Below are 72089 nucleotides of genomic sequence, written 5' to 3'. Positions count from 1 at the left end.
CGCCAAGGCTTTGGAAGCCGCCCAACTCACTGCGCACCCGATTCCTTTGGCCCCACCCACAGGTGGTGAGCCTGCCAGTTAGTGGGGAGAATACTTTGAAGACTTCCTCAATTCCACGAACTCTACTATCTCTGGGGTCGAAGTCACTGAGTTGGTTGGAAAGCTTCTTGTGGCAAGAGTGTGTGGATGTTTCTAAAGGCTCTGGATGTTGTGGGGCTGTCGTGGCTGACACGTCTCTACAACATCTTGTGGACATCGGGGACAGTGCCTCTGGATTGACAGATCGGGGTGCTGGTCCCCCCTTTTAAGAGGGAAGGACTGGAGGGTGTACTCCAGCTATAGATAAATCACACTCCTCGGCCTCCCTGGTAAAGTCTATTCAGGGGTGCTGAAGAGGAGGGTCCATCAGGAAGTCTAATCTCAGATTCAGAAGGAGCAGTGTGGTTTTCGTCCCAGCCATGTAACAGGACCAGCTCTACACCCTTGGCAGGGTCCTCAAGGGTGCATGGGAGTTCGCCTAACCGGTCTAAATATGTCTTGTAGATTTGGAGAAGGAGTTTGACTGTGTTCCTTGGGGAGTCCTGTGGGGGGGTGCTGTGGGAGTACGGGCTACCAAGCCCACTGGTAAGGGCTGGTAAGTCCCTGTACAATTGTGTCAGTTTTTCCGCATTGCTGGCAGTAAGTGGGAATCATTCCCAGTGAGAGTTGGACCAAGGTTGCCCTTTGTAACCGATTCTGTTCATAACTTTTATAGACAGAATTTCTAGGCGCAGCCAAGGCCTTGAGGGGGTCCGGTTTGTTGGCCTCAGCATTGCATCTCTGGTTTTTGCAGATGATGTGGTGCTGTTGGCTTCATTAAGCCGTGATCTCCAACTCTCACTGAAGCGGTTTGCAGCCGAGTGTGAAGCGGTTGGGATGAAGATCAGCACCTCTGAATCCGAAAAGTCCTCAGTCAGAAAAGGGTGGTGTTTCCTCTCTGGGTCGGGGATGAGATCCTGCCTTAAGTGGAGGAGTTTAAGTATATCAGGGTCTTGGTCACGAGCAAGGGTAGGAAGGAGCGGAAGATCTGCCGTGATGCAGACTCTGTACCAGTCTGTTGTGATGAAAAAGGGAGCTGAGCCAAAAGGCGAAGTTCTCGATTTACCAGTCCCTCTACGTTCCTACCCTCACCATGATCAAGAGCTTTGGGTCGTGACCGAAAGAACAAGATCCCAGATACAAGCAGCCGAAATGAGTTTCCTCCGCAGGGTGTCCGGGCTCTCCCTCAGAGATAGGGTGACAAACTCAGTCATCCGAGAGGGACTTAGGGTCAAGTTGCTACTCCTCCGAATTGAGAGGACCAGCTGAGGTGGCTCGGGCATCTGGTTAGGATGCCTCCCTGGAAAGGTGTTCCAGGCATGTCCACGACCCAGGACACACAGGAGAGACTATGTCTCTTGGCTGGCCTAGAAACACTTTGGGATCCCGCCGGAGGAGCTGGTTGAAGTGATTGGGGAGAGGGAAGTCTGTGCTTCCCTGCTAAAGCTGCTGCCCCCGCAACCTGACCCCGGATTAAGCGGTAGATAATGGATGGAGGGATGTGTGGACAATGATAGAAACGTCTGAAATTGACTTTGTTTCTATTGCTGACTTTCTAATCACAAGTTAAAGTGGGGTTTTAGCAATATTCAATGAGAATTCAGCGAGGACCAGCTTCCCTGCAGACATTTTGATTTGTCATAGCAGGAAAGGCACAGGCGAGACTAACAACATTAACCTTGGCTCAGTTTGAAGGAAGCCATACTGACGAACCATTATACACAATGGTGGCATTATGAATTTGGAAAACATGTGGAAATGAATTTCATTTCATTCCTGATATTACTCTTTACCATTTTAGTAGAGTATAAACAACATTCATATCGTAATATATAATCTAAATCTGCTTCGGGACATGAAAAAAAAAATCTTGAATTTATTCTTTCTCAATAAGATAGTTGTCCTATTCATTCAGGAAAAAAATAATTAGATATACATTTTTTAAAAAAGTATCCGTCAACGTAGCAGTTGTCAAAATCAAAAACAATAAATTATGTACCTATCCTTTAGTGATAGAAAGTGGTTTGACTTAGGTGAGCTATTGTCAGAGTCTTTTGTGCCAACCTAATCCCTCTTCATACACGGGGATGAGAGGATGGTCAGGGAAGAAACATTTTAATTTGGAAATGGTACAGGAGTAACACTGCTTTTAGGGTTTTTTCCCATCAGGGATTTAGAGGGAAATCTTCCTCTAAGCTTCAGTCACACACAACAAACCAGTCCTTTGATTGTGAATTATCATAAAAGCCTCCATGTACTCTAGTACTCTACCATGATTACTGATTACATTTGGTTAATTGGTCATCCACTGAAAATAGTAATCTGTACTAAATGTTGCTCTAGACTTTGTTCCTGCGCAACATCTTGAGTAGCACAGTCAAGAAATCATTTACTGTACTATGGTTCGTTTAGGATCCTACATGATTAAAGTCATATCTCCTTTTGGATAAATCAGAGGTACGAAAAGGTTTAGGAGGTGGCCCACACAGCTGGAGAGGCGGTTGAAGCTTCGTTTGCAACTTTTCCATTTCTAACTTAATTACAGCTGATTAAAGCTACTGCTTTTTCAAGGTCTAATTTCACAAAGATAAGACTTTTAATATTCATAACATATGGTTCTATAAAGAAACACAAATTTAGTGACCACCTGCTAAATATTTTATTTGAAAGAGCATGGTAATTAACATTTTGAGAGTAAAATTAATTCACTGTCATGTCATGAAATGATCAAGGTAAAATATTGTAACACAGAGTTCCTCCAGCATATATCAAAGCAAGAGCTTGGACTCCGTGGTGAGGAAACTCATTTCAGCTGCTTGTATCCGGGTTCTGTATTTTCTTTGTCAAAACTCACAGCTTGTTGAAGGTGAAGGTAAGAACATAAATCTTCTGGTAAAACAGAGATTAGCCTTTCAGTTTAGCTCTGCACGTCCACAAAAGATATGCAAACTGGTTGGCAAAATCAACATACACCATTGAGGACCGTGCTGATGCTGTTCAACAGGTCAGGATGCAAGCTCTACGAACCCCCTGAATGTGAGATTGCACTTTATTGTCTCTTTTCATTGGAGTCGCGCCTTGCTGGTGCCTCACCTCGCACGTCTTTGTCATGGGCAACCATGCCAGGGGCACGAAGCTCCAGGAAACATAGCTCCTAGGATCATTCCCTGGTAGTAGTGACTGTGCACCGGATTTGGCATAATATTGCCATATTAATTATGCCTGCTGAATGTCAGTGCACCAGATGTGCCCGGTAACATCAATCTGACAGTCCAAATTTTAGGTTACGCACTCTTCTGGAGTAGACCGTGCACACTGGAAGCGCTCAAAATTTGAAATTTATCGGTCGACATGTGACGTCACTACAGTGCGCACCCTGAAGGCTGGCATCCGTGCTGCGACACTGAACAGGAGAATACGCAGGAATCAAGACACAGCATCTAAGAGGACGGCAAATGTTTTTATTCCGTCATAATCGCGTTTTGAAGACATTGCTTGACTGTTAAGTTATTCAATCACGCTTTTAATAAAATGGCCGGTGTATTCAAGTAATCTGCCATTTCTCCAAGTCAAGTAATTCAAAATTTGTTGTGGAACAACATATGGAGGGAGAAAGCATTTACTCTGCTTTGCTGTGAATGTGTCATTGATGGAATACTGTTAGAGCCATTGCCCTCTCCTCTTCTTTGGGACCAGGTGCCAGTGTTCATTGTCAGCATCTTACTTAAACCGGTCCGTGGCCTCACATCATAGCCAGATCAACAATTCAACTACAAGAGTTCGTGACTCCAGCTTTCAGCTAACAAAGAATATTGTTTCCTGATACTGAGCTCATTATTTTTTCCCCTTGATCCTGTGATGCTTTGCTGCCTGTTTACCTGTTTTATTACAAACTGCCCACCAGATTCTTCGGACACTATCTGTCACTCTCTCTCCTCGTCAATAAACTATTGTTACCACTGCTGGTTTGCCTCCCATCTCTATGCTTAGGTCCCCTGTTATCCGAGACCCTAAACAAATACAATATGTTGTTTACAGTCTAAAAAATGGGTCATCTTTAAAGTGCCTGTGACAGCATAAAAAACATCTTAAATAGCATTATTATGTGAATTAGAATCATATTTTGAGACGATTCGACAATATACAACAATTTGGCAAAAGGCAGATGACGAGAAATGAGTCTTTTAATCTACCGTTTAGACTCGCCTGTCATTGTAGCACTCCAGCATCCACAGCTGGATGATGACGTCAGCAGGGTCACGATTTCATCTGATTTAGAATTCAGCCCATTGAGTGGGAAGATTGAGAACGAGGAAAAATACGACAGAGAGCGCCAAAATGTCATGAGAGTTTCAATCTCTCTACTCCCATATTTTTACAGGATATTATTTTTATCCAAGTATTTTCTCCATTTGCTAAATAAATGGTATGGTCCTGACAAATAACAGTCTTGTGCTAAAGGGAAAATGAAATATTAAACATGCATTTATTCTGTACGACAGGGCATCATTACTGCATAATGGTCATAACTGCTGACTTCTTCCTCTCCCGAATGGTATTTTATGCCACCAGAGTTAGTCCAGCTTTTGTCATTTCCCTGTCCCAGCTTCGGAGACTGCGCGCTAGCAGTTGTCGTCGCTGGAAATGAACGCATTGTAGCTAACTCACTTACTTGTCGGTACAATGGTCCCACAGTTGTCAGACTTGTTTTGGCCATTATCCGCAGTGAACAGGAACTTTTTGAAACCCAAAAAGGCTCGCACACACGCCTCTCCCTGGTGCAGCAACCAAAGCCTGCAGCGCGTTGGGGTGGCGTGATGCGAAAGATAAACGAATTAATCCGCAAAATTATCATAATCCGCAGTCCATCTAAATGCCATAATGCAATGGCTGTATTGTGAGATGGTGACCAGGTGACAACACATTCGCATTTTCCCTCAATCCAGGAACTCACTCAAAAATAGAATAAATATATCGATCACTTCCACATACATCGAAGCGCTCCATTTCATTCAGGAGCATAAAATATCACGTGAAATATGAAATAAACATGCTTTTTGCTGTCATAGGCGGTTAAATGTGGAGTTGCTTTTTCCAATTAAAATATTTTATGAAAAAGCAATGTTGTAATGTTATGGTGCATTGATATGTTAGCATTAATAAATGGCACAAAAAAGAAGTTGCTTTTGCTATTGCTTTTAATAGACAAATTTAATTTGAAAACATATATGTAAACACATTACAGTATAATACATTGAAAACAATGGTCCCCAAATTTAATACTGAAAACAATTTTGATACAACTCTGGCCCAGTGCTGGACCAGATTGTGTGACATATCTGGGCCATGCATTATTGTGGTTTCTGCTACTTTAGACCAATTCTGGCCCAAAACTTTTTGCTGATCCAGCAAGTGAATCCATACCGAGTTTGGCCCTTTTTTCAGGACAATGGGGCAGATCTGTTTTACGAAATTGGGCCAAAATGTGCAGTGCCTCTGACCGATGTCTTCTTCAGTTATATTTTGTGATCTGGGTTGGGACACAAACCCCTCCCCCACAATAAGGTGATGTCTCAGAGAAACGCGGGCTTGTTACAACCTTGTCCAACAGTGACCAGTGTAGGGTGACTCATCGTGGGTATGTCAACCCAGATGAAGTATTTCTTTAAAAGAAAAAAAAAAAAACATTTAGGTTTCATTTTTTTTTGGGGGGGGGGGGGGGGGGCTCCAAGTGTTTTGTCATTGTCGTGGCCTTTCTGCATCTCATTTCATCCACTGTCAAAAACCACGATGCACCATTTTATCATTCTCCCGGGAACCACTTTGAATTCTCATCTCCCCTCTCAGGGATTCGCAAAGCAGAAATCACACATCACAGACAATAACCATTGCAATTTTACTTCAAGGACTTTTTTTCTGTCTTTAAGTAACATTAGCTTCACATAAATACATAAACCCTCCAAAGTATTTAATGAATAGGGTTAGAAAAGTATGAAATCATATTCAGGCTCCTCCACACTTGATTAAGTGCAAGTTCCAAGAATGGTTCCACTTGTGAGCAAGGTCAACTTCTTTTAGCCAGCTAGCCACGCTGTGACACTCCTTTGTGTTACTAATGAGACAGGAGCGGCAAGGGGCACGGTCTGGAAATAAACAACATGGCAGAGTCTGCCCCCAAGGGTTTCTTCTTGGGCTTCGGGTCCTTTTTGCCCATTAGAAATATCCAGCTGCTGTTTTATTGCATAAAGGAATAAGTCCACTTTAGTACTTATGGAAACACAGAGTAAAGAAACATAAGAGCACTCACAGAGCATGAACCTTTGATTAAGTTTTAAAACTGAAAGCATAAGGACATGAACTTTTCCCACATAACCTCCTTTTAGTCATCACAATTATACAAAAGCACAACAAATTACAACCGCCGCTGATAATATTTCCTAAGAAATATGTTCAGTACTCATTTGTGAAGCTTTCATACTTTGGGTCACATATGGATAGAATTTTGTCTGGCAAAACAGATTTTAACCCTGCATAGGCTTGAACCACAAAACTTTGGAGGTTGGTGGCTGTGGTGGCAGTAGGTCGTTTTTATTCCAAACCAATTATCTTTTTGACATTAGATCTCACTTCCGAATGCCTAGTATTGAGGCATTTTTTAGGCAAGACAAACCGATCCTCAAAGGCCGCTGTGGGTCCTGGTTTTTGTTCCAACCAATCGAGCACAGACAGTTTAACCAATGAAGATACTGCTACAAGCGGTACATGACTCTAATTAACTGATTACACTTGTTAGACACCAGATTGGTAAAAAGGTGTCATCTTGTTTTGATGGAATTAAATCCAGCACCCACTGCAGCCCTATGTGGAATAGGTTGGACACCCCTTCTCTAAATTGTACCTAGGTATGAGTGTGTGTGTGAATTGTTGGTCATCTCTTTATGCCCTGTGATGGGCTGGTAACCGATTCAAGGTATAACCCAACTACTGCCCAAAGTTACCTGGAATACAGTAGCTCCAGCAGCCCCACGATTCTTGTAAGTATAAGCAACATGGAAAACAAATGGGAAAAAATTTGCCTGGTGCACCAGACTCACCGCTGTTCCAGCTATTGAGTCTGGCCACCATTCAGCGGCAGGGGTCGCGTTAACCGGATATTTTCCGTCGTTGACCGGTTTTTTAAAACGGTGACGGAAAAAACTGACGTCCGTCCGTCATTTTGACAGGTTGCAATTCACACCCCAGACCACAGGGTGGCGAGTTAGCATATTAATGAGCTATTGTCTCTCTTAATGCATGACGTCGTTGGCTCTTCTGTCAGAATATTGTAGCGTCACCGGGGTCTGGCGGCGGCACCGTGATTGACACATCAACGCGAGGTTCTTATTGGTGCACCCGGTGTGCCAGCGCGTCATCCAATTGATGGACAAGATTGCCGCCCAATCACATGACGCCATAACTCCGCCCCCCTGACTGGAGCCGCCATATTGTGTGTCAGCTGTTCATGTTTACACATTACCGCTACGTACATGCCTCCTATTACGGCGTGTTTTTCTGCTCGTTAATATTAATAATCAAAATGGTGAAGGCGTGTGTGGCGGTTGGTTGCTGTAACAGGAAAGATAGACGGAGAGACTTGAAGTTCTACCGTATTCTGAGAGACCCGGGAGGATGAGAGCAAGATGGACTGCTGTAATTCGACAAGAAATCTGGGCACCAAACGATCACCACAGACTATGTAGTCGTCATTTTATATCTGGTAAGATGCATTTAATATATATTTAGAAGATTTTGAGCTAACAACCACAATTAAGATCATTGTGTGACGTTGGTGATTGGGGTCTATATCATTGCCTCTTTTTCTTTGGGGGCGGAGTTGTTGGCGGTAAGCAGAGTAAAAAGGGAGAAAAATACCACGACGGGCAGACGTGACGTTAGCAAAACGACGAGGGCAGGACGAGGGACTTGCGCGCGGAAGTAAACATACGAGGAGAGCGGAGTTTATTCAACATGGCTAGCGCGAGACAGACTGTTGTCAATGACTCGTGTCGATGTGTTTTTGGTAATTTAAAACTGATTTTACCGCGGATTGGAACATATTCTCGGCTCTCCTGTTCACCATCTGTGTTGTTGTGGAGACGACTTCCGACGCGCAAGAGTGACGTTGCTCGTTAAGAACACGTCACGCAAATAAACAGATCTGATTTGTCGATTGATTTTGTACCTGCTCGAGAGGCTGTTAATGGGCTGGTTCCCAGACTTTTCTCTCAGTGTTTGAAAAATACAGGGAGAACAGTCTGGCCGTGCCAGGCAAGGAAAAAATATCTCTATATATACAGTATATATATGGCGGAAACACAGACAAGGCTGAAAAAGCATTTTCTGCTCTTGCACCCCTCTTTAAAATTATCTGCTGTATTTTAAGCCAAAAGAACTGTTGTGTTTGATAGAACAATATTTCTATATGCTGTTATAGCAGATTCACGGCGCATTAAGCCCCCAAACTATTTTTAATTTGTCCGTTTTACCCTGGAAACTCCCGTTTACAGACGTCGCGCAACCGCTTTTGTTTTAATTCAATTCAATTTTTTTTTTGTATAGCCCTATTTCACAACAAGGTTGTCTCAAAGGGCTTTGCAGAGGCAATATGATACACAGTCAGAAACAGCAGATGAAATAAATGAAGTTCAAGTCCTGGGCATCCCCCATCCTTAGACCCTCCATGTCGGCAAGGAAAAACTCCAAAAACTCTTTGGGAAAAAATGAGAAACCTTTGGGAGTACCACAGTCAGGAGAGATCCACTCCCAGGACGGATAGACAAGATGCACCAAGACTGCTAATGGGACGGAGTTACAGTTTGTAAAGATGCAATAGAGTAAGGGAACAAGAAGAGGTCCATCTAGCCAGATGAGACGGGGGGGACAACGAGGACATCCATCCAGCCAGGGGTCCAGATAGTCAAGAGGCTGCAGCTGGAAAATAGCCCCTCCTCCCAGAGGGGAGGGGGGAAAGGGGACACCGGGTGACTAGTGATGAAGAGACTAGACAACTAGATATTAACATTGGAAAATAGAAATAAAGTAAGACAAGTGGTAGGTAGAGTAAAAAAAGGAGATAGAACTCAGCGGCTGTACTTCCCCCAACATTATAGCTTCTAGTGCAGCTTAGACTGAACTGTGAGTCTAGTCCGATTTCAACTAGCCTGACCATAAGCTTTGTCGAATAGAAACGTTTTTAGTCTAATCTGAAATGTACAGACTGTCTCGGCTTCTTTTATACTAGCTGGAAGCTGATTCCATAAAACAGGAGCTTGGTGGCTAAAGGCTCAAGCTCCTACTGTACTTTTAGAAACCCTGGGAACTACCAGTAGACCTGCATTCTGAGAACGGAGTGTTCTGTTGGTGCTGTATGGAACCAGAGCATCTGTGAGATAAGATGGCCCCAACCCATTAATGGTCTTAAATGTAAGAAGGAGGATTTTAAATTTAATTCTAAGCTCGACTGGAAGCCAGTGAAGGGCCTGGAGCACAGGGGTGATGTGCTCTCTTCTATTAGTTCCTGTTAAAAGTCTTGGTGCTGCGTTCTGGACTAGCTGAAGACCTTTTAGAGAACTTTGAGGACAAGCTGCAAGTAGAGAGTTACAATAATCCAATCTAGATGTAAGGAACGCGTGCATTAATTTTTCTGCATCGTTTTTAGATAAAATATTTCCAATTTTGGCTATGTTGCGCAGGTGAAAAAAGGCTGTTCTGCTGGTTTGTTTAATATGAGCTTTAAATGATGAGTCTCAAATAGAACTCATAGGTTTTTTTAGTTTGGTGCTGGAGGCTACACTTACATTGTCCAGAGTAGGGATGTCCCGATCCAGGTTTTTGCACTTCCGTTCCGATACCGATATTGTTTTGCACTTCCGATCCGATACCGATACTGGCCGATACCGATCAATCTGAGCATGTATTAAAGTTTAAAGTTATTTAGCCTCCTTACTTAGTTGTCAGACTCATGTTGAAAAGGGTTTTAGTACTCTTGATAACAACTAGCCAGCTGAATTAGGTGAGTTTGACTAACACACAATGGTTGGTAACAAGAAACTGACGTGTTTATTCAGTGACAAACACAAAACATTCTAAATAACAAACAGAAATGGTATAGTCAGTCAGTAAAACGTGCAAATAATATTGTAAACTGGCAGTGGAAAATCCCACAAACTTCCCAAGCTATAAGATGCTTTCATGTTTCGTGCATTAGTTACAAAAATTGTATAAAAAGCCTCTCAGGTTTAAATAAACGACTATTTCAGTATCAAGTTAACATTTTAAAACAGTAAATAAAATACTCAAGTCCCCATTCTGTATCAGCAGCTTTAAACTACATTCAATGAATTTAATTTTGCGAATCAACTGTTAAAGTTGTTAAAATTGCTCCCGTTATTCCATAATTTCCCTTCTGTCTGCTTTTGACATGTGAAAGTTTTAAAACTGTTTTGAAGATAGATTCAAGTCAAGATTTTGCCTATTTAGGAGTATTTTAGATAAAAAGTTAATTAGGTTCGCTTGGAAGGTTCACTACAACAGCCTACAAGGAAAGTCTCCTACTTTAAGATGGCGGGTGTTTACTAACGCACGTAGTTTTCAATGCATGTGTTCCTAACAGCGTTGAGTCTGTCATTTTGCATCTAGTTCTATATACATATGATATCTATTAGACAAGCATGATGTTTATGCTGCATTCCAGAGAAGTGGCAAGTCGGATTTATCCCACTCGGATGGTACCAGTTCCGACCTCAAAGCGTTCCAAGCAAATGTAAACAACAAATGCTCTTCTGTTCAAAAAACTTCTTCCCCCAGAAAATTTAGATGTTAAACTTTCCAATTATGTATCACACATGCATATAGGACAATTTTAAAATTTGGCCAAATTGGGGTTCTCACAGCGGAACTTCAAGTAACCTGAGTGTTTTCCGCCATGTGTATATGTATGTGTATATATATATATATATATATATATATATATATATATATATATATATATATATATATATATAGTGAGGAAATTAAGTATTTTAATGCCCTGCGATTTTGCGAGTTCTCCCACTCAGAAATTATGCGCGCGTATGAAATTTTCATGGTAGGTGCTTGCTCACTGTGAGAGATAATCTAAGGGAAAAAAAAACATCACAGCGTATGTTTTTTTAACAATTTATTTGTATCATACTCCTGCAAATAAGTATATGAACACCTGTCTATCAGCTGGAATTTTGAAAGTCAAAGACCTGTTTGTCGCCTTTTAAAAAGGCCAACAAATAAGTGAAGTGGAGGTAGACTTTTTTAGTTGGACTTTTTGAGTCTGTTAGCTGCATATAAACACCAGTCCACCCCATATAATCAGAAAGACTCCAATCCCTAACATTGTCATGACCAAAGAGCTGTCCAAATACACCAGAGACTGAATTGTAGACCTCTACAAAGCTGGACAGGGTTACCGGACAATTGCCAAGCAGCTTGGTGATATATGATCCACCGTTTGAGCAATTATTAGAAAATGGAAAAAGCTGAACATGACTGTCAATCTCTCTCGGACTGGGGCTTCATGTAAGATCTACCTCGCAGGGTCTCAATGATCTTAAGAACGGTGAGAAATAAGTCAAGAAATACACAGGAGGAGCTAGTCAATGACGTGAAAGGACCTGGGACCACCATTTCCAAGGTTACAATTGGTAATACATTAAGATGTCATGGTTTAAAATCATGCATGGCTCGGAATGTTGCCCTGCTTAAACCAGTACATGTCCAGGTCTGTTTGAGGTTTGCCAATGACCTTTTGGATGATCTAGAGGAGTCAAAAAAAAAGGCAATCAATCACGCATGCATGGTACAAAAAAATATATATTTACTATGAATCCTCAAACAAATCACTCCCGAGACAATGCTTCCTGTATGCTATACAGCTTTTGTAGTTCTTCAAAAATCCAAACTCAAATCCGACATGAGCGTGTGCCGTCTTCGGCTATTACTAAATAATCGGCCCTCTGATAAGGCGTTACGCAAAGAATGACGAAGTGTCACGTCAATAGGTAATGAAGGGAATAGTTACCTTTCTTGCACACACCATATAATTGTTTGCATTACTCTGACACACGTAATATAATCAATCAGGGAATTGTATCATTTCTCATATTTACTGTAGGACTGTTTATAATACTCTAACACCTAATATAAAATAAATAGCACTAGTTTAATGAAATAAATCAGAATAGAGGATACACAACGCCATCTTATCACAGAAGCCCAACGCGTCATGAGCAAGACTGACGCACCAACTCGTGCAATCAGTTCTCCCGGGCACTCCAGGACAAAGAGCAGGGCGCTCTGTCCTAAAACAAATAGTATCGCCCAACCAGGATAACAAGATGATAGCGCGGGCGCCTCGGACGTCAAGACCTGCGTCGGTCGCCGTGGCAGCCACGTCCCAGCCACAAAGGATAACGCACGAACCTAACCGCCCAAAACCTGCCACAGAGGGATGATCCCACGACAACACCCAGCCACACCTTCGGCCCGGCCCACTCCTCAGCAGCTTTCAAAAAGACTGGACACTGAGATAACAAACTGTCGCTGCTCGGGAACATTTCTATGTAGCCGTTGTTTTGAAGACCCTGGACCCAGAATTGTCCCTCCGTCGTCTGTTTTGACTTGTTTTTTGTCCACTGACAACAAATAAATTGTCAACCTGTTTTCGCTGAGCCTTCTTCAGACTTTTGAAACATGGAGTCAGTACAAAAGGTTAACACAGGAGGGTAACGCGCGGAATCTTGGCCCCAAACCGGTTGGCTTGCGGGAGCGGTGCCAGTGGAACAGCATTTCGTTCAGCTGGCGATGTTTCCGCGGCTTGGTGGGAGGGGCCTGAATTCCTTCAGTAATTAAGTCTATGCACAGTGTTAGCCAAATATATGCAGACATGAGCACAGTATTTTTTCCCCTGTTTTGCTAAGTTGATAGCAATATTTTATGTTTGGAAGGAATCCAGAATATACAGATATTTTCCTCCCTCAAAACTAAATGCGAACCCTTTTTGCTCCATGTACAGTAACACAAGTGGCAGAATTGTTCGGGTATTCCCAGTAGGTTTCTTTTACTGATGCATTCTGATAGCTGTCTTTAAAAGCAGCGTGTTTTTAATATACCGAGACCATAGAGCTTTCAGAATTGTGGCTCTTCTACAAATCCAGGTGGGTAGCAAGCGACCTCTACCCTGCAGTCAAACTATTCTCCTACCTCAGAGGGGGCATGTTCATGGGATGAAAGGGGAAAACAGGCCACAGCACTCAAGCAGCAGGGAACTACAAGTTGACGCTGTGGATATAAAGGCCACCATTGATTTCCCTCCATTCTCTCAACCATTTTTACATCTCATATTACATTACAATTTGTTGTAGCAGACTGCATTTTTAACACAATTAGCAGTTCTCTTGTAGCAATTGTATATATTTACTGGAGTCAAGTAGTTCCCTCTTTCTTTTCAAACATATTTACGCTGTTGCCAGACCTGGCTGCAGAAAGAAATTACAGTGGGGGGGCATTACATTTGGGGGGGGGGGGGCACACTTCTTCATCGTAAATTTAGCCTGAACAGTGGTGTTATTACCCGTGCATCAGTGCACTGAAATGTTTTCCGTCACTGCAGTCACAAGTGGTAGTTCATCGTAAAATCTATTAGACAAACGAAAACATACCTGTCAACCCGAGGCCGCTGACAATCTTACAAATAGTGACGCATGCCCTTACAAATTGTTGACTAATTTTACAACGTTCTATATAGCGTGCAATATAAAACAAAAATAAAACTCAATTTTTAAAATATGAATTTAATGGTAATATTGCAATTTATAACTTGGTGCAATCAAAGAACAATCAATATCTTCAGCTACATCATGATTACTGAAATTTAACAGTGACTTTTGTTATAATTGTATGTAGCACCTTTGGCAATTTCTATTACGTCTTGATGGCTGCACTTCATGGCACTTCAGCTCGCAATTCAGTTTGACTTGAAGGTAGTTCGTTAGTCTGTCCAATTATAAATTAAAAAGGTCAATTGATAAAATGAACATACCGATGCAATCTTTGAGTCAGGGAACATTTCTTTTGCTAATTCTGAGAAGTGATCAGCAATAGTTGCAGACAAATTGTGTTCGGCAACAAATTGGCAGAATGAAATCACCGCTTTTGTCACTTCATCTTTGTGACCAGTGTTGTTAATCTTACTTTTAAAAAGTAACTAATTAGTTACAAATTACTTTTCCCAAAAAGTAATTGAGTTAGTAACTCAGTTACCTGAAGGTAAGAGTAATTAGTTACTTGGCAAAGTAAATGGTGTTACATTTCATGTTTTTTTTTTTTTCATTAAAAAAAAGAAACAGTAACATTTGCTGTTTGGAAATCATTTAATGTTGTGAATCAACTGTTAAAATTGCTACCATTTTTGCATTAGTTCCTTTCTGTCTACTTTCGACATGTCAACGTTTTAAAATTGTTTCATCATTTAGAGATAGATTCAAGTCAAGATTTTGCCGATATTACAGATAAAAAGTTACTTAAGTTTGCTAGGAAGGTTCAGTACAACAGAGCGTTTATGAGAAGTGTACTGCTTCAAAATGGAGGCTGTTTATTAACGCCGCCGTCTGTCATTTCGCATGCAGTTCTATAAGCATTGTCTCGTTGCCGAAATGGTGACTACATTCAAACGGAGAAAAAAAAACATAATGCACGAAAAACGTACAGATTTTGAACGTACGCCGTACACATTTAAAAATCAGTGCTCACTTGTAAAAATTACGCTGAAACCGTACAGCTTGACAGGTATGCGAAAAACAGTGGTGCAGTTCTGTGTGCATTTATCCAAGTAAAGTGTTTCAGCGTAAACATAACATATGCACTGATAAACATGAGCACCGGCTAATCGGCCCGCCCTCCTTATCTGTGATTGGCTAGAAATTGCCTTCATTCGCTGCTCAGATTGCTTGAATTGAATAACGACAGATCAAGATAGGATGAATAGAGGGTTCGTCTTCTCCGTGTGTGTTTTTGTGGAAGATTTAAAAAAAAAAAAACACACACACACAATACAGTCTAATCAAGCTAGACAGGCACAGCAGTTTCTCAGGGCGGGCCTGGCCCCCTAAAGCCCGCCCATGCCGCCGGGTCTTGCTGTTGCCACTTCACATTAAGTATTTACGCTTCTAAAGCCCCTCACAGAAGTTAGCTGATTAATTTCAGGAAAACAGCACTCCATTTGTTTCAGGAAATCAGATATCCACTCTAGTCAAGTTACAGCAAAACTAAACTAGTTCTTTGGATCATAGTGACCTTGAGGGCAATAAATTACCCACTACGAGTTCTGTTTTGCTTGCATAATAAATGCCCATGCAATGAATTGAGGGAACTCTTCAACAGTCAGAGAGACAATGAGAGGAGGACCTTTTCCAAGCATAAAAGCCCCCAGTCAGCAGTGCCTTAATTGCTTTTCATACGGCAAATTTGCTTTTACTTTCCCTGTTAATGAAATTAAACCGGAACATTCTTCTCACAATCAGCAGAGCAGTGGACCTAAATGTCAGTGGCTCCTGGATTTCTTCATTCAATTTGAGCAAACACCCAGGAGAGAGAGAGGGTATATGGCATGAACTGATTGACAGAGTTCCATTACAGGGGCTTATCAGACCCCTGTCTGCAATTATCTAGGTTCAGTATGGAGGTGGGATTTGATTTTGTGCCAGGATTATAGTCAGGAGGATGCATGCAGAAAGGGGTACAGCTCCACATTATGACCCCTCTAAAACTCTCATTTGCATGCTCTCTACCACAATAGATTGCTGTGCTCAGTGTTCTGCTTAGAATAAGTATTTAGTCAATTTTGTTAGCAAAGTTTTTTTGAGGTAAGAGGAATACAGGTAGTGCCCAGGTTACGAACGAGTTCCGTTCCTACGCTGGCGGCGTAACCCGAATTTCCGCGTAAATCGAAATGAACCCTTTATATACTCAATATACTGTAAATCTCAAAATAACTATCCAAAAACATGTAGAGTGGTACCTCAACATACAATCGCTTCGACACGCGATCTTTTCGACATCTGACGTAAAATTTGCCTCGCCATTTGTTTCTGCATTCGACGACATGCTCGAAATACGACAATTTATGACAGCGCGGCAGTTTCTTTGTTTTCCCGCAAGACAGAAGCACGGCTGATTTCCTTGCGAGAGAAACCAACATAGGTTCCAAGAATGTTAGAGCAGGTGGTGAAAAAAAATGGGAAAATGTGATGCTTACCATTGAATTGAAGATGGAGGTTATAGAAAAATATGAGCGTGGTGTGTGCATCCATGAACTGGCTGGACAATACGACCATATAATGTCTAAGATGTCGACGGTTCTCCTCCGTTCGCCAGTCTTTATAAGTTAAGGTGACAATTATTGTTGTGGTAACATCGCCAAAGACATCGCCAGCTTCGTTTGGTTCTTATCATTTATTTCAGAACTTCTGCAGCAAAACACACCTACTGTCCGCCACAATTGTCGCCAACTACAAAACATTAAAAGAGAAAGTAAAATCTCCACCGCACCTCTCTCTCTGGCACGTCAGCAACGCGGTGCGTTCAGGTACAGCACGCGAAACACCGCCGCCACAGTAGAACCCAATTCATTACATTATTTCACTAATTATTATTATTGTTTTATTGTTCTGGTTTTTATTTATAATTTATTTGTTTTGTTATGTGTAATTGCCATTTGTCATAGTACCAGCAGTATTTATTAAGGGTTTAGTGTAGGTTTTCGTTTGTGGAACGAATTATTGAAATGATAATATATTCTTATGGGAAAATCCTGCTCGACATATGACCATTTCTTTTTAAATAATAATTTTTTATTGTCATCATCATCGGTATCATTGACAATCATTGACAATTACAAAATGTAATATGATTTGCCCAAAGGAATCGAAGAAGAAGACAAAGGCCGACGGGAAGAAGCATATGCTTATCAGTTTCCCGACCCCCATACAACTAAAGACGCACATTCAGACATGGTACATACATCAGATGGCCACAAAACTGTACAATAAACAATCTGGGTTTAGTAACTCAGCGTCCAGTCAAGCAGCTCGACTAATTTCAGGGCGTACAAGGTTATGGCATTGTCATGTCCCTGACATTTTTGCATCTGTTTGCTGTGGGAACATTTTGTTGAGGCAAAAAGTGATTTGAAAAAGTTTTGTGTGGCAAAAGTGATTATGTGTTATCACAGCTGGTGTGAGTAGCTAGTCAAAATGCTTTTCTTATAAGTCTCTTAAAAGGATACATTGCTAAGGTGTACATGGTGGAAACAATTGGCGCACACAAAGATCACTGTAACAATTTCATCAGACATGACGTCTCCACAGCGAGCTTATTATTCGTTTTATACAATATCTTTTCCATATACTCAGTAAACTAGAAATTTGAATCAGGAGCTCGGTAGACACAGCAGATAATTATGTTTTTACGTGTCATGTTATATCCGTGCAAATTAAAGTCAGAGCCTTTGTCATCTTTAGTAGATAATCCTTAATGTGTTCAAGATTCTTGTAGAGACTCCTGCCGTTGATAAGTTTCAGTTTACCGTCCACATCCACAAGTTGTTATACTGGTCCGCTGTGTAGTATTTACAGTTATCCAGCTGTTGTAGAAGTTGTGGTCCAGAAGTGTGGTTTCAGATGTCATTATTAATTTTCGTCAGCTGGTCAAGACGCGTAATAGCTTTAATCTTCATATCTTGCATCTTGACAAGGATCCTGCAATCCGAGACCCAGGTGTTGGCTATTTACCCAGCTGTCTTGAGTTGACGCGCTTTTCTTGCAATTTCAGCATTTTGGCGAGTCAAGTTGTTGTTCAAAAATATCGTCGACCCTTTCAGGTGGCGGCGATGGTTAAGCAGGGCAGTCTTGGTCTTGTGGTCTGCCAACTTCGTGAGCACCATCGCCGGTCCTCTCCCCCCAGATGGGAGCAGAAAGCAATGATGGATATCCAGCGGTTCCATGTTTAGTCCATACTCTTTCAGCTTAGCAATTGCCAGTTGCGCCACTGTGTCACCTGGGCTAGGCGTCAGTTGTAATCCAGAAATGATGAGCTCATTTGCGCGTCGGCACTGGTCGAGATCGTCAGCCAAAATTTCCAGCCTCTTGATGGGAACATCTCTCTCTTCGACCGCCCGCTTGAGTTTCTCATTTTGAGCGCGAATTAACTGGAGCTCTCTGACAATTTCTTGATTCTGGTTTTGAATCAAGCCAGTCAAGGAGACCTCCAACTTCTGTATGGAGGATTTTATTTCATCCAAGTCTCCAGGTTTCAAATTCTTTGGAGTCATAGTGGGAGTCGAGCTTGCTGGCCCTGAGCGCTTATCGGTCAAGATAAGAGAGTGCTTCAGGAGCTCAGAGAGTGCGTCTGTACACGGTGAAGTTTAGCCACTTTCCATTTGACTTAAAAGCAAGGTCCTGGAACGAATTAACTTCGTATGTAGAGGTACCACTGTATTATATGCAGTGTTGTTAATCTTGACAAAACAAAACAACACTGTGTAATGTAAAGGGGAGTCAATAACTTTGGTTGTGGGGACTTAAATTCCCAGAAATGTGTTTCTAGATGAAAACTAAGGTGTATGGTTTAATTCGGGGGTCTCCAAACCAGTGGCACAAGAAGTGGGGTGGTGAGGGTGCTGCAGAAGCCCGGTGTTGAGGAGAAAAAAAGTGTTTTAGTAAATTATTTTTGCTGCTGTTAAAAAAAAAATGAATAAAATGTATTGAAACAAAAGTGAATTTAACTTTTGGGGATAAATATGTATACTGTGGTACCTTTACATACGAAGTTAATTCGTACCAGGACCTTGTTTTTAAGTCGAAATGGTCGTATGTAGGATTTTCCCATTAGAATACATTATAATTCCATTAATTCATTCCACAGCAAAATCATTCATTAATACTGCTGTTCGAAAAAAAATAGAATAATGATATAATAATAGTAATAATAATACCTGTAATAATGTAACAAATAGGGTTCTAATGCGGCAGTTGTATTTTGTGTGGTGTACCTGAAGGCACTGCGGCGCTGACGGAAGAGTGAGAGAGTGCCATTCAGATATTCCTTTCACTTTTAACGTCCTATTGTTGCGGGCTGTTGGCGTGTTTTTTTTTGCACAAGTTCTGAAATAAATGATTAAAAACCTGATGAAGCTGGCGATCTCTTTGGCGATGGTTGTCACCTTTACATATAAAGTGGCAAATGGACGTCGGAGGAGTATTGTCAAGCTTAAGCTCAAGCTTATTGCTCATATTTTTCTATTGGTAAGCCTCACGTTTTTTCTTTTTTTACCACCTGCTTAAACATTCTTTGAACCCATGTTGATTTCTCTCACAGGAAAATCCGCCTTGTGTGTGCGTCTTGCAGGAAAACAATGAAATTGCGGCGCTGTCAAAAATCGTCGTTTTTCCAGCATTTCGTTGGATGTAGAAACAAATGGTGTTATGCGTTGTACTTGTATAGCAAATGGCGAGTTAAAATTTACGTCGCATGTCGAAAAGATCGTGTGTCGAAGCGATCGTATGTCGAGGTACCATTGTATGTTCAATTTTTTTTTTTTTTTTTTTTTTTAAATAACATGGTCACCACCTGACACCTTGTTTGCTACCGGGTCACGTTGACTAAGGCAGTAATGTAACGGAAAAGTTAACTGTTCACAGAGGAGGCGTTAACATGGCGCAAAAACGAATAAGTGTTTTTTTTTTTTCTTTACAAAAACAGCGAATCTAAAATTCCATTCAAGGTTGAAAATGAAGATGATTATGATGAAAGTTCTATAATAGTGCCCAGCGAGGAAAAGTTATCTACAGATTTAGACCGTGGAGATGATTCTGGTGAATCACTAGCCCAAGTGGAAGACCAAGTGGGAGACATTGCTGCATATCCATAGTGCTATCCTAAATCAAATTGACCTTAAGCGACTGATGAAGAGGTTATTCAACAACAATCCAGAAAGGAAATCTACCTTTGGTGTCTTCAAATACGTAAGACATGCTTGCATTGTAGCCATATAATTGTTTGTTGTTGCTGTTGAGCTGCCGTCATGCATGGTACCCGCGGGTTATTAAAAGTATTAAAAAAGCATTGAATTTAGTTTTCCGTTATTAAAGGTATTAAAAGTATTAAATTAGCTGTTGTAAGTCTGGAATTTTCTCCCCGTGGTCTTTATTTTAAGAACATCTCAGCGCAACCTAAATTATATCCGTGAAGAAGTGTTTTTGTTTTTTTTAATCCATAACGAAGATAATGCATAGAATTTTTACGATGCACTGCACTACAAATCGAACATCATTTTTGGATCGGCAGTCACATTGTTGGTCAAATTGCGTTTTGTTCCAGAGAGAGCGTTTCCGATGTCGTAACTGTCTTTTGTAACGAATTTTTAGTTGGCAGAAAAAAAAAAAACGCAAACATTTTCTTAGTGTTTAAATAGTCTACATATTTTTATGATCATTATAAATTCGTTTACACAATGAAAACGCTGGAAAAGTTTGTTAAACATAATGTTGGTCAAATCGTGTTTTTTTTTCCCAGAGGGAGCATTCCCGACGTCATAACTGCAGCCAATTTAAGCTCATCAAGATTTTTCGAGGTAAAATCGGGCCTAAAAAATCCAGCCCGACCCGACCCGGTCCGCGGGTATTAAAGGCCGACTCGGCACGAGCCCGATAAATTAACTTGATTTGCAGGCCCGAGCCTGGAAAAAACCCCGAAATTTTATGTTTTATTTGTAGGCCCGAGCCCAGAAAAAAAAGGAAATTCTATGTTTTGAAGACTCGGAAGAAGGAGAAAAGGAAAGGGATGCACCTGTCAGACCTGGCAGAGCACTGCTTGCTGCTTGGGAAAACGGACTGGTTGTGTTTTGTGTGATCACATTTGTGACGATGTCTGCATAATAGACCCTACTCACCAACGTCACAGAATGATGTGTCGCTGTATCCGGCCGCGATATTGTCCGTCTCTGTTTAGCCCTTTTCTCAATGGTTTCAATTAGTCGTTCAGTTTATAGAGCAATTCATGGAAGCCCCGGTGCTTTCCGACGCTGTAAACTCATTGGATGCGTTGCATAAAAGGCGTTATGTGGAAAAGCTTCAGTCTATCCATTCGCCAGATCCATATTTGATGCCTAAATCGATATTTTTCGACCTGCTGTCTTCGCCCTCTCTGCCTGACATCTGCTACCCAATATCTACAACTATCTTGTCCACACAAAATCAGCCTATTCTCACGAAAGTTTGAAAAACTTTAAGAGCAGCACTCTAAGCAACATTACCACGTGTGACCCTTCCAATTTTCTAAAATGGCAACAATCAATAAAAAAAAAATTTGACTGCGATGGCCGACGCTTCAAGGATAGGTGGATATTGGACTATTTATTCAATAAAACACGCAACAACTGTGTCTGCCTCATTTGCAAAGAGACAGTCGCTGTTTTTAAAGAGTTCGATGTGACGCGATAATATTACCGAACAAGACACGCTGACATGTACAACATTACAGGGAAGATTCGCAGCGAGAAATTATAGCAACTAGAAGCTAGTTTAATTTCACAGCAGCAGTATTTCGCAAGAGCCCGAGTGTCGAAAGAGAACGCCACAAAGGCGAGATGTTGAAATTATGAATTAATGAAAAAAAATAAATAAAGTAAACGTGACACACAGAAGGGCTTGCTAAAATTTGTTTAAATATATTGTTCTATGTGAATCAGCCGAGGTAGCCCCCCGCATTTTTACCACACCAAATCTGGCCCCCTTTGCAAAAGGTTTGGACACACCTGTTTAACTGATGATCCGTAGACGAGGCCAGCTTCTTTCACTTGGTACCAGCTAAATATTATTCAAAATGTAATGATGATGGAAGAAATAAGCATCTTGAATTTGAAACTGTATGTTGTCGGCGATTAGCCTCGCAATGATCTTAATTGTTCCAGTCGAGTTTAGAATTAAATTTAAAATACTCCTTCTTACATTTAAGACCATTAATGGGTTGGGGCCATCTTATCTCACCGATGCTCTGGTTCCATACCGCCCCAACAGAACACTCCGATCTCAGAATGCAGGTCTACTGGTAGTTCCCAGGGTTTATAAAAGTACTGTCGGAGCTAGAGCCTTTAGCCACCAAACCCCTGTTTTATGGAATCAGCTTCCAGCTAGTATTAAAGAAGCCGAGACAGTCTGCACATTTAAGATTAGATTAAAAACGTTCCTATTCGACAAAGCTTATGGTCAGGCTAGTTGAAGTCGGAGTAGACTCACAGTTTAGTCTAAGCTGCACTAGAAGCTATAATGCTGGGGGAAGTACAGCCGCTGAGTTCTATCTCCTTTTTTTACTCTACCTACCACTTGTCTTACTTTATTTCTATTTTCCAATGTTAATATCTAGTTGTCTAGTCTCTTCATCACTAGTCACCCGGTGTCCCCTTTCCCCCCTCCCCTCTGGGGAGGGGCTATTTTTCAGCTGCAGCCTCCTGACTGTCCGGACCCCTGGCTGGATAGACATCCTTGCTGCTACCCCCGTCTCATGGCTAGATGGACATCTTCTTGCTCCTTTACTCCACTGCATTTTTACGGACTGTAACTTCGCCTGCTAATTCCCATTAGCAGTTCTGGGGTTCCTGTCTATCCGTCCTGGGAGTGGATCTCTCCTGACTGTGGTACTCCCCGAGGTTTCTCATTTTTCTCCCAATTGACTCTGGAGTTTTTGGAGTTTTTCCTTGCCGGCATGGAGGGTCTTAAGGATAGGGGATACCCAGGACTTGAACTGTATTTATTCATCTTTGTTGCTTCATTTCTAATTGTGTATCATATTGCCTCTGTAAAGCCCTTTGAGACATCTATTGTGATTGAGGGCTATACAAATAAAATTGAATTGAATTGAATTGAATTGTGGCTGTCAGCCCAAAACCCTCTAAATATATATTAAATGCATCTTACCAGATATAAAATGACTACTACATAATCTGTGGTAATCGTTTGGAGCCCAGTTTTCTCGTCGAATTGCAGCAGTCCATTTCGCTCTCCTCTCCGGGTCTCTTGGAATACGGTAGAACTTTAAGTCTCTCCATCTATCTTCTCTGTTACTGCAACCAACCGCCACACACGCCTTCACCATTATGATTATTAATGTTAACGAGCAGAAAAACACGCCATAATAGGAGGAATTTACGAAGCGGTAATGCGTTAACATGACGAGTAGACGGACAACATGGCGTGGAGGCGGGGTTGTGACGTCATGTGAGTAGGGTCTATAGCCTGTCTTTTGTAACGAATTCTCAGTTGGCAGAAAAAAGTTTTCTTTGAATAGTCTAAGTTTAAATAGTCCACATATTTTTCTGATCATTATACATGTATTTACTAGGGGTGTCAAACGATTAAAAATTTTAATCGAGTTAATTACAGCTTAAAAATTAATTAATCGTAATTAATCGCAACTAATCGCAATTCAAACCTTCTATAAAATATGCCATATTTTTCTGTAAATTATTGTTGGAATGAAAAGATAAGACACAAGATGGATATATACATTCAACATACGGTACATAAGTACTGTATTTCTTTATTATAACAATAAATCAACAGGATGGCATTACCATTATTAACATTCTGCTAAAGCGATCCATGGATAGAAAGACTTGTCGTTCTTTAAAGATATATCAAAACCCCTATTCATGTTTTCGTTTTAATAAAATTTGTAAAATTTTCAATCAAAAAATATACTAGTAGCCCGCCATTGTTGATGTCAATAATTACTTACACAATGCTTATGGGTGCTGAAGCCTATAAAATCAGTCGCACCCAAGCGCCAGCAGAGAGCGGCAAAACTCCCAAAAACACAACAAGTACACCTTTCACCCTGCTGTCATTTTATTGTTTGAACGGGGCATTTGTGCGTTAATTGCGTCAAATATTTTAACGGGATTAATTTAAAAAATTAATTACCGCTCGTCAACGCGATAATTTTGACAGCCCTAGTATTTACACAACGGAATATCGCTGGAAATGTTTGTTAAACCTAAATAAACAGATGCTGTTTTGCGGACCCGCAGAGGGGAAGATTAAAAAGGGCGTATGTCACGCTCTGGCTCTGCAATGACCATACAGCGCCTTCTTTTTTTAAAATCCAAATTATTAATTTAAAACAAGTATTCCATAGTTTAACATCCATACATCGTTCATATATATTTATTTTAAAAGTTAGCGTGAGAGAACCCTGGCCCGGCCGGACCCTGACGTAATAATTGACATTTAAATTTCGTAATGTTTTCAATTTAATTTAGCTATTTTCAGCTTGCTATGTTTATAATTGCGATGTTTGTTTACCGCTTTTCGTCTTACTGTGAAGAGGGAGGAAGTTGGCCGCCGCCATAATATTTAAGTCATCAGCCATCTGCTATGACCTGGGATTTTAACTCCTGCTTTCACGCACATTGCTTCCCGGGAAAGTCCCAGACATGATACTAGGACGCGACCCGTGAAATGTCCGTGTAACTCCGTGTAAGTCGACACGGAAAAATGTTTTCACACACAACTGCTGCTCGGTTAAGTCCCGCGATATTACCGGTATTTTGGGGTATGTGGAAGGGGCACAAGTCACATCCAGATACTTTGGGTCGCAGTTTATGGGTCATGCAAAGGCAGTGGACCTGCTTAAACATTTCAAAGTAAGTTGCCAATTTCTCCCAAAAATTCAGAAAGACTTTATAATGTTACTTTAAAATGTGTTTTAATTGTATCTTCAGTAAATGTGCATTCTTTTGTCAAACACAGTTAGTAAAATTTGATGTTCAGCGCTTCATTTGTTTAATATGATTCAGTATTATCTAAATAATGGGTGCGAGAAAAGTATTAATTTTCAGTTGAAATGGCATTAAAAAAGGTCTTAAAAGTCTTAATTTTAGATTTATCAATCCTAGGGGGACCCTGGTTATGCATAGCTCTCAACATTCGTCTTTTATAAAGCATATGCTTTATCATAGATTTATGTCTGAATTTTGGGGGGCTTGGAACAGATCGGGGCATTTACATGGAAAACGCGTCTATACTTACTGAATTTTCAGTTTACGAAACTACTTTCAGAACCATTTAATTCTGTAAATAGAGGTACCACTGTATATTCTTTCCTCTTAAATTCTCTCTGTAGAACCATACAGCCACTTAACTTGAGACGCTTTCTTACCTCTTGCAGTCAGCGCATTTTTGAACGTGTTCAGTAGTGGTCAGCACAATTAGAACAGGCTGAGTGCAGCGAGCGTTTGATAGGTTGGGGAAATAAATGCTTCAAGTCCCAGATGAAACCAATTGTTGAAGGACAGCTATGCCTTGCAAATCACTCAGCGGGGGCAAAGGGGCCATGTTTGGATCTAGTTAGGTCAGCAACACTGAGCACAATGCTAAGAACCTAATTACGGTGCTGGTGCAGTTAGAAGCAGATTGCTACAATAGATTTATTCATTCATGAACTTGAACATGACATACGTCCTACATTACCATGAACAAACAGTTGAACAAAACCTATAAGGATTATGCAGTATTTATACAAGCGGTTATACAGTAATGCCGTCGGGGTTGTATAACGCTATCACACTAGTGTCGACGTGCACACACTACACTTTTTCAAAGTTAAGTCTCAAGAGGTCTCAATCCGGAGAGGACTACAGAGTAAAAAATGTAAATGTTTTTTTTTTTTCTGTCACAATATAAATATGCATTCCAAATGCATTTCCATAATGACTTTAGTTTGGTGAGCGTATGGGGTGTTTGCCTCCCGTCAGCCAGTGCTGCATGTAAAATGAGCTGCGGTTCCTTCTGCCTCTTTCATGAACTCTCAGGGGCTGCACTGTCTGCTAACTCTAAACATGTCAGCTCCGACCCAGACAGGTGGGAGACTTAATTTAACATTCATGGTGTTTTGTTGTCCAAAATTTTAGGATGACCAAGCGAGGCTTGTGTTCGTTTGTATAGGGCTTTATTTGTATGTTGATGAGAAGATGAATAGTCTAAGGACTTAGGTGAAGAAATAAATATAGACAATGACAGTCCAAAATAACATTGTGACCTGAGAAATATCAGGAATGCATTTCATTATTAGATGGGGCTTTGCCTTGCAAAGGCCCAGATAGGACAATTTCTCAACTTTATTTTTTCTTTCAGTCTTATGCACTGTGTTTTTTCGGCGCACCGCGCAGCCCGAACCATTTGACCAATCGTCATTGCTCACATGCAAGGGCGTAGGTTTGGTCGCAATATTGGTAGGGACGATATAATAACATAACCTCCATGTACACTTTTTGCTTGAGACGGGACATTAATAAGACCAAGCAGATTGGGTGAACGGTGGTCAGGGCTACACGTCTCACCAATGTGAACCAAATTAATTGATAGGCTAGATTACTAATGCAAAATAAATCAATACAAATTTGTTTAACTTCCTTAACTTCCTTTTAACTTAGTTCTAGTCAAATAATTTTCTCCATCTTGTTTTAAGTGTTAAATGCTGGTTAACAGATTAATGCATCAGATTCTTCCATTTACTTAAGTAAATATTACTATTACTACAGTAATTGTTCTTATTAGGGCCATTAGGGACTACAAGTTGGTCATTTTTCACCTAAATTAAGAAAAAAATGCTTTCAAATGTTTTTTTTTTAACAATATCTATTCTTGAATTAAGAACATTTCTGACAAGTTTTTAAAGCTTATTTTCAGCTAGGTATTTTTCTTATTTTAAGAAATCTATGAGTAAAATTTACTTGAAGCACTAGCAGATAATTTCACTTATTTCTAGTAGATTCACACTGAAAACAAGGGAAGTTTTTTTTTTGTTATTTTTTTTTGGGGGGGGGAGGTTGCATTGCATATGTATTGGTTTCGGTGGTATACCGCTTGACTAAACCTTTGTTTTTAAAAACTACTAAAGAAACATTTTGAAAACTTTCAGAATAAGTGTCTGGATTTTTATAAGCACATTTAAATAGCAATATTTAAACGCAGAGGTGGGTAGAGTTGCCAAAAATTTTACTCAAGTAAGAGTAATGTTACTTCAAAATAATATTACTCAAGTAAAAGTATGTCATCCAAAAATGTACTCAATTACAAGTAAAAAAGTATACAGTGAAAAGAATACTCAAGTAAGAGTGACATTTTGAGTAACTGCTTATTTTTGTTAGATTTTGTTTTTTAAACAATGGTATGTGAATTGTTGTTATAATGATATGGGACAATAACACATTACATAACCGCTATAAGCCAAAGAAATACAAAAAAAAAAGAAAAAAAAAATCATTGAATTCCAATGAGAGAAAAAAAAAAAAACATAAATGAGGCATTATTCGTCCAAAGAGCATGAGTGCCCTCTGGTGGAAAAAACAGTTCCTAGTTTTAATAGTGAAGAGTTCCTTCATTATTAGCCTATTATAGAGAAATCAAAATGAGCATATATCCGTTTTTTTCATGTGCTTAAAACCACATGATTGAGCAGGCTGCCGTGAAGCTAGAACAGCAAGCTTGTGTCTGATTGGTATAAAGGAGTCATGTGATTATTTTTGCGACGTCTTATTGGTGAAATCAGTAGAGCTACTTGCTACCACTACAGCTGTTACAGCTACTCGGCATCGCTGGCAAAAACAACAATAATCTAATTAATCTAATAATCTCTTGTTTATTTAGCACCTTTCCTTTGGATAACTTTGGGGGTCCAACTGAATGTAAAAGACTGCTTATTCACCACCACAAAAGCTTCGGCAGCAAAATAGTATCAGGGTGAAAATTTTCACAGAACACCGACCGTGAACACGTGTGTGAATGTAGGGCAGGGGGTCAAGTCATCAGCCAATCAAATTTGCGTTTGAGGGGGAAAAATGGACTAGCACATTCAGCAAATGAAGAGGGGTCAATGTAAGTCTGAACATATTGAAAGTACAGTAATTCACTTAATAATGGTAGCGTTAATTCCATCCCACAACATAGGAAGACAATTTAAATCACCTATATGATTGAAGTCATTATATAATGCAAATAAGGTAGCATAAAACTTGGTGGGGAAAATTTAAGCATCCTGAAAAGTTGGTAGTGACCTGTCTCTACCGTCCCTATGCAAACCTACGCCCTTGCTCACAAAGCAAAATGACCGAAAATTTCACGTGACACAGGAAAATTATTAAATGACGCAAAAACTTTACGTTCGCCCGTAAATGTGTTTTTTTTTTTTTTTTTTTAAAGGAAAAGTTTCAAAATGTATCTAATCATACAATTTTTGACCAAATCACATCATTTGCTCGACATTCCAGGTTGATAAGGGGAATAAAAGTTGTATACAGAATTTGCCAAAAACTTAATGTTCCCCCAATATTTGCCAAAAACTGTCCCATTCATTTTGATGGGATTTCATTGGCAGCCATATACGTCCAAATTTCACATTCATTGTCAATGGCAGGACAACCTGTGTAGTTGTGTTTTTTGAACAAAAACTTACTATTATAGCCAATTGACATTCATCTAGCACCCATGTAGGTCGATGCCATTGAAAGCCATGTACCGGTACGTCTTTGCCATTGACAGCCATGTATGTAGATTCTTGGCAACGACTGACCACGGAAAACTGTAGATATGATACTTTTAATTTCAAGATCGTAACTATGAAGGAACGCTTCACTATTCAAACTCGGAACTATTTCCTTCACCAGAGGACAGTCATGCTCTTTGGACGAATAATGCTTCATTTATTTATTTATTCCTCGTCGAAATTCAATGCTTTTTTTTTTTTTTTTGTATTTCTTTGGCTCAATATAGTCATGTAATGGGTTATTGTACAGTATCATTATAAAAATAGTTCGTATAGCTAACTTTGTGCTCAGAAAAAAATACAATCGTTTAAAAAAAAAATCCTAAGCAGTTACTCATAATGTTACTCATTACTTGAGTATTCTTTTCACCAAATACTTTTTTACTTGAACTTGAGTACGTTTTTTGGATGACTACTTTTACTTGAGTAATATTATTTTGAAGTAACGCTACTCTTACTTGAGTAAAATTTTTGGCTACTCTACCCACCTCTGGTAATTAGTCATTGATTTACTAATAGCTAGTTTGGGATCTAATTCTTATTCATAAGGTATAAGTCATTGACATACAGCTTACAAGCCATTTATTACTCATCAACCATTATTTTATTTGATATACCATGCAGTATATACTATCCGTAAGGCATCATTATAAATGCTTAACAAACTGTTAAGAAAACACTACCAAAATATCAATAAATTATTTACTCAAAGTTTAATAATAATGTATTAACTAGTTGTAATGGTTAGTAATTATAAAGTGTTGCCAACATATATATATATATATATATTTTCAAAAATGTATCTAGTTTTACAATTTTTATCCAATTCACGTAAATTAAAAATTGCAGTAAGGTAAGGGGCATAAAAGTTTTATACAGAATTTGCCAAAAACCTATGATTCTCCCAAAATTCACCAAAAACGTTCCCATTAGTTTCTAATGGCCAAAATTTCCCCTTCATTTTCAACGGCAGAAAAACATGGGTGGTGTTGATTTTTGACCAAAAACTTGGCGTTACAGCCCATTGACATTCAACTGGCGCCAAGTAAGCTGATGCCATTGACAGCCATTCGTGTCCATGCCATTGACAGACATGTACGTCCATGCCATTGACAGCAATGTATGTCCTTGCCATTGGCGGACATGTATGTCGATTCTATTAATCCCAATGTACTTGGATTCCATTGACGGATATGTAAGTTGATGCCATTGACGGCCATATATGTCAAAATATCAATAGGAAATGACCTGATATCAACAAAAAGTGACCATGAAATGTCCCCAAATCAAAAGGAAATGAGTTTACCTGCAAAAGCAAAGCTACGATCGCAATTTCTCCATAAAGTGCATTTTCTAGTTTTTATTTAGACTTCCGACTTCCAAGTCTTTGCAATTTGAACATCTAACATGCAAGTTAGATTGTAATTAATTAAATAAGTCTAAATAAGTTGTTGTCGACTTGATTTTAATTCCATGCTTAATTGCACTAAACTATTTAAATAAAAGTGGAAGTATAGATCTTCGGGACAAGAGCAGAAATTCCGCTTTTTAAATCCTGCTTTACAGGAAAAGTCAATAGTGTTGCTTTGCTCATCAATAAAGACATTTCCAGAGCCGCAGCTTACATTACAAAAGAATGGCGGCTAATTATCCAAGGTTTATAATATTGACGAGGCAGTTGTGCTGCAGATGATGCAGACACCAGAACAAAGTGAAAAAGATATGTCTGAATAATTGATGAAAGCATATTAGAAAAAATGCTTACAGGAATAAAAAATATAATCACATTTTAAGTAATTGTCTTCAACTCAACTAAATTGTAGCATTTATGCATTTGTTAAAACAAACCAGCACGTACACTAAAGTGAGCTGAGAACCTTTGGGAAAGAGATAATAGGGTACGAAAATGTTCTACAAATAAAGCCTGCTAATGAGCTGGCAAGAAATTTACATAGCTTGATGAGTAAGGATTGTGAGCAATTACCTGCATGCGGCTCAATGTTTAATCTGTGATGAATTTGGGTCTGGTGACAATGCCGCCCAATCAGTCCCTGTCTGGAGAGGTCAATAGGTACATAAACTATTCGTGTTTAACACAAGCTATCAGTTGCAGTGTGTGAGATATGGACAAAATTTCAGACCCTAATATCAGTTCTATAGTAAGCAATCTTTCCTAAAAGCTGGATTGTACTAGTTTGGCTAAACATGCAACTTCTAAACCATCACGTTTTGCTCCCCAATGACATTACTAAAGCCATTCAAGGACTTTGCTTCATTTTGAGTGAAAGCATGTCAGATTTGATTGATTCGGATAGTATAATGCTTGCCTAGAGTTCCACACAACTGTCATGGAAATAGGTTGACAGCTGGGCCGGATACTTTATCAGACTTATACAAAGAGATTTATCCGTAGCGCCGAGCCTGTGATTGTATTAAAATATGTATTGAGGCTTTAAAGGCGGCTCTTTGTGTACCCGGGAAAGTATACGTTGTACGAAAATGGTGGCAGAGATCTTTTTAAATTTGAATACGCTTAGTTGGTGATGATTTTATATCTATTCTTTTAGGAGTTCAGCTAAAGGGCATTACTTAAATACTGTGCAAATGCTGAGCAATGATCATGTCTTAGAAAATGAGGACAATGATAGCTAGTCTTCGAATGAATATTCACGCCAAGTCGAGGATTTAGTTTAAAGAGCAAAGTACTTACTAGTTAATAGGCACACACCGATGATAAACATTTGAGATATCGTAAAAGAACAGTCTGTTGTTACTCACAAGTCATTAAAACAGCAGAACTGCAAAATCATAATAGCTTGCACCCAGAGTTAAAAAAAAAAAAAAAAAGACAACTTGTACAATATATTTTTGGGTTGTTTAGCCTTTAATGACATAGGCGGAGATTGAGGGGGCACAGTGCCTCCCCTGGTGGCCGAAAAATGTCATTGCATGTAAGTGACTTAAAAAATATATAATAATAATAATAATAATAAATGAATTCAAAGGGAAGTTCCGAATTTTTGACATAAAGCTTCATCTTCAAGTTAGTGGGGGTTTAATTGCAGACATCTAGACCCCTAAAGTCGTCTGGAACGGGTCTTCTGCATATTCCAAGAACAAGAACCAAGCAGGGTGAGGCAGCATTTAGTTATTATGCTCCTCACCTCTGGAACAAGTTACCTGAACGTCTGAAGTATGCTCAAACTGTTAGCTCTTTTAAATCAGGGCTAAAAATGCTTTTGTTTAGCACTGCATATCCATAACTGGCTATATATTTCAATCTACCTGCTTTCTATTCCTCTTGTGCTTATCTCCATTGCTGATTTCAATTATTATTAGTAGTAGTAGTTTTTGTTATATTTTTGTTTTATTTTTATTTATTCATTTTTATTCTATTTGTGATTAAATGCGATCTTTTGTCTTGGTTTTTACGTTGTATTGATTTAAATGTGATTTTTATGATCTTCATGTGATGTAAAGCACTTTGAATTGCCTTGTGTTGAATTGTGCTATATAAATAAATTTGCCTTGCCTTGCCTTGCCTTAATTGGTAGGTGGAGTTGATTTCATCAAATTTCGTGCAGTTTGTTAGTTATTTGTTAGTTTCAGGGCTCCAGAGTGACTAAAATAGCGCGTGTCAATGGTGCCTGCTTAGCATACCAATAAAAAGCAACATATGCACGCATGAGAACCACTGATGACCCAGGCAATCAATAGTGTTGGCTAAGGTTGGTCAAGGCCCTGGTGCCTCTCCCACCCTGCGGCCGGTGGTTCTGCGGCAAGCTACCCCCCCCCTACCCCCCAACCAACTCACCAGTGTGTCATCTCCAGTCTCCATGCAGGCTTGCACACACTGTAAGAGTTGTTTTCTTAGCCAGCCTTAGCGTTAGCATAGCGTTCGGGTTAGCATTAGGCTAATGCTAACAGCGAGCGTCCTCTTAAACTCTTGGACAACTTTTATTTTTACATACAGTTCGTGGAGTCAACGTGGATATAATTAATTGAAAATAATGTTAAGTTTTCCTGCTGAGTGCATTGGTGTACCGGTGGACGCGAAATTGGTCTTGAGTTTTCGTCAACAAAAACTAAGCGAAGACAAACACATTTTGAGATGACTAAATTGTGACTAAGACTAATAATTACAGTATTATCGTCCTAAAGACTAAGACAAAAATTAAATGGGCTACCAAAAACATCATTGTAACTGACAAACTGCACAGAATTTGTTGAAATCAACTCCACTGACTAATTCTTCTTCTTCTCGAGTCTCTACGTATTATCAGATGCCAAGATTAAGCCTAATGTCAAAAATTCTGAACTTCCTCTTTAAAATAAAAACGTTAAAATGTTGTCTATAAAAGTTGTAAAGCAATTCGACAAACAACAAAAATCAATTAAATGAACCAGAATCCGAAAAAGTATTTCATAAGGGTCCAAAAAAAAATCTCAAACAGATCATGTGATTAGCACCTTCGCTTTGCTTAGCCAAAACTACACCTAAGGATGCAAGATAGATATTTAGAATTTCTGTAAATATAAGCTTTCAAGAGCTTCAAAAACAACTGAGCTTGAATCGAGGACTAAACAAGAACAGTGTCAAGATGTATGTGGCAAACAAACAAAGAAATAACAATCAAAACACAACTCTGGTATTTAGTAGCACCACCTCTGGCTTTGATTACAGCTAGCAGTTTCTGAGGCATGGACTTGATGATATTCTTCATCAATTTGGTGCCAACTCTCTTTGATTGCAGTTGCCAGAACATCCTTGCAGGTCGGAGCCTTGATGTGGACCATTTTTTTTTTAATTTCCACCACAGGTTATCAATAGGGTTGAGATCTGTGGCCTATACTACGAACCAAGTTCAACCTCCCCAGAAGTAATCCAGTTTACCATCGGGTAACCGGAGTTGACAAAACCTGGTTGTCTAGTTTGTGGTCAATCGGTGCTACGACGCTGATTATGAGGTTGATTAGTCGAACCTGTGTCAACCCAGTCAGAGTTACTGCGCGTTCACATAAAAGGGGGCGGTGACCAGAGTCAAACACTACTTGTGATGATGGCACGGGCACCTTACCTCACGGAGGAGGAATGCGCGATGATCATGCGGAATTATGAGGAATTAAAATCCACCCCCACCGCGAAATCCAACATCGCTTCGGCGAGTAGAGCGCAACGGGTCTGTTGACAGCGTATTTACAGATCGTGTGATTTGTGAATGCGTCAATATGCCAGTTTACTTATGTCCATGAAAAGAAATAAAGCCTGCTGTCAGGACAATAAAATAAGATTTGGTACATTAACAGTAAGAAATAATTGTCACGCATCACCACACGAAACATGATGATTGTATGTTTAGTCCCCTTGACTGTACGAGTACGTATGTTCTTTTTTTTAGTTTGGGCCTAAAAAATCCAGCCCGACCCGACCCGAGTCCGATCAATAAACTTGATTTGCAGGCCCGAGCCCGACAACCCCCCCCCCCCAAAAAAATAAATTATGTTATATTTGTGAGGACTCAGAAGAAGAAGGAAATGCGGGGATGCCATGCGTTGTTGCGTAAATAAAAGCCCGTCTTTTGTAACGATTTTTCACAGTTAAACAAGACTGTAAGATGCATATTCAATAAACATTTATATCTTTTATATTTGTGCGTCTGTCCTATCAGTGGATTTGACATTTAATTTAATCTCCTCGAGTTGGCAGAAAAAAACGCAAGTTTTCTCAATGTTTAAATAGTCTACATATTTCTATGATTATTATAAATGCATCAATTTGAAGCGTTTCCATACCCCACTCCGAATCGCACGGCATACAGTGTTCTTACGCAGATATTCAGCATCACCGATGGAATACATATATTGTTCCTGGCGAAAGAGCGCACGGACAGGCACACACAATCTGCGCGGTTGTGAGGGCCTGACTCGGCGGGTTACATTAGTGACGTCTGCCTAGATCAGTTGGCACAGGTAAAGAATTCCCTCAGCTGAAAATCTATATCTTTCATCGAGAATATCTTCCGGGTACACCAGCGGATTCTGGCGGTCCCGAAATACCCGTGCCCTCCGGAGAGAGCCCCTCACAATCCGCGCGCCAATGTCGTATTGGTCGTCCAAGTACGCTGTCATTGTCAGGAGGACACGTCCGCGGAGGAGTGCTGTTTAAATAGAGCGTGGTTAATTGGAATCCTGATGTTAAGCAAGATCTAACTCTGACACGACCAGGTTTGGCGTGTGGCGTGTGTTGCCATGGCAACACTTCTCGGTTCCCACATATCCACCTTTCGTAGTCTCGCATAGCCGTGAACTTACGTCGCACGAGATAAAGTTACTCTCGAAGTTACCCTGCTAAGCCAGAAAACCGGCTTCGTAGTATAGGCCACTGGGCTATTTGCAGGCCAAGACATTGACTGGATAAGTCTTTCTCCAAGGAATGCGTTAACGATTTTAGCTCTGTGTCATGATGCATTGTCATCTTGGAAAATGACAAGCATATTTTCAATTGAAGGGATAAGAAAGCTGTCTAAAATTTCAAAAATTAAACTTGTGCATTTATTGAACATTTAACCACAGCCATCTCCCCAGTGCCTTTGCCTGACATGCAGCCCCATATCATCAAGTACTGAGGGAATTTTGATGTCTTTTTTAGGCAGTCATCTTTGTAAATCTCACTGTAGCAGCAACAAACAAAAGTTCCAGCATCATCACCTTGTCCAATGCAGATTCCCGACTCTTGACAAGGCAACTGCAATCAAAGAGAGTTGTCACCAAATTGACGAAGAATACTCATCAAGTCCATGCCTCAGAGACTGCAAGCTGTGATAAAAGCTAGAGGTGGTGCTACTAAATACTAGAGATGTGTTTTGATTGTTATTTCTTTGTTTGTTTCTCATGATTTCATTTTTTTTTCTTAGAATGGAATGATTCCATATATATTTCCCTACACCTGCTCTATAAAATTAACATTTACTGACCACCACAATTTTTTTTTTATTCATTTCTTTTAGTGTTTCTGAATGCTAAAGAGTTGCACTTTTGATCTAATTCATTATTTTTTCAACCTTTCTATCTGAGTTTGTTCTACAGTGCCTTGCAAAAGTATTCGGCCCCCTTGAATCTTGCAACCTTTCGCCACATTTCAGGCTTCAAACATAAAGATATGAAATTTAATTTTTTTGTCAAGAATCAACAACAAGTGGGACACAATCGTGAAGTGGAACAACATTTATTGGATAATTTAAACTTTTTTAACAAATAAAAAACTGAAAAGTGGGGCGTGCAATATTATTCGGCCCCTTTACTTTCAGTGCAGCAAACTCACTCCAGAAGTTCAGTGAGGATCTCTGAATGATCCAATGTTGTCCTAAATGACCGATGATGATAAATAGAATCCACCTGTGTGTAATCAAGTCTCCGTATAAATGCACCTGCTCTGTGATAGTCTCAGGGTTCTGTTTAAAGTGCAGAGAGCATTATGAAAACCAAGGAACACACCAGGCAGGTCCGAGATACTGTTGTGGAGAAGTTTAAAGCCGGATTTGGATACAAAAAGATTTCCCAAGCTTTAAACATCTCAAGGAGCACTGTGCAAGCCATCATATTGAAATGGAAGGAGCATCAGACCACTGCAAATCTACCAAGACTCGGCCGTCCTTCCAAACTTTCTTCTCAAACAAGGAGAAAACTGATCAGAGATGCAGCCAAGAGGCCCATGATCACTCTGGATGAACTGCAGAGATCTACAGCTGAGGTGGGAGAGTCTGTCCATAGTACAACAATCAGTCGTACACTGCACAAATCTGGCCTTTATGGAAGAGTGGCAAGAAGAAAGCCATTTCTCAAAGATATCCATAAAAAGTCTTGTTTAAAGTTTGCCACAAGCCACCTGGGAGACACACCAAACATCTGGAAGAAGGTGCTCTGGTCAGATGAAACCAAAACTGAACTTTTTGGCCACAATGCAAAACGATATGTTTGGCGTAAAAGCAACACAGCTCATCACCCTGAACACACCATCCCCACTGTCAAACATGGTGGTGGCAGCATCATGGTTTGGGCCTGCTTTTCTTCAGCAGGCACAGGGAAGATGGTTAAAATTGACGGGAAGATGGATGCAGCCAAATACAGGAACATTCTGGAAGAAAACCTGTTGGTATCTGCACAAGACCTGAGACTGGGACGGAGATTTACCTTCCAACAGGACAATGATCCAAAACATAAAGCCAAATCTACAATGGAATGGTTCAAAAATAAACGTATCCAGGTGTTAGAATGGCCAAGTCAAAGTCCAGACCTGAATCCAATTGAGAATCTGTGGAAAGAGCTGAAAACTGCTGTTCACAAACACTCTCCATCCAACCTCACTGAGCTCGAGCTGTTTTGCAAGGGAGAATGGGCAAGAATGTCAGTCTCTCGATGTGCAAAACTGATACAAACATACCTCAAGCGACTTGCAGCTGTAATTGGAGCAAAAGGTGGCGCTACAAAGTATTAACGCAAGGGGGCCGAATAATATTGCACGCCCCAGTTTTCAGTTTTTTATTTGTTAAAAAAGTTTAAATTATCCAATAAATTTTGTTCCACTTCACGATTGTGTCCCACTTGTTGTTGATTCTTGACAAAAAATTTAAATTTTATATCTTTATGTTTGAAGCCTGAAATGTGGCAAAAGGTTGCAAGGTTCAAGGGGGCCGAATACTTTTGCAAGGCACTGTACATGATAAAATGTCTGAGTGAGTGCTCATCCGAGACTGGTGATTCCATACTTTTTGCTCGGGGTTGTACATTTAAGTTAACTGATGACACTGTGTTTCGGGGTCGTCAACATGTTTCGCGCCCTGTCCCACAAAAGTCAAACTCTATGCTTGATGGAACATCTGCACAGTTTCATCTTCAATCATCTAAGCAATAATACAACTATTCAAGTCTGTTCAATTGTGAATAGCCTTTTATTTAAAAAAATATATATAAACAGCAAGAAGATGATGCATTTGCAGTGATGCCTTTCATCCACAACAAATGACTGCTCTCAAAGTAACAGTTATCATCTCAGATATGCTGAAAGTCTGTTTTTAATGTATATATTTTTCGCTCATTTCATTTTTTATTTCTACCAAGCCACACCGTTGGATTGCTACCACATTCATAATATCACTTTGCATTCTACCCAGCCCTTGATGTCTACTGTACTGTACAAGCATCTGTGCACTTTAACTTGGCGCCTGATACGGACACCAGGTGGTGTGAGCAGGTCAATAGGTGAAAAGAAAGAAATAAAACAACTGATTTAAAGTGAATCTGAACAGAATGTTAGATTCCAGATAATCAGAGAACTGCAAGGGAAGGTTTATGTACTCTCTCCATACAGTCAAGACTTAAGTGTCCATCAAATCCATCAGCCAACGTGAAACAGCATCTTAAAAGAATTGCGCACCCTGCATGACACTAGACTTAATTACATAAATTCTGCATTGTCAACATAAGATATTGTCATCCTTGTCTCATCATGTTAGTCTGTCCCTTCTGAATTGTAACATTAATGTGACTTAATGAGAGCAGACAAGCCCAAATATATGTGCAATTATTTTCTGTATTGACTACAGTAATATGAATGTGTTGTAGGTGTTTTTCAGCTCGGTATTAAAACGCTAGACAGTTTCAGACAGGTATTTCATTTTCTTTGTGGATAAAAATACAGTGATGTGTCTTTTTAAGTACAAAGATAGCCTCATTACGCCTGAAAAGGGTGCTAAAAAGATTTAATATTTCAGTTTACGCGTGCAAAGGGCGCTAAAAAGATTTAATATTTCAGTTTTGCTAGGGCTGTGTTGTGTATTTTCTGGGGCCTGTTGGGGTTTCTTGGAAACTCTCCAGCTGGTTGCTTTGTCATAAAGCTGTATTCTACAAGGCAGCATTGAGTCTGCGGGCATATCTGATTCGAATCGGATTCCTCTTCGAATCTGATTTTTAGGGCTGATTTTTCACACTATTTTTAGCAAGTGTCCAAATCAAATCTGGGCCTGTTCCGACTGGGCCCTATTATTGATACATCTGACACGTTGCTGTGGCAACGAAGGCGTCTTTCAGCATAAAGTGACGTCATGGAAAGTCAAAACCCATCTGAGAAGCATTGTGTCCATACCTAATATGAAATTACCTCCCAAATGTGATTTCAATCAGTTTTAAAAAACTTCTTTCAATTAAGGACGTAGGTTTCATGGGGACGGTAGGGATATAACATTAACGACTTTTCAGGATGCTCAAATTGTCCCCACCAACTTTTAAGCAACCTTATTTGCATTAGATAATGCGTTCAGTTATATAGGTAATTTAGATCGTCTGTAAGGATAGAATTGACCCTACCATTATAAAGTAAATTATTTATTATTATGTACAGACTAACGTTTGATTGGCTGATGACTTGGAAACCCCCCCCTCCACACACACAAACGCACCCCCCCCCCCCCCACTCACAGCTCCCCCCTCCCCACTCACAGCTCTGACAGAAATTCAACACGTTGACAACATTCTGCCTCCCCCGCACCCTTCAAAGACGAGGGATATTAGGGATTTTTTTTTTTTTTTTTTCCGACCAGCAGCAGCCACTGTAAGTACAGTGGGGCAATAAGCATTCAGTTAACCACCAATTGTGCAAGTCCTCCTACTTGAAAAGATTAGAGAGGCCTGTAATTGTCAACATGGGTAAACCTCAACAATGAGAGACAGAATATGAAAAAAAAAAAAACTGAAAATCACATTGTTTGATTTTTAAAGAATTTATTTGCAAATAATGGTGGAAAATAACTATTTGGTCAATACTAAAAGTTCATCTCAATACTTTGTTATGTACCGTTTGTTGGCAATAACGGAGGCCAAACGTTTTCTGTAACTCTTCACTCTTCGCTTGGTGTACAGAAATCAACTGTGGGAGCAATTATTAGAAAATGGAAGACATACAAGACCACTGATAATCTCCCTCGATCTGGGGCTCCATGCAAGATCTCACCCCGTGGCGTCAAAATGATAACAAGAACGGTGAGTATAAATCCCAGAACTACACGGGGGGGGGGCTAGTGAATGACCTACAGAGAGCTGGGACCACAGTAACAAAGGCTAGTATCAGTAACACAATGCGCCGCCAGGTACTCAAATTCTGCACTGCCAGACGTGTCCCCCTGCTGAAGCCAGTACACGTCCTGGCCCGTCTGGGGTTAGCTACAGAGAATTTAGATGATCCAGAAGAGGACTGGGAGAATGTGTTATTGTTAGATGAAACCAAAATAGAACTTTTTGGTAGAAACACAGGTTCTCCTGTTTGGAGGAGAAAGAATACTGAATATCATCCGAAGAACACCTTACACACTATGAAGCATGGGGGTGGAAACATCATGCTTTGGGGCTGTTTTTCTGCAAAGGTACCAGGACAACTGATCAGTGTAAAGGAAAGAATGAATAGGGCCATGTATCGAGAGATTTTGAGAGAAAAATCTCCTTCCATCAGCAAGGGCATTGAAGATGAGACGTGGCTGGGTCTTTCAGCATGAAAATGATCCCAAACACACAGCCAGTGGCTTCGTAAAAAGCATTTCAAGGTCTTGGAGTGGGCCAAAATACCAGCAACAGTGTGTGAAAAGCTTGTGAAGAGTTACAGAAAACGTTTGGCCTCAGTTATTGCCAACAAAGGGTACATAACAAAGTATTGAGATGAACTTTTGGTATTGACCAAATACTTATTTTCCACCATGATTTGCAAATATTTTTTTTTTAAATCATGCAATGTGATTTTCTGGGGGATTTTCGACACATTCTGTCTCTCATGGTTGAGGTTTACCCATGCTGACAATTACAGGCCTCTCTAATATTTTCAAGTGAGAGAACTTGCACAATTAGTGGTTGACTAAATACTTATTTGTCCCACTGTATTTATTTATTTTCTACATTATTTAAAACTATTTTTATTTGCAGGTGATGCATTTTTGCAGATCATCACATTAGAATCATTGTTTTTTTTTTTTCATATTTGGTCAACTCACTGATGCACTTCAGAGATGAAAATTAGGGAAAAGACGATGAAAGAGATAACCAAATAAAGCAATGTATTACTCTTGTGGTGAAGGACAATGTAGGCTCACATGTAGTTCCATGCATACATAGGTTAAGTTAAATCAGTGCTTCTCAATTATTTTCTGTTATGCCCCCCTCCCCAACTCTCTGCCGCCTCTGTAAATAGTATCATTTGTCTATAAAATTAATATTATCAGTAAACCTCTGCATAACATTGTGTCCTTCTTTATATTAAAGAAAAAAGTAATGTACAGTATATCAACTTACAATAAAGTATAGACAAGTTTCCTGAGTGAAACATGGGCATATCTTTGATAATTTCTGCTCCGAAACTCCGGTTTAGACAGAATAATATGAAATACAGTTGAAGTAAGCACTTTGTTGACAGAGTTAAAACTGCAAAATGGTGTTATACTTGTATAGCGCTTTTCCACCTTTTCAAGGCACTCAAAGCGCTTCACACTGCATCACCATCTACATACTGGTGACGCAGCACCAGGAGCAATGTGGGGTTCAGTATCTTGCTCAAGGATACTTAGGCGAGTTCATCAGGGCAGATAATCGAACCCCCAACCTCTGGGTTGGGGGACAACTACTCTACCACTGAACCACGCCATCCCTGTGTCAAAATCAAACCAGAGGAACCCAAGGAATCTCCAAAAATGGATGCAGCACGACGTAGATGAGACTCCGAGACTTTCTGTGCTGTGCTTTAACTCCTGGAAGCACCTATATATATGGTTTGAAGTGGAATATTTTCAACAGCGTTCAACTTCAAATGTGGATCTATCTTGCCATACGCCTTAAATCGAAACCAGCTGTAGACAGTAAGTTAAGGCTGCGCTTTATTCTAAGGATATAACTAAAAGATTGCTTGTTGTCATCACTTCGTTGATCATTCGTGAACAAAATTATAACAACCTGTCAGTCTGTGTTGACGTGAGGTAGATTGATACGCCGGCCACTTGAGTGACAAAAATGAGGTGAAATTACAAATAAAATGACAGTTTCCGAATGCAGAAGGGCTGACACGGATTTTGTTGTTACAAGGAGATACTACAAGGTATGTATATACAAACAGAAATAGTATATCATTCTTTTTGATTGCAGATATTGATCGCAATAAAACATTTGGACAACATGATTCCATTTCTTGTTTTATTTAAAATGATTGATGCATGTGCAAACCAGGTCAATAAGTCACAATTTATAGAATTATTAGAAAAATACTAACGAAGATAGAGAATAAGTCGAACCTTCCCTCAGCAAAGTAGAACGCATGTAGTCTCGATATATGTCCATCGACGTACAGTAAGTGTTGTTGTGAGGCACATCAATTTGTCTTCCCTTACCTAACAGTGTTTTCCACCTGTAAACCAACGTACAAAAAACTTATCACACTTGCATTTATGCGTTTACATAATTGTCCCATCCTACACGTACTGATTAGCAACAGGCTAGCAGCAGATAGCATGTATTGCAGCCACAGCAGTACATTAGTTGTAGTAAATAATATTAAACATCATCATGATTACAATCGTCATCATAATAACAATATCAAAGACAACAAGGCATTTCATGAGCAAGATTGAAAATGAAGCTGCAGGGATAGGAAACACATATGTTTTCACTGAAAAAAATAATGAAGCAGCTTATCAATGTTATTGGGTTCTAATGTCTTTAAGATGTTTTGATTCATTTGGCTTCCTGCTGTCCGCTGGAAGTTTTCAAAAATGTTTTTTTTTTTTTTTGTAGTTTTTGAAAACCTAGGTTTGAATCGAATGGTTTAGCACCTGAACCAGTACACATGAATGTTAGTGTAAGTCATTACAGATTTGTTTTGCATTGATCATTTAGCCTTTCAATTAATTAGGTTAATGTTCGTGAGAAATGTAGCACTGATCCCCTTCTCCCAATCTGTTTGGTCTTATTAATGTCTCTTCCCCAGCAAAAAGTGGCATGCAGGTTATAGGCTACCGTTATATTGTCCCTACATATGTTGAGACTAAACGCCCTTGCTTTCAAGGATATTACAGTGGTATGAAAAAATATCTGAACATTTAGGAATTTCTCACATTTCTGCATAAATTCACTATCAAATGTGATCTGATCTTTGTCAAAATCACACAGATGAAAAAACAGTGCCTGCTTTAAATAAAACCACCCAAACATTTATAGGTTCTCATATTTTAATGAGGATAGTATGCAAACAATAACAGAAGGGGGAAAATAAGTAAGTGAACCATCACATTTAATATTTGTACCCCCCCCCCCCCCCCCCCTTTTCAGCAACTTCAACCAGACACTACCTGTAGCTGTAGATCTGTCTGGTACATTGATCAGGACTAATCTTGGCCCATTCTTCTCTACAAAACTGCTGTATTTCAGTCAGATTCCTGGGACTTCTGGCATGAATCGCTGTCTTTAGGTCATGTCACAGCATCTCAGTGGGGTTCAAGTCTGGACTTTGACTTGGCCACTCCAGAACGTGTATTTTGTTCTTCTGAAACCATTCTGAAGTTGATTTACTTCTGTGTTTTGGACCATTGTCTTGTTGCAGCATCCAACCTCTTTTTAGCTTCAACTGTCTGATAGACGGCCTCAGGATTTCCTGCAAAACATCCTGTTAATCTTTTGAATTAATTCTTCCGTTAACGATTGCAAGTTGTCCAGGCCGTGAGGTAGCAAAACAGCCCCAAATCATGAAGCTCCCTTCACCACGCTTCACGGTGCGGATGAGGTGTTGATGTTGGTGAGCTGTTCCATTTTTCCTCTGCACATGACATTGTTTGTGAGTTCCAAACAATTCATCTTTGATTTCATCAGTCCACAAAATATTTAGCCAAAACGTCTGTGGAGGGCCCAAGTGCCTTTTTGTGAACATTAAACGAGCAACAATGTTTTTTCAAGACAGTGGTGGCTTCCTCCGTGGAGTCCTCCGATGAACACCATTCTTGGTTATAGTTTGATATGTAGTTGATGTGTGCACAGAGATATTGGACTGTGCCTGTGATTTCTGTAAGTCTTTAGCAGACACACTAGGGTTTTTTTTTTTTTACCTCTCTGAGTATTCTGCGCTGAACTCTCAGCAGCAGCTTTGGTGGACGGCCACTCCTTGGGAGAGAAGCAACAGTGCAAAAATCTCTCCATTTGTCGACAACTTCTCTGACTGTCGATTGATGAACATCCAGACTATTAGAGATGGTTTTGTATCTTTTCCCAGCTTTATACAAATCAACAATTCTTGATCGCAGGTCTTCAGACAGCTCTTTTGACCGAGCCATGATGCACACTGAAGAGAATAGTTACCTTTCTCGCACACACCATATAACTGTTTGCATTACTCTAACACACTTAATAAAATCAATCAGGGAATAGTATGGTTTCTCATATGTACTGTAGGATTGTTTGTACAACTCTAACACACCTAATATAAAATAAATAGTACACCATAGTTTAATGAAAAGAAGCAGAATATATACACAATGCCATCTTATTACAGAAGCCCAATGTGTGCGTTACAAGCAAGATTGACCCACCAACTCTCGCAAGCAGTTCTCCTGGCCACTCCAAAAGCAGGGCGCTCTGTCTTAAAACAAGTAACGCCTCGCCCAGCCAGGATAACAAGTTGATAGCGGGCGCTTGGGACGTCAAGACCAGCAGCGGTCACTGTGGCAACCACGTCCCTGCCACGAAGGATGACGCACGAACCTAACCGCCCAAAACCGGCCACAGAGGGATGATCCCAAGACAACACCCAGCCACACCTTCAGCCCGGCCCACTCCACCGCAGCTTTCAAAAAGACTGGACACTGAGATAACAAACGTTCGCTGCTCGGAAACATTTCTACAGTATGTAGCCTTGTTTTGGATCCAGCAGGGTCCCTCCGTCGTCTGTTTTGCCTTGTTTTTTGACCATTGTCGACGAATAAATTGTCAACCTGTTTTCGGTGAGCCTTCTTCAAAGTTTTGGAACACGGAGTCAGTACAAAGGGTTAACATGGGAGTAAACGCGCGGAATGTGGGCCCCCACCGGTACCAGCGGAGCGGCACTTCGTTCGGTTGTTGGTGTTTCCGCGGCTTGGCGGGGGGGTGGGGGGGGGGGGGATTCCTTCAACATCTGACAATGCTTCTCATCAAGACATCTCTTACCAGGTGTGTGTTTTATCGTGGGCAAGGCAGCTTTAAACCACTCATCAGTGATTGGGCACACACCTGACTTTAAATGTTTGGTAAAAATTGGTTTCAATTGCTCTTTAAGTCTTCTTAGGCAGAGGGTTCAATTACTTATTTTCCCCCTTCTGTCATTCTTTGCATGCTATCCCCATTTAAATATGAAAATCTATAAATGTTTGAGTGGTTTTAGTTAAAGCAGACACTCTATTTTCATCTGTGTGATTTTGATCACATTTGATGATGATTTTATGCAGAAATGTGACAAATTCCAAAAGGTTCAGATAGTTTTTCATACTATTGTTTATCGTAATTATATGTGAAATCATTTAAAGCGAGGTTTGTTACTAAACCTTTCTGACACAGAAAAGATTAAATAAGTGTACTTGCCATTTATTGTACTGCAAAACTAGCTTGTTTGCGTTGTAGCCTGTCATAAATAATTGACATGAATGACATATCATTTTTATTAAGACAAATAAGATAGCAAAAAATCCTTTAAATTTTTATGAAGTACAAAACAACTTTGTGCATCATTGGATGATGATCCAGGTGTCATTCATCAGAACTTCAGTGGAACGCATGATGGGGTAATTATGTAAACAATGATTGACAGGTTAAATAACATCATTTTCGCCAAGAAAACCTTTCAAAAGAGTGTGCATTTGCATAAGTATCACAGATTAATATGACAGCTGAGCAGCTGCTCTCAACAGGATGGCGACAACATTCAGTGATTTGGTGTAATCAGGAAAACTGTTGTTGATTTTTTTTTTTTTTTTTTTTATATCGGGGCGGGCGGGATGAGAGGGATGAGAAGTAAAGTGTTGCCTAATACTTTGCAGTACCTATTGTATGAATACCACAGTATTGATGTTATAAAGATGAAGTTCATGTAAATAAAGAAATAATATAATAAAGTGTGCAAGACTTTGCATAAAAAATAGGAATCCGGTAGCTTTTAATTTGCATTAATTACCATTTATTTTACCATATGCCATCATAAAACTTTCTAAAGTAAGGTGTTATAATACTGTATAAGAATATCAGGGTTTTCAAAAATGTTCCGTATTTTTGTGATAAAGTTTTCAGCACCAGCATTATATTTCACCGCATGTAATATAAGTAGAATTTATGTTACAGTATGTCTTTTATTGCATGCTATATAAGGAGATTTATAAATGTGGCGAATACAAGTGTAGTGTGAATGGAGGTCACACAAAATTCATTTCATGTTTCGTCTAACGATTTTTTCACAACTGTTCATGAGACATTTTGTAATTATACCTTATGTAACTTTTTTTAAAATTGTTATTCAATTCCGTTCAGCTGCTTTGACACAGAGAATGGGAATCTGGCTGTCTGAACAGTTTTAATGTATCACATGGGAGTATATCATACTCACTAAATGAAACACAATGAATAATCACAATGGGAGAAAACTAACATTGTGATTAGGGTTGTTCCAATCATGTTTTTTTGCTCCTGATCCGATCCCGATCGTTTTAGTTTGAGTATCTGCCGATCCCGATATTTCCCGATCCGATGCTTTTTTTTGTGCTCCCGATTCAATTCCAATCATTTCCGATAATTTTGGCAATGCATTAAGAAAAAAATGAATAAAACTCGGACGAATATATACATTCAACATACAGTACATAAGTACTGTATTTGTTTATTATGACAATAACTCCTCAAGATGGCATTTACATTATTAACATTCTTTCTATGAGAGGGATCCATGGATAGAAAGACTTGTAATTCTTAAAGGATAAATGTGACTTTGTATATTGTGATTAAATATTGCCATCTAGTGTATTTGTTGAGCTTTCAGTAAATGATACTGTAGTCATTTAACTGTTCTGCCCAAATGCATGATGGGAAGTGCAACCATGACTGTGCGTAGTGGCACCAACTGATATATCTTCTCTGCGTTGGGAAATAACATAGGGTGTTAAGAAAAAGATCAAATACTACCTTGCTTCCCCACATTGCTTCCCATGATATTTCTAATTGTTGAGAGAGGGATATTAAGGCTTTAGCCAATTACAAGAAGGCTCCAAAAGCTGCCAAAATTATCTGTACTCATATTACGCTGCTGTTTAGCTCAATATATAGGTAAAACGGCGCCAATATAGATTGAACGTGACAATGCGTGAGTGGGTCATGCAGTGCATGCATTAATTGCGTTAAATATTTTAACGTGATTAATTAAAAAATTTAATTAAAAAAAATAATAATAATAATTAAAAAATATATTATATATATATATATATATATATATATATATATATATATATATATATATATATATATATATATATATATATATATTTAAAAATGGCATGTCCGATATTTTTTTGCCGATTCCAATACTTTGAAAATGACATGATCGGACCCGATCGATCGGCATTCCGATCGATCGGCATTCCGATCGGGACATCTCTAATTGTGATTATTCTTTGTGTTTTATTTATTAGGGGAAAGCAACAAGCAGGAGGTGGTTATGGGGGGACAGAAAGAAAATAGAAGCGGAGAGAGAGAGACAGAAGAGGAGAAGAAAAACAACAACAAAAAATACATTGAGCGCCTACTGTTCGGCCGTTTATACTCTTGTAGCGTTTTCCACAACAAAAGGGATCCAAAAGCGACACACTGGGGTAATTCAACTTGTACTCAGTTTATTGTTGATTTCTGGATGATTACTGGATTAGCAAAGTAGCTTATAAACATATAAACGCAAACAAAGAATGTATACGGCGGAAAACACTCGGGTGACTTGGAGTTTCCTCTCCGAGACCTCCAAATTGGCCAAATTTCCAAATTGTCCGATATGCATGTGTGATACATCATTGGAAGGCTTAAAGAGAATGACAATGCTAAGGGGCTGTGAGATATCCATAGAAACATTATGTGGCAAGGTAACAAATATTAATAAAGTTAACAAAAAATAAATCACATTCATGAGCAATTACCAAAAATAGATCGAAAATTTCGAACATTTCCGAACGTATTCCGAAAACAGCCGAAAGGAGCTTTGACGTCACAGCCAGGAAACAAAAGGTCGAGGCAGGTGCCATCATTGTTTATCGACGAGAGAGTTGCGTTCGTGTTTTATCAAAAAATCGCTAAAATGGTTCAAGCCAGTCATGCTATGTGGTGTACAAATAGCCATATGTCGCAATGTAGTACCCATGAGTTCCCAAACACGAGAAAAAGAGCTGGACTACGCAGACAATGAGTAAATTCCGTCCGTGCAAGGAGGGCTAATTTTACAGACCCAGCCTCCGGCACGGTTTTGTGTGGTGCGCATTTTACAACTGAAAGCTATTCGAACTATGGACAAATGAAATCAGATTTTGCTAAGAAATTGCTGCTGAAAGCAGATGTGGTGCCCACCATACAGCCACCTAAATGTCCCGAAATATCAAGAACGAGGATGATGACTGGCACTGATGAGACCACCCCACCACCCCAGGGTAAGCAAAGGAGGGGAGCAGCCAAGCTCGAAAGGGCCAGAGTGAGTTCTCTTTTATCATAAAAAACATATCATGCATTGGATATAGGACTGGACAAATGTATAAATTATCGCTCGTAAAATATATACAACAAATCCTCTAATCCTATTCATATTTGTGTCTGTTGGCAGAGCGAAAACCTATGATAGCACAATCAATGATAATTATTCTATGCATTACTTATTTTGCGGATACATATCATACGTATCTTACGTATCTTACATATCAGCTTCACAAAAAGAAATGCAAAACAAACCATTCGGTGATTCCCACACGATCTGTTGCCGGTGTTTCATTAGTGTGATTGCTCCCGTCAATGATCATTTCATTAGGCTGCATTGGCTTTCGTTTGGGCTCAAATTGATAACCCAAAACACCAAAGAAAGGTTCATAACTCTCCTCGTCACCATTAGAAGAACGTTCGTTACATCGGCTTCGTCGCTGCAACTAGAAACAAATTTGTCCGCCATCATCGCCACCATTTAGTACTAAGCACTGAGTGTTTCCTAGTTGTGACGTCACGCACACAATATGCTAGATTTCCGGGATCTCGGGCGCCAGTCGTTTTAGCTTGACAATCAATCCAAATTTCTATCATTTTCTTGGTGTTGCGATGTGTGTAATTACACGAAGTGGCATGATATGAATCCAAAAGGCATGAGTTTATGGATAAATGATGGAATATAAGCATTTCCTCAGGTGTTTTCATACTCTTAAAATCTCTGTTTTCTGGGGGAAGAAAAAAAATGAACAGGAGGGAATTTAAAAAAAGAAAAATTTTAACAGCAAAACTGAACTGAACTAGAAACTGAGCGGAAATACTGCTGTATTTTAAGCCAAAAGAACTGTTGTGTTTGATAGAACAATAGGTCTATATGCTGCCACAGCAGATTCATGGCACACTAAGCCTCGGAACTATTTTTAATTTGTCCGTTTTACCCTATAAACCCCCGTTTACAGACGTCGCACAACCGCTTTTGTTTCAACCTGACCATAAAAAGAAGGTAAGTAATCGTATTTATTATTTTAAATACCTGTCACTTTTATCTTAGAATCATTAATTGATGTCTAATATTAAAAAATATATATATATATATATTCATTCGCATATTTTAAACTTTTAAATAAATTACGTCACAATGAAAAAATTGGTGTCTGTAAAAAAGTCACGGATATCTACCTCATGACTGTCGCTTAATTGTATTTTTTCATTACTGTCACATTTTCCCTTATATTTTAGATTATAATTAATCAATCCAAACAAAAGAAAAATGGGAAAAAAAACGTTTAAAAGGGTAAATATATGAATATGAAGATCTCGACCACTCCTTGATATCTGCGATTTCTGCATCGCAACCGTTGTTATATTACTATGTTTCACCCATAAAATCCCCCAAAAATCTGGCTCTGGCCATTCACAGCTGTGTCTTGACACTCAGTGATACATGCTACATGGAGTTTTTGGATCAAAAAGAGGTAGGTACGCGATAATATCTCGTTAAAATCGTGGTGTCTTTAATTCTGCTCTTGCGTGCTCTCGCCTCCAGTTTGGGTTTAGCTGTTTAAAATGTTTTATTTGCTTTTTAAAATGCCCTCCTGTTCAAAATTTTTAAGCTTTCCAATGATGTTCAAGCATGCATATAGGACAATTTTGAAAATTGGCCAAATTGGGGGTCTGAGAGCCGAACTTCAAGTCACCTGTGTGTTTTCCGCCATATATATATATATATATATATATATATATATATATATATATATATATATATATATATATATATATGTATATTATATTTTTTATTTTTTCAAACGGAGTGGTATCAGTATCGACCGAGACTGCACAGCCAGGTCCCCGACTGGCAGCCATTACCCAGCACTGTGATGGGATTGGGGAATTGGGCGTATGGGGAAGGTAGTGGAGTGTACGTATTAAAATAGGTGAGTCCTGTTGAGGGCAGTGGGACCGCCGCATGGAAGGTCTTTCCAGCCGCATATCCCACCGCCCATAGCAGAAGCCCCCTCCCGTGAAGTATAATGTATGTGGTGCATTGAAAGAGGTGGCGAGGCCTGCGACGGGGGAGGCAACCGATCCCAACAGCCCCACATCCGCGGTGTCTGATGCATTAAATTTAACTAAAACTAAAGTCTAACTTGTTTTTATATCATTGTCAGTCATTAGAATGCGTGACGTTGAGGCACTAATAGTTGAGATTACATTAACACATTAGTGACCTGTAGTGTCTAAAAAGTGTTTGGAAATAAATACAAATAGAAAAAATAAATATGGTAGGTTTGACTATTTTTCTGTTAATACAAAAACATGATAATTCTTAAGATTGAAACCTCAATCCTCCAGTTTGAGTATTAGACATGTAAACTGTGCGCCACATTGCCATTTGACACTTTATTCCTTTCTTTTGGCATTTCTAATTTGAACCAACGGAAGCAGGTGTCACTCTCTGCCAATCCTGACTGCCCATCTGGGTTTTCATTACAGAGCTGGATTGCACTGCAGCGGGAGATAAATTGGTTATGTCTAAAGTCAAATTATATCCAGGACTTTGCAATTCAATTCACTTAAAGGAAAGAAATCTGTTGAAAGGCATGTTCCAATCTAGGAACTCCGGTTGAAGATACATTTACAAAGGATGTAACCTCCTCAAATTGTGTTCTACATGACACATGAATGGCGAATTTTACTGGCATTCAAGCCCTGTTTAATGGGAAATAGAACAGCCAAGTCCTTTTTAGTAATTATTTGACACCTATAAGGCTGCTACTGAATGGCTGGAAACCAGTAGGCATGTGGGATGTGACTTTGTAATTTTCTCTAAGTGCCCTTCAGGTTGGCACTGTTATGGGAATTTAGGTTTTTCATTTTATGTTTTTCATCTAGTGACCCAGATTAGGAGTCTTTGTTCTATTTTCCGACAGGTTGTGATTTGTATAATAAATTATATAATGTTATCATAATTTCAAATACGCAGCAGTTTTCCACACCTTAATTATAATGCTGATCAAACACTTCTGAAATTAGGTTTCGACTCAAACATGAGTTAAATACAGGTATGGTGATTGTAAAACTTCTCTCACACTCGCCAAGCCTGCTTTTCTAAACTTTTGTTCGCTAGCATGGATGCTACAGGGTGCCGTTTGTAAAGCGGCACATGCAAAAGATTACAGCAACATTTTGTCACATTTAGTGCCACACAAAATGTAGTGTGAACATTTTGAGTTCCTCTTTTTTTGCACATTTTTCGACAATATTTAACAAATTAAATATTTATTTATTAATAAAAATATTTATTTATAAATAATAACCGTTACACTTAAATGTTTAAATACAGAATTAATTAGTTAATTTAAATCTAAATGTTAAATCTAAATAATAAATATTTAAATCCAAATGTTAAATATTAAATCTAAATCTTAAATGTTGAATCTTATTTATACCTAAATCTATAAAACCAGTTATGTAAAAAAGTTAGGACAGCCCATTAAATATTCAGGTCTTTATTAAGAAATGTTTACATATCAATGTCGGATCTTTTTTTTTTTTTTTTTTAATATCTGGAAAAGATAGTGATTTAATTGCAGGTAAACAACAAAAATTAACATTGTTTTACCCATCAAAACAAATATATCAACAAAAATGCAAATTCTAACTGGAAAAAAAAAAAATGTACACCCTAACACCTATAGCTAGTGTTACCCTCTTTGGCTGAAATAACTTCAGTGAAAAGCTTTTTGTTGCCATCTACCAGTTTTTGACATCGATCTGAAGAAGGTTTGCCCTTCTAAATCATATAAAAAAGTTAAATTTGAATAAAATATATACTCTATATCTAAATCTAAAAGTTAAATCTAAATCCTAAATATTTAAATGGGTGAAACTAAGGGGCAGTTTACATGGCAACTCTGTGACACCAAGAGTCTACAACAGTGTTGCGGAATGGCCTCGCCTTTATATGGTGTTGGCGAAAACGGAAGGCGAAGACGCAAACCATTGAATCTGGGCTCCAAAGTGGAAGGATTCGATTGAGGAGGCTTGCTCCGCATCCATATCAATGGAAAGCTCCCGCGCCGATAACGTCAGCACTGGAACATGTCACATGGGCGTGCGCAGCAGTGCTACTAAACATTAAAAACAGCAAATATGGCGGAACATCAGCTTTAATTTACTGTTTTTATAAGATTTTTAATTTAAATATGTAAAATGTTTCCATTTTTGTGACTTTTGGAGCAAAAGAAAAATGCCATTGATTGGAGTGGGTGGGTATGTTGTCTTCCAGGCTGAGGAGGTTGTTTGGGTCAAAGTGCATCATTGCCTGTCGCCTTGTAAATCTGCACTGCCCCCTAGGGCCTGGCATGAATACTACATCGTATTCACGCGGAATTGCGACATTGTTCGAATGCAGACGGAACCATATAAATGCCAATTTGAAATTTTTCGTATTTTCGGAGAGTCACCATGTAAAAGGCCCCTAAATATTTAGCTACTATTCAAATTCAAATGACCTGGGGCCGGAAGTAACAAAATAATAGCTGGCTGAGCTTAGACTCTTGTGATCGAAAAAAAAAAACAACCTACTCAACGGCAGCAATCATGGATCCTTGTGACAATAACAATATCTAGGTACAAATACACGTATGGAGACACTTTATTTACAGGGTATTTGTGTTTTTTTATGTTACATTTAGATTTAGATATAAGATTTAAATGGATGGATGGATTTAGATATAAATACAGTGGAGCAAATACAGTAAGTATTTAGTCAACCACTAATTGTGCAAGTTCTCCCACTTGAAAAGATTAGAGAGGCCTGTAATAGTCAACATGGGTAAACCTCAGCCATGATAGACATCCATCCATCCATTATCTTCCGCTTAGTGCTGGGTCAGGTCCCTCTCCCCAGCCACTTCAGCCAGTTTTTTTTTTTTCCACATTTTGTCCCATGAGAGAAAAAATGTGGAGAAAAAAAAAACAAAAAAAACAGAAAATCACATTGTTTGATTTTTAAAGAATTTATTTGCAAATCATGGTGGAAAGTATTTGGTCAATACTAAAAGTTCATCTCAATACTTTGTTATGTACCCTTTGTTGGCAATAACGGAGGCCAAATGTTTTCTGTAACTCTTCACAAGCTTTTCACACACTGTTGCTGGTATTTTGGCCCATTCCCCCATGCAGATCTCCTCTAGAGCAGTGATGTTTTGGGGCTGTCTTTGGGCAACACTGACTTTCAACTCCCTCCTCACCCCATGGCATCAAAATGATAAAAAGAACGGTAAGCAAAAATCCCAGAACCACACGGCGGGACCTAGTGAATGACCTACAGAGAGCTGGGACCACATTCCACATTAACAAAGGCTACTATCAGTAACACAATGGGCTCCAGGGACTCAAATCCTGCACTGCCAGACGTGTCCCCCTGCTGAAGAAAGTTCATGTCCAGGCCCGTCTGCGGTCCGCTAGAGCAGTGTTTTTCAACCGGTGTGACGTGAGAGATCGTCACGTGTGCCGCGAGAAATTATCTAATGTCGCATTTATATATATATATTGAAATATCCGTAACTGTGCGGGCCCTTGAAGGGGCCATCAGACTGCAGAGTGGTGACGTAGCGGGAAGCTAGCAAGCAAGGAGGGAGGGAGGGAGAACAGCGTGACAGCGAAGTCAGCGGTCTCACGTTGCGGATGCCGCTGTTATTTTGTCTATTATTTTCCATTGTTGCCACAATAAAGTGGGAAAGTCATCACCGACTCATCTCCTTTCTATTTCCCCATTCGGTGCTATCACAATATTGTTTTGCGGAGTTGCAGTAGGAAGGAAGGAAGGAGTAGGTAGAAAGTTCTCGGTCATGTGCAGATGAGCGAATGCTCGTGTCTGCTCGGATTTCTAGCCATCAACGACCTTGCTGTCCGCGACAATGTGGACCCCAGCAGTTCTACTGCACATCATTTGGTTAGACTCGTCAAGTGTCTATGTACTCGAAAGTGTGCTTTCTATTTTATCCATATGTGACGACCGTCAATCCTCCCCCAACACATTGTTGAGAACAGCAAGGTAGCTAATGGCTAAAAATCCAAGCAGTTCTTGAACGCGACACGAGAAGCACAGCGCCATGGTGCAAAGCAAGATTAAATGTCATCTCCAAACGAAACACCCGTCACCTCAAAACAAGTCGATGGACTATTTTGTGAAAATTGTGTGAAAACACAAAGTAACAGGCAACTTTTTTTTTTTTTTAATGGAAAGTACGAAAGTAAATGAGAAAGCCCTCATAGACAGTTACCTTGTTTCTTAATCCAAAAAGTCCCACACCGTGACAGAGACATTAACACTACCTGCCTGCAAAGTCATCGCCTGCGAGATGCTCAGCCCTGATGTGGTTAAAGACATTGCTCCAGTCCCCCTGTCTGATAATTCTGAGCTTTTTCAAGCCTAACTGCTATAAAAAAAAAAAAAAAATTTTAATTAAAACAAAGACTGAGAGCTGTTGATGAATAGGGATATTGACTTTATGCTCATCTAAACAGGCTCAGGTTTCACACTGAGTAAGTTATACATACTGAGAAATTATTTTATAATTAAATATACTGTACAGAAAATAATTTTGGAACATTTTTGGTTTGTGGTGTGCCGCGAGATTTTTTCCAATATAAAAACGTGCCGTGAGTCAAAAAAGGTTGAAAAACACTGGAGAGCATTTGGATGATCCAGAAGAGGACTGGGAGAATGTATTGTGGTCAGATGAAACCAAAATAGAACTTTTTGGTAGAAACAAAGGTTCTCGTGTTTGGAGGAAAAAGAATACTGAATTGCACCATACCCACTGTGAAGCATGGGGGTGGAAACATCATGCTTTGGGGCTGTTTTTCTGCAAAGGGACCAGGACGACTGATCTGTGTAAAGGAAAGAATGAATGGGGCCATGAATCGAGAGATTTTGAATGAAAATCTCCTTCCATCAGCAAGGACATTGAAGATGAGACGTTCCTGGGTCTTTCAGCATGACAATGATCCCAAACACACAGCCAGGGCAACAAAGGAGTGGCTTCATAAGAAGAATTTCAAGGTCCTGGAGTGGCCTAGCCAGTCTCCAGATCTCAACCCCATAGAAAATCTGTGGAGGGAGTTGAAAGTCCGTGTTGCCCAACGACAGCCCCAAAACATCACTGCTCTAAAGGAGATCTGCATGGAGGAATGGGTCAACATACCAGCAACAGTGTGTGAAAAGCTTGTGAAGAGTTACAGAAAACGTTTGGCCTCCGTTATTGCCAACAAAGGGTACATAACAAAGTATTGAGATGAACTTTTGTAATTGACCAAATACTTATTTCCACCATGATTTGCAAATAAATTCTTTAAAAATCAAACAATGTGATTTTCCACATTCTGTCTCTCAAGGTTGAGGTTTACCCATGTTGACAATTACAGGCCTAATTTTTTCAAGCGGGAGAACTTGCACAATTAGTTTTGACCAAATACTTATTTGCCCCACTGTATATTTTTTAGTTTTAACATTTAAGATTTATCATTAAAATTTAGATTTAACATTTAGGTTTTAGATTTAGATTTTATGGTAATGTACAGATCACTCTACTGACAAACCTTGCGCCTTATTTATTCTACTTTCTCCACACTAACACCAAACCTACTCTTCCAGCACAGTCAGGAAATCAGCAGAGCTGCCTCACCACCGCTTCTCACCAGTTTTCCCTTTGTTCAATAAATACGCCCTCAGGCTGCTTCTGATTACTGACCTCTCTTTGCGATGTTTTGGGTGAAAATGTTTTATTTTTTTGTATTCCTGGATAATTAACAGATGATAAACACGTTTGTATTTATTGTGTATGTTATTATGATTGAAGTTATGCTCAAATTTTGTAATTTAATTGTGCTAATAAAATCCAGAGATTTATTCTGGAAGTTTTCAAAATGTTTTTTTTAGTAGTTTTTGAACACAAAGGTCTGAATCGAATGGTGTATCACATGAACCAATGCACATGGAAGTACAAGTCAATGCAGATTTATTTTGCGTTGATCATTTAGCCTAACCATTAATTTGGTCCATATTTGTGAGAAATGTAGGCCTGACCCTCGTTCACCTAATCTGTTTCATCATGTTAATGTCCCGTCCCCAGCAAAAAGTGTTCATGAGGGTTATACTGTCCCTACCAATATTTAGACTAAACCTTGTAATATACACCTTGTTGATTAAAATGTTTCTTGTGTTTACTTCATTGACATCTAGTTTTTGTTGGTTACCACATTTTACAACAACATACTAGTATATGGGCCAAATTGCTTTGTAAATGAAAACAAAATCAGCGGGGAAGGAAAATACTCATAAATCATTTAAAACAGAAATAACAACATATATAAATGACACAATGAAATACAAACATTGCTAATAATTAATGCATGGAAACAGTTAATGCGAGTTTAAAGCTAGTTTATTAGGTGATAAAACACAAACAGTTTTGTCTTTATTTATATCCCATTATATAACTTTCTAGTAGTTACAGTTGCTCAGTTAAATGGAGCGACACAACCGAGAATCGAAATCCCGTTTTGTGCGCTATTTTTTGAACTACAGTATTGGCCCAAATATAAGACAAAGTTTTTTGCATTGAAATATAACTGAAATAGAGGAGGTCATCTTATATTCGCGGTCTAGACATTATACCCATTTACGACGCTAGATGGCGCCAGATATCATTGAAGCGATGTTCTGTCACGACAGATCTCAGCTACTCTCCCCATTCACTACGCTAGATGGCGTCAGATATCATTGAAGCGATGTTCTGTCATGACAGATCTCAGCTACTCTCAAGTTTAACCAGTTTGCATTATTTTATTGCAATGTTTTTCCCTTTTCAGATTTGTTTCAAGACTACAGTTACAGTTGGACTTCACTTTGATGGTTAATGCAGTTACTGCAATTTGTTGTTTTATCACAATAGATTGGTTTATTTTCATTTCAAAAACCAGAAGCCATTCATTTACGAATGTGATTGCACTTAAGTTTACATATTTAAATGTTCATATATTAAGATTTGAATGAGGCTAAATAACATGCTTTTTCTCTCAAATATATTGTTATAATCATTTGTTTCAGATGTACTGTAATTATTTTCTATATAAAAATTAATTTGGTGTTCAAAAAGTCTTTTTTCAAACTTAAATCTTGAAAAAGAGGGGTTCGTCTTATAATCAGCGCCGTCTTGTATTCGGGCCAACACGTTAATCATTGAGCGCAAGCGCGACACATGCGACGCCACCATGCCGCCACTCAGTGTTACACTTATTATTCATAAATATATATTTAAGATGCTCATTATTGTTGTAAATGTGCTTAAAAGTGTGACTCAAAAATGTTCAGACCACATTTTACACACTGTGTGGCGCTAAATGTGACAAAATGTTGCCGTAATCTTTAGCATGTGCCGCTTTACAAATGGCGGCCCATAGCATGCTATGTATAAATTACAGATGCAGGATGGTTTGCTTAGTTTTGTGATGTGCCCACAAATTTACCAGTGATGGTAAAGACAAACAAGATAGTGATATGCATAGAATCAGGTATGGACCTGGAGCATGGTATAAGCAACTCATGCACACTGTCTGGCTACTCAGTAAAATGAGAGATGTTTCGCAATGGTTAGTCTGATCTGTGGTTAACTTCAACTAACACTTATGTCAGATAGGAACGATTGTTTGTAAAGCTTTAATTCAATGGTTAACCTGGCCGCTCAGAAAAACAAGGGACGTTTACAATTCTTTAGTTTGATTTGTGGTGATTGTGGTTTGCTAAATCTTGGATATTCAATGATACCATATTGTAAAGGATGGAGTAATGCTATATCAAAGACGATTGCTCTAAGCACAGCTTCCCCTAAACTGTCAAAAAAATAAGTGATCAAATGCATACCGTTGTTAGTTCATGTCATTGAAGAAATATGCACTTAAACACACTCAACTTTTGTTCCAGAATATCATATATCAGAATATGATATCATTGGTTATGACGCGGCTTACTTTGCATTCATTCGCACAGTTTAACAGTCCTTTAAACAGTGTGGAAGCTGTGCTTCTCCAGAGTTGAGAGTGCATAGTTCCACTACTGCGAAACGAGACGAGTCATTGGCTAAAGGCTGGGTTTTTCCCGCCCATCGGAAGCTGTGTGTCTCTGGAGGTCTATGGGCAGTGAGTGGGGCTTGGCTCGGCCGGACCCTCTGCTTCTCAACATGATGATTGGATGATCTGTCTGAGGCTGAATTCCTTATTGATTGACAGCAAAAAGCGAATCAATGATCTTGTTGATTTAACCTCTGCAGGATGAATTTTTCAATTTTGATTCTGTTGTTCTGAGTTGAACCGGAGGTTGGTCAGTGTAGTTATAAGATCTTTTGTAATACTACATTTAAAGACCCATGTCCACATGGATCGGTCTGTTGCTATGACGACCCTTTAAAAAGAAGTATGTTTCTTCAGGGTCTTAGGCAGCTTATATAGAGCCACGAAATTTGGCATACTTGGTCAAATTGGCCCAATTAAAAGATTCATTTTGGTTTTTAATGAGGGCTTGGTTGCACAGCTCAGTAGCACATCCTTTTTTGTAGGAGCCTCTTCAATAGGTGTTTTTTCACCTAGGTGTGTGAATGTATTTCTCATCTCAGGATATACAAAAACATCTCTGTCAGCCACGGCCACAATACAAAAGAGGTTTCACACAAAAACAAGGCAAGTTTCGAGCACATTAGGTTCTCATGAAATGATGAAAGTGTCATATCTGTATGCCTTCTCTGTTCTTTTTTCATTCCAGCATCTGATTTAGCTGGATGGGCGGGGCCGTTGCAACACACCTGTGGCACATTAGGAGTCCTCATTATTTAAGGACTCCTGTCACCATCTGCGAGTGTCGGACTATTGCTTGCTACTTGCCTTGCTTACCGCTTTGTGTACCTCATCATCCTTCATGCTTTCCCACATTTCTACGATCATGTCCTGGTTTGATCATTTTTACTTTTGAGCTCTTTTGGACTTTGTAGTTAGATTTTTGTACTCTGTTATATTCATGTCTTATAGCGTGCTCCCTTAGTTCTACTTTGTTTTACTCGCATTTTTGGCGTGCTCCCTTTGTTGTTCTTATTAAATACAAACATTCACTATTCCTGGTCTCCGGGTCTGTGATTCGGATCCACATCAACGGCTTGCCATCCATGACAGAAAGAGGGAAGATCTGCCACCACCCTGAGCTGCGTGCCGCCCGAGTTGCACCAAACTGTGAGGCCCGCTTCGGTCCTGCTTGCAGGACAAGTTTTCTTTTGTAGCTCGACTGATTTCTGTCATTCGAGTTTCTTTCCCTATCAAGCCGCTGGAGCCGCCATTGTCACAAAGCACTCACAGGCAGACACACTTTAAGCTTCCGCTGCTTCAAATACCAGCATCCACCACTGTACTGTATTACAATTACACAATTTCTCTGTACACATTTTCTGAAAGAACCTGGGCATTGTTCTAAGCTGCCAGGAACTCTGACGTTTGACTTTTACCAGCAGTAAACGATGATTCACTGATGCTGGAAGTACAGTATCAGTCACAGAGGCAAATTTTCTCTTGGGCACAAGTGGAGAAAATCTGACACCTAACTTACTCATATCTCAACTGTTCATGACTCATGACCTGTTCATGCTCACAGCCTGTGGTGAATTGTGGGTCTGAGCAGTCCCTAAAAAGATTCCAGGAAAGATGGAAGTACTACTGGATGTTAGGATGGTTAAATATGCCAGATTTACCACAGGAAAGTTTTTTGTTTAGGTTAAAACTAAACCCCACCTAAAAATGCATCATCCATTGTCAGAGCCAGTGCAGCCTACTGATAGGATGCATTGATTTCCTGATTAATGGACCTCTCCGCCATTGGTGTTCACCGCTGCCGACATCATTTTAATGTGTGCATGATCGATAGCTCCATCAACACTAAGAATATCCCGCCGTCAAGCTACAGGGGATTTGTCTGGCCATGTGTTCCTGTCACAATGAGCACAGTGAGGTCTAAAAGGGCACACAGTATTTGAGCATGACAATTTATGCAGTGATATACTAATGTTATTTATTATTTGAGAAAAAAACATTTTAACAATGACTTGTGTGGAAGCATGAATGCTTTGGGGGGCATTGTTTAAGGTGTCTATGGTAGGAAACTGCTCACAGTGAAAACCTTGCTTTGAATGTCTGATGGCTAACCTCCGATTGATGTCAAAAGTATCCACAACAATAGTGCTCACTCCACATCATCCAATGCAGCAAAAAATAATGGGCAATGTAAGATTGTTGGACAATGGGGGAGACAGTAATTGGGAGTACTGCTGTGTGTCTAGTGTGTTGTACACAGTGGGATTATTAAGAAAAAAAAATCTTCACATCTGCTACACATTTCAGAAACATTTAGTGTACATAATATTTTCTTCAAATAAAAGACGTCAAGCACATACAGTACAGGGTGTTGCAGAAGGCACATTTTGACATTTAATATCTGTAAAATTACTAAGGATAGAAAAATACGTGACATAATGTGAAAGCTTGCCATCTCAAAGGTGTTATTTTTTTCATGGAATGTTCAAAGATCTTCAGTGTGAGCATTGTTGGTCACACGGCACACATTAAGCCAATAGTCCAATTCTTGCCAAAACGCATTCCAGTATAGCATTGTGGTAGTTGACACAGATTCTGTTATTCCTGCTTCCAGTTCATTCACAGCTTTTGGAAGGTGAGACACATAGACCAGTCCTTTCCTAAAACACCCACAAAAAGGAATCGCAGGGTGTGAGATCTGGAGTGGTGTGAGATATGAGGACTTGAAATGTGCGTAAGACTTCTGGAACATGGTGCAATTATATTTCCTGTAATCTGCTGTACAATGGTGGTAGAATATTTTCAAAGAGGGCTGCAATAACCAATAAGTGAAAACAATACTAAATGTTAAGACCAGAGCTATGTAGAAAGAGAGTTGTGCCATTCTCTGATCTTCCCGCTGGTAATCTTGTGGTTCATGTAGGTGAGAATAGTTCCAAGCACAAGCAGCGCTGTAATGGTTTTCTATGGAACTGACAGCTATGATTGCAACATTAATGGGGAAAATGAATAAAATCACATATCAAAGTACTTGTTTAATTATGTCATTGTCTATATTTGTAAATGCTAGTTTTACATTGGAATAACAAGGCAACAATTGAAAACTATGTACAGTGGTATGAAAAAGTATCTCAACCTTTTGGAATTTCTCAGATTTCTGCATAAAATCATCAAATGTGATCTTATCTTTGTCAAAATCACACAAATCAAAAAAACAGTGTCTGCTTTAACCAAAACCACCCAAACATTTATAGGTTTTCATATTTTAATGAGGATAGTATGCAAACAATGACAGAAGGGGGCAAAATAAGAAAGTTACCCCCTTGCCTAAGGAGACTTAAAGAGCAATTGAAACCAATTTTTAGCAAAAAATTTAAGTCAGATGTGTTCCCTATCACTGATGAGTGGTTTAATGCTGCCCTGCCCACTATAAAAGGCACACCTGGTAAGGATTGTCTTGATGAGAAGCATTGTTGAATGTGCACCATGCCTCGGTCAAAAGAGCTGTCTGAAGACCTGCGATCAAGGATTGTTGATTTGAATAAAGCTGGGAAAGGATATAAAACCATCTCTAAAAGTCTGGACATTCATCAATCGACAGTCAGAGAAGTTGTCTATAAATGGAGAGAGTTTTGCACTGCTGCTTCTCCACCAAGAAGTTGCCGTCCACCAAAGATGATGCCAAGAGTTTAATGCAGAATCCTCAAAGAGGTAAAAAGAACTCTTAAGTGTCTGCTAAAGACTTACAAAAATCACTGGCACAGTCCATTATCTCTGTGCACACATCAACTATATGTAAAAATATGGCCAAGAATGGTGTCCATGGGAGGGCTCCACGGAGGAATCCACTGCTGTCTAAAAAAACAGTGTTGCTCGTTTAATGTTCACAAAACGGCACGGTCACTCCACAGTTGTGGCAAAATATTTTGCGGATTGATGAAACCAAAGTTGAATTGTTTGGGAGTAACACACAACGTCATGTGTGGAGGAAAAATGGAGCAGCTCACCAACATCAAACACCTCATCCCTGCCGTGAAGTGTGGTGGAGGGAGCATCATGATTTGGGGCTGTTTCCTACCTCAGGGCCTGGACAACTTGCAATCATTAATGGCGGAATGAATTCAAAAGTTCATCAGGATGTTTTGCAGGAAAACCTGAGGCCGTCTGTCAGACAGTTGAGGCTAAAAAAAGGATAGGTGCTGCAGCAAGACAATGATCCAAAACACAGAAGTAAATCAACTTCAGAATGGTTTCAAAAGAACAAAATACACGTTCCGGAGCAGCCAAGTCAAAGTCCAGACTTGAACCACATTGAGATGCTCTGCATGACCTAAAGACAGTGATTCATGCCAGACATCCCAGGAATCTGACTGAACCACAGCAGTTTTGTCAAGAAGAATTGGCCAAGATTAGTCCTGATCGATGTGCCAGACTGATATGCGACTACAGGAAGTGTCTGTTTGAAGTTATTGCTGCCAAAGGGGGAAGGGCACAAAATATTAAATGTGATGGTTCACTTCCTAATTTTTACCCTTCTGTCATTGTTTGCATACCATCCTCATTAAAATATGACAACCTCTAAATGTTTGGGTGGTTTTAGTTACGCAGGAAGGAACTTTCCCATGTTGTGGAGGGATGTTTCATTTTTGTGTTAGTATTAGCACGGGAAATCGATTTTATATTGAAATGCAAAATGATTTAGGGTTTTTCTTTTTTTCACAACGAGAATACAGTTTTCCAGAGAATGTCTACAGTTCCTCGGTTCATTTACCTGTGGTAACATTAAATATTATGTATAACAACAACAACTCATTAACCTTTGATAAAGAAAATCATATTTTTATTGAAGAATGAGTGAAATTGGTGTCATGGTTCATTGTTAACGCCGAGTATTTTATAGACCGGTGGGCTGTGATGGTTTGTTGTGCGGCATTTGGATGCACCAATCGGTTTGAGAAGGGCTATCATATGTGTGGTTTCCCCAAAGATCAAGAGCAGCAGAAAAAAATGGATGGCGATGGTCAGCCATCAAAACAGAAAAATGAAAGGCTTTTTTTTTTTTTTTTTTTTTTTGCTCTTTGCTGTTTAAACCTTGATGCTACACTGTCTACATTTTTTGTAAATTTTCGAATTTCTCACCTTTAAATCAAAAACAAAGCATATAAAAAAAAAAACACCAGAGAGCTGCCATTTCCAGGGGGTGTCTAAAATGTCCTGAATTTCAAAATGCCACCTGCTGAGCTTTCTAAGGCATTGCAGCAATGAGATTTTACTTTTGATACCGAAACATGACATATTTACATTTTTTGTAGCATAGACACCCATTATAATTCCAATTTTTGAATGCATTGTATACCTAATGTGCAAAAATGCATTTCTCGCGATTACCACATCAATTGCTTTATTTACGCTTGTTCAGACGTATGCATGCCAAATTTTTGGGTTGAGAGCATTTACACCCCTTCACCGTTAGGTAACGCCAGAGGCTCGCAAATGATTTTGCCTTTTTGCAGCCGGCTGCAAAATTTTGCATCTTTGTTCAACAATTCCGGTCGGGACTTTAGTAGAGCTTGGTGGGGACCTCCAGAAATGACTGGCCGTGTTCTTTTTCAAAAAATAAAGTGTTTGTTTGAATTTTATACGTCTACGCAATACGCATGCGTGTGAGCGTCTTTAGTTCAAATGGATGTTCTGCATAGAGATTGGCTCAGATTTCGAAAGTTACGTTTTGAGTTGCGTTTTTGAATCTCAACTATGATTGGTGCGCCTCTTGTTTGAATTTATTAGCCCGCGATTGGTCAAGCTCCGTCTGATAGAAAGAGGAGGTCCTCCTCTTATTACGCGGCGTCATCCTAGGGAGCGTCAGGATGACGGGAGTCATAATAGTCGGGTCGGATCCATCGGGCAGCGCCGATCATACTTATGGAACTCGGAAAACAAAAAAGCGATATGGCATCCAACCAACGAAGTGGCTGGACATTACGTCCCTGCGCGAATCCCCACGCCTGGCCCCACGTTGTATGCAGTATGATGCTAGATGAGCAGTCGGGAGACGGCGTTTGCGTTATTTGTAAACCAGGAGATCGTCGCGAAAATTGTCGCATTGACCAACATCCAAGGGCTCCGATCGCTCAAGAACTGGTCTCCCCTCACGCCTCAAGAGCTGCGGGCGTATATCGGGCTGCTTATCCTAGCTGGAATGTACCGCTCCAGGCGTCAAGACCGGGCGTTCGACGTTCCCCGACGCAATGGCTCATCGGGGGTTCATGGAGATCAACCGAATGCTCCGGTTCGATGGTAAGCTGCTTAGACCACAGCGGTACTATGCAAGCAAACTGTCACCGATTTAAGATTTGTGGATCAGCTGGATTTTCCGGCTGCATGAAATGTATAACGTGGGACGTAACACGTCCGTGGACGAACACCTAATTGCCTTTAGAGGACGCTGCTGCTTCAAACAATATATGCCGTCAAAGCCCGCAAAGTATGGCATGAAGATTTGGGCCCTTTGTGACGCTCGAACCTCCTACGCATCAAAGCTGGAGGTCTACACCGGCAATCCTCCAGGGGACACGCGTCAACACAATGTGGGATTGCTTGTGGTGCTGGGACTCACTGACTGATTGCTTTATATAAATTCTGTTATAAATTCTTCATAGCTGTTGTGACTTTCCTTTTCAAGGTTATAGTGTATGGATAGCTCTGACTCCAGTGAACATTTTGAGTGGTTGAAAGTAAAAAAAATATTCATAAATGACTTCGTTATCACACCTCAAAACATTTACAATTATTGTAAAAATTGCGTGTTTAGGGGTATTATACACAAAAATGGCCATCGCAAAAAATAAGCATGCATAAAAATATATATATATTATTATAACTCATTGACCTTTTCAAGGCTCTAATTGTGTGATATGAAATGTTCCAATTCATGTTTTATATATATATATGTATGTATGCAGCGTAGTTTGTTTTGGTTATAGCACAGTACTGCTTTTATTGTCCATAGAGGGCAAAACATACAAATAAAAAAATAAAAACTATATATGTATGGATAGCTCTGAGGCCACAGAATCATTTTGTGTGGTTGAATGTAAAAAAATATTCAGAAATCACTTAGTTATCGCACCTCAAAACATTTACAATTATTGTAAACAACTGTATGTTTAGGGGTATTATACACAAAAACGGCCATTGCCAAAAATGGGCATGGATAAAAAAAAATCTGTTGTTATAACTCTTTGACCTTTTCAAGGCTCTAATTGTGTGATATGAAATGTTCCAATTCATGTTTTATACATATATGTATGCAGCATAGTTTGTTTTGGTTACAGCACAGTACTGCTTTTATTGTCCATCAAGGGCAAAAAATACAAATAAAAAATAAAAACTATATATGTATGGATAGCTCTGAAGCCACTGAATCATTTTGAGGGGTTGAATGTAAAAAAATATTCAGAAATGACTTAGTTATCGCACCTCAAAACATTTACAGTTATTGTAAACAATTGTATGTTTAGGGGTATTATACACAAAAACGGCCATTGCCAAAAATGGGCATGGATAAAAAAAATTCTGTTATTATAACTCTTTGACCTTTTCAAGGCTCTAATAGTGTGATATGAAATTTTCCAATTCAGTTTTGTTTTATACATATATATCCAACATAGTTAGTTTTGGTCGTAGCACAGTACTGCTTTTATTGTCCACAGAGAGCAAAAAAATACAAATAAAAAATAATAACTATATATGTATGGATAGCTCTGAAGCCACTGAATCATTTTGAGGGGTTGAATGTAAAAAAATATTCAGAAATGACTTAGTTATCGCACCTCAAAACATTTACAATTATTGTAAACAATTGTATGTTTAGGGGTATTATACACAAAAATGGCCATTGCCAAAAATGGGCATGGATAAAAAAAATTCTGTTATTATAACTCTTTGACCTTTTCAAGGCTCTAATAGTGTGATATGAAATTTTCCAATTCAGTTTTGTTTTATACATATATATCCAACATAGTTAGTTTTGGTCGTAGCACAGTACTCTTTTAATTGTCAATAGAGGGCAAAAAAGTACAAATAAAAAATAAAAACTATATGTGAATAGATAGCTCTGATGCCACTGAACATTTTGAGGGGTTGAATGTAAAAAAATATTCAGAAATAACTTAGTTATCACACTTAAAAAACTTTTACAATTTTTGTAAAATTTGTATGATGCGTAATATATTTTTTTTGCTAACACAAGGGTTAAAAGGGCCTCAGCGACCACAGTCAGCAGTCTCAGCCATCACCATCAGCAGGCACCAGAAGCTGTCTCCAGCACAAGCAGCTGCATGATGTTCTTCATGAAAATGTAATGTCTGACCCCCCCCAAAAAAATATAAATATATAAAAATATAAATATATAAAATTTTCAGAGCTTTTTCCGTTGAAAATTCTTGTGAATAAATGCTTAAACAGGCTCAAGTTTCACACTGAGTAAGTATAAATAATGAGAACAGTAGGCTACATTATAGTGGGTGAGTTGGGGAGTTGCAGCACATCACATGAGTGGCACAACCAGGCAGGCTAACGACACATAAAATGTCACACATTGTGAACATGCGACGAAAACTATGGCGCATTTTCGTCTCGTTCTCGTCTTGTCAGACGAAAACTGGCATTATTGTCATTAAGTTTTAGTCTCCCAAGATACGTTTTTAGCTCGTTATCGTCTCGTCATCGTCATGAAAAAATTGTTCGTCGACGAAATAATAATGATGAAAACAACAATGCTAATCGCATGGCTTTTTCCCCGTAAAATAGCTGTCCAAAGATGTCCTCGCCTGCAGCAAACAGCCAGGGCAGCTAATATTACTGTTTATATTAACTGACACTGCCTCTTTACAGATTGTCAAGAGGCACAGGCCAGATTGTGGTCGTTAACAAATGATTTATTATTTCTCTGCGGCCCGGTAGGAAATGCTCCACGGACTGGTACTGGTCCCCGGCCCAGTGGTTGGGGATCCCTGGTTAGAGGACCGGCGCAGCGTGTCAAATACGCGGCACTAAGCTTTTCACTACTCTGCACTTGTATTAAATGAAGCCGGAGGTGTTTAATCATATTGGTCGTGCAGCCACCTTTGCATGATATACTGTAGCTGTGTTGCAAATGTTGCTCTAAGCTGATTGGTCATTTTTCTTTGTGAAATTGAGCCAAAATTTTGAGCGCCACCACACCGCGTCCATGGGTGAAATCAAGTTGCAATGCACACAAACACAAGCTTCATGTGGCTTCTTCTCCGTGGTGTTTGGCAGCTATTTTTTGTTCGATCGGCGGTCAGGGCATCGAAACATGGCAACAAAATTTAAAAATTCGAACGGTTCCGGTTGCATCGGAGTGTTAGTCCTGTATACCATCCATGTTCAATGCTCGATGCCCAACCATAGTCATAATGCTCATGACAGTGTCATGTCATAATTATGAAGGTCTTATGACACTACTGTCAAATACTGTAAAGTGTTACCGAGTAATATCTTTTGGTGTAAATATGTCATAATACAGTGAGGACGGCTCCGGTTTATAGTCCATTGCGGCTTATACATGAACAAATGCCGTTTTTGTTTCAAATTTGGTGGGTAGTGGCTTATAGTCAGGTGTGCTTTAAAGTCTGAAAATTCCAGTATATCCTTTTCTTTAGAGGTTTTGGTGTGATACTAAAACACATACCAACCCATACAATATATTCTATCATAAATCCTTTCCAAATATCAGCTAGGGTTTAATTTAAAAGTTTCCACACTTAAAACCAGAGGCATTTTGGTTCAACCCTTTCATATGTGTTTTAAAGTCTTTATGGATGGAGCCCATAGTGGGACCCCAAGTTGGTACAGAGAATTTCAAGCTACCATGAAGCAGCCTGAGTTGTTGAGTTGACGATTGATAGAGACCTGTGCCCAAGGCCATTTGTCTGAAGAGCTCCTCATCTATTGCTCCAGAAATATGTGCTGTTAAGTGTGTTAAAGAAAAAAAACTTCCAAGTGATAACTAAGAAGGAGGGATGCTTGGAAGGCAAAGAGAAAATATGACTGCCCCATAGCAAAATTTTCCACCCTCAATCTTTTTCTTTTCCTCTGTCATCTGAAAAGGTTGAATTCCACCTGTAGCTTAAAAGCAACATGTCCAAAAATATAAGGAATATCTGCAGCCATAGACACACATTTGAACGACATGGCAAAGTAGAACTGAACTGGACAATCAGCCCAAACTACAGTTGTCAAATCAACAACTCACACCAGGCAATTGACCTTTGCATGCATACAACTCATTGCAACATAAAAAAAAAAAAAAACAGAAAGGCCTTGGTTTTATTATTGGTAGGTTTGGACTAGTGTTGTTTTCGTCAACAATGACAATAACGGAAATATTTCGTCGACCAACAATTTTCTCATGACGATGACGTCATGACGACGAGCTAAAAACGTGGCTTGAGAGACTAGAACATAATGAGACAAATGACAGTTACCGACTGACGAGATGACAACAAGGCGGAAATGTGACATAGTTTATGCCATATGTTCACAATGCGTGACATTATCATATTGTACGTGGAGTTTGTTAGTTTGCATCGTAGCAGTTTTTGAGTCGCGCCACTCATGTCGGATGTGCTGCGCTTCTCCCTCACGCTCCTCACCGAAATTTGGGATATGTTTCAAGCTCGGCTGCACTCCATCTTGCTTGTTTTGAAACACGGTAAGATTTGTTTTCTTACCTTCGCAAGCGAGAATATGCAATTCTGCTTTAGTTTTAAAAGGTCTGTGCTGAGTGATCATCAGACGATAAATGTAACTCTTAGCATTAGCATAGCATTCGTGTTCGTGTTAGCATTAGCTTCAGAATGGCGAACGTCCTCCTAAAACACTTTTCAGTCTAAAGGAGAGCCACTCTGCTTTTCTGGTCAGTAGGTCTAGAGAGAGAGTTGGCGAAATGGCATTTAGCTATTAGCCCACTTCAGCTGTTTTGTTTGGTAAATGAGCAATGACTGGGGAATACTGATTGGCTGCAACTTCTATCCCAGACTTTCCAGTTTTAAATGCTCGGACATTTTGTACATGGCTTAAAAGGGCTGCCAAAAACAAAACTGGTTTGGACGGATTTGCAGTTCACTTATTTGTACCTGTTGTTGTCAAAGGTCAATTGAGACAGTAACACGTTTTCCACCTTTTGAATGGCAGCAAAATTCATTGCCAATGGTCAGCCGCTTATTACAAAGGTTAGAGTAAAGAAAAGTAAGATTGATTCACTTGTTGTCACTAATGCATTACTGTGATCGGCTTACTTCCCTCAGTAACGAGTAATTTAACGCATTAATTTTTACAAACCTGTCATCTGATTAGTTAGTTTCCTTAGTGTCAGTTCGTTGCTATTTTGCTATTGCCTTATAATATATGTAGAATGAAGAATATTGTAGTTTGTGCGAAGAGAATTTTGAATAAAAAATGTTCGAAAGGTTCCCGCTACGTATTCTCTATGGTAACCGCTCATAGGTCATCCTGTTTCGGTCTCGAGTCACACGCGCTAAGTGTTTTGGGACTGATGTGTGCCAGTGCGGGTGCACACTCAGGCCGAGTCCAGCCACTTGTTTAGATGTGCGAGGGAATGTTGCTCTGTGTGCATCAATGAATGAAAGTATTTTTCCTCCGTTCTGGATGGCTCCAGCGATAGGTTAGAGCCGGTACATGCGCGGCCGTTTTGTAGCTTTGCTGTTGCAACGGCGGGTCGTTGTCGCTCTCGCTCGTCCTCGTGAAGTCGGCGACCATTTTTTACATTATATTCGTGTTGCACATTTATGCCGTGTGGTGAAGTGTTCGTTTAGCATCTTTGGGATGTATTGTAAGTCCGATTGAGTGTAAAGTGCTTAGTTGCCACCACGTTTTATGGCCAAATTGAGCACCTGTGTGTACAGTGTACTTTCGTGTTGTGCGTGCACATCAGCGCCCGCCCTTTGTGTTTATTGCACTGTTCAATTCATTTGTGTGTTGTTGATTATTGTGCAGTCAATTTGCGTTGTTTTCTATTAGCACTAAAATGCTGTTAACCCTAACCCGAAATTCAGAGTTTTTGACATTAGGCTTAAAGTGCCTATGACAGCAAAAAGTATGTTTATTTCATATTTCACGTGGTACTTTATGCTCCTGAATGAAATGGACCACTTGGATGTGTGTGGAAGCGATTGATTTATATACCGTTATTTCCGGACTACAAGCCGCTACTTTTTTCCCTCATTTTGGATCCTGCGACGTGTGCAGTGATGCGGCCAATTTGTGCATTTTTCTGACGGCCGCGCTCAAGCATGGAATGTGGGAATGAGACACGTGGAATATAAGTGTCGAGGAAGACGCTAGTTTGCACTATTACCGGTGGTTTAACTTTGTACGTTGTGCATGAATAGAGGTGGCAGACCCTCGTCTTTGTGCATGAGTAGAATTGGCAGATCTGCATAATGGAAAACGCTAGAAAACATTAAATTGGCCATCCGAGTTGTATGGGAAGTTTTGATGACTCGTGGCGAGAGATCGTTTGCCAAGACTTGCCTCGTGCGAAGAGCAGCCATTGCACAGGTATGGAGGGGGAGCCTGCCAGCGTGAAGCAGTGTGAAAGAAGTCCGCCATCACCAACGGGTTTCGAGGGGCCAGTCTGCTGCATGACGAGGAGGACGGCACAGGCTCATGAGTGAATTTGCCTCATTATGGGAGACATTGAAGGCGACAGCGAAGGAGACATTGAGTAGGTGCGTAGCGAAGTGTATCTGAGCGTCTTCATATCCGACACTGAGGGTGAGGGCTTCCATGGTTTGAGTGCACAGGAGGAAGATTAAGATTGCTAACAATGACTTTTATGATTTTAATAACGAGCCCAATTAGTGCTGTACCACCATGCTGATGCTATGTAACTTCCGTGCCGCTGCTATATAACTGCCGTGTTTTCTGGCGCTGTTTGGAACGAAAGTTAAGGTGTGTTATTAAAATTTTGAAAACTCTGTGTATTTCTTTGTCAATATCTCATGTTACTAAGTGGGCACACGCAGCTTATAGGCAGGAGAGGCTTATGTATGTACAAAATGTTTTTTCCTTTAAAAATGTACTAGGTGAGGCTTGTAATCAGGGGCGCCCAATAGTCCAGAAATTACGGTATTCAATTTTTTGAATCCAATGAAAATGAGTGCTTGAGGAAGAATACGAATGTGACGTCACCTGGGTCAGCATCTCACAATACAGCAGTGCTTTATAGCATGCAGATAGACTGCTTCAGCTGATTTTGCAGATTAATTTGTTTATTTTTTGCATCATGCCAGCCAAATGTGCTGCAGGTTTTTGTTTCTGCACCAGGGAGAGGCGTGTGAGCCTTTTTGGGTTTCAAAAAGTTCCCGTTCACCACGGAGATTGGCCAAAACAATTCTGACAACTGT

The sequence above is a fragment of the Corythoichthys intestinalis genome, chromosome 20, assembly GCF_030265065.1.
Source record: "Corythoichthys intestinalis isolate RoL2023-P3 chromosome 20, ASM3026506v1, whole genome shotgun sequence".
Classification (NCBI taxonomy): Eukaryota; Metazoa; Chordata; class Actinopteri; order Syngnathiformes; family Syngnathidae; genus Corythoichthys; species Corythoichthys intestinalis.
Note: the sequence above shows the minus strand (reverse complement) of the source record.